Consider the following 72,089-nt stretch of genomic DNA (forward strand, 5'->3'; position numbering starts at 1 on the left):
CTCGGTTACCCCGTAAACTCTGGGAATAGACGGCACAAGACCCATAGACTCCAGGGCTCTGACCAGCGAAGGTATAAACCTGCAGGACCACAGTCTTTTCACCAGCACATCAAAATGGTTGAAGAAGTAGTATCTTGGGGGCTCTTATAAACACTGATGCCGGCGCTGGCTGGGGTGATTGATCTCACAACCGATGCATTTTTCTCGTATATACTCTCCAATCACCACGTTTAAAAGTGTGGCTACAGAGGCCTTGATGGTGTCCACAAAAATAGTACTGACCACCCAATCAAACACATCCTCAGGCTGTGTACATGTAGTGGGTGTCGGGGGTCTTGGCTGGGGGGAGTAGAATGGTTGGCTGCGAGGCATAGAGTCCTTAGGGTTTGGCCCCCATGACATATTCCAGTCCTGGTACCAGTCCTGGTATGTTGTATGAATATCCATGGTATATGCGGAAATGCGGAAATAAAGAACCGGAGGAGTTAAGGGCACTCCTTTTATTGTTGAACCAGTCCTATGGGGGTCAGGGCATGGTTAACGCAGCCGCGTACTTAGTTTTCTTCGGGGGCTGACCCTTCTGAAGATGACCCTTCTTGGGGTTCCTTTGAATCATAATCCTCAGGATTCGTATATATTATGCACTTCCTTAGCCGAACAATGCTCTGACGCTGTTGGCTCTGTACAAAAAGAGCGTCCAACAACTCTAAGATTTTTAATTCCATTAGATCCCAACTTTTAAAAGGAATAAGCATGCGCAACCTGAAATCCCCAGTCAGGCCACCATCACGAATGTTTTGGTTGCGGGTTTCCTCGTTGCTGATATAGAACTCCACGCAGCCACAAGGAAGTCCATTCTTTCTCTGTATTTTCACCCTGTGAAATACTCTTCCTGAGGAGTCTGGGGTACCTTCCCAATGGGTCTCGTAGCCCGTGAACAAGCTATACCCCTTTGTGATAACTCTCAGTTCGGGACACACAACCTTGCGAAAAACCGACCAGTCTTCAACCCCGTAGTCCACTCCTAAAGTCTGGTCTATATATTCTTCACCTTCGGCTACGGTATAGAGTTTCACTCTACAGGCCTGGTAATCATACTGATACCCCCAGTGCTGTCCATTAGACATCAACACTTGATCTTTCAGGGCAGTTGCGGGCGGTATTTGGGTTCTATACATACTTAGAAACCGCTTTTTTGGCGCATCATATATTGTTGCTTTATACTTGGTCTTTTCTCTATGTTTCAGCCGCGGTCCTGCTTCCGTTGTTACGGTCACCACTGCTTTGCCACTGATCACAAAATCCATGTTTATTTTTAAAATCTTGTTTAGTGTTCTGGGGCCGCATGTGTTGTTCTGAGGTAGTTGTTTGGGCTATTTATAGATGGGCTATGTACAGGTGCAGTGATCTGTGAGCTGCTCTGACAGCTGTTGCTTAAAGCTAGTGAGGGAGATAAGTGTTTCCAGTTTCAGAGATTTTTGTAGTTCGTTCCAGTCATTGGCAGCAGAGAACTGGAAGGAGAGGTGGCCAAAGGAGGAATTGGCTTTGGGGGTGAAAAGTGAGATATACCTGCTGGAACGCGTGCTACGGGTGGGTGCAGCTATGGTGACCAGCGAGCAGAGATAAGGCGGGACTTTACCTAGGAGAGTCTTGTAGATGACCTGGAGCCAGTGGGTTTGGCGACGAGTATGAAGCGAGGGCCAGCCAACGAGAGCGTACAGGTTGCAGTGGTGGGTAGTATATGGGGCTTTGGTGACAAAATGGATGGCACTGTGATAGACTGCATCCAATTTGTTGAGTAGGGTGTTGGAGGCTATTTTGTAAATGACATCGCCAAAATTGAGGATCGATAAGATGGTCAGTTTTACGAGGGTATGTTTGGCAGCATGAGTGAAGGATGCTTTGTTGCGAAATAGGATGCCAATTCTAGATTTAACTTTGGATTGGAGATGTTTTATGTGAGTCTGGAAGGAGCGTTTACAGTCTAACCAGACACCTAGGTATTTGTAGTTGTCCACATATTCTAAGTCAGACCCGTCCAGGGTAGTGATGCTGGACAGGCGGGCAGGTGCAGGCAGCGATCGGTTGAATAGCATGCATTTAGTTTTACTTGTATTTAAGAGCAGTTGTAGGCCACGGAAGGAGAGTTGTATGGCATTGAAGCTCGTCTGGAGGGTTGTTAACACAGTGTTCAAAGAAAGGCCAGATGTATACAGAATGGTGTCGTCTGCGTAGAGGTGGATCACTATGAGACATTCGGCCATTTCTATCACTCATCGAATAAATCCATGAAATTAGTGTTGGGCACGGATATGGAAAAGTATATATATTGACATCAGTAGCATTTTTCAATTTGATATTGATATCATATCGGTTTGTAGAAAATACATTGCAACTGTGTTGAATGTTCCCTTTTGTGTGAAGTCCAGACAAGTGCTTGAGGATTGCCCATTGGGCCACGTGTATTCTGGTGACATAAACCTACCATACAATGGGAAGCCAATCCCATTGTATTCAAAACTGGGTAGGTAGGTTTATTTATCAGTAGGCAATTGAGTATGCATAGCAGCCTGTTTTAGTTTGATTTTTTAAGGTATGCTAAGCAGTCTGTGATAAGGTCTGTGTGAGGGCTTTTGTATGCAGGAACAGTCATGTATGATTTTTTACAGAATAGGGTAGGTTAGCAGGAGTAATAAACTGTTATCATGATATACCTTGCTCATATCGATATAAAACATTTTACATTTACATTTTAGTAATTTAGCAGACGCTCTTATCCAGAGCGACTTACAGTAGTGAATACATACATTTCATTTTAATTTCATGCATTTTTTGTACTGGCCCCCCGTGGGAATCGAACCCACAACCCTGGCGTTGCACACACCATGCTGGCGTTGCAAACACCATGCTCTACCAACTGAGCCACAGGCTTTACCGAGCAGTACAAAAGTAAGATCGCACAGGGGAAAAGGGCTGCCTAAGTATGGTTCCCAATCAGAGACAATGAATGGCAGCTGCCTCTGATTGGAAACCATACCTGGCCAAAACATAGAAATATAAAACATAGAATGCCCACCCCACACCCTGACCTAACAAAATAGAGAAATAAACCGTCTCTCTCAGGTCAGGGCGTGACACTACAACACTTTATTCACTCTGTGCAGCAAACACTGGACAAGCAAGAAGCTTCAAAGGTTGAAACTATTTTACGGCGGTCTGACAAATCTCTAAAGTTGATATCCAAACTGTATCAAGGGTTGAAAAAGGCTTTTCCTGATGACACAAAACATGTCAAACAAAAATCTGAGGAAGACCTGGGAGACGCTATGGATGATGATGAATGGATACAGATATGTTAGAATGCCCGCTCATGTTCATATAATCTCAGACATAAATTACCGCAGTTTAAAGACCATCCATAGAACGTACTATATGCCAGTGAAACTGAATATCATACACTCAGAAATATAATTATTCTGCTGGAGATGTAAATATATTTGCATATATGATGGTCTTGTGAACGGAGGCTGAATTTGGGAAAAGACTATATTCGTCTATCTCAACATGTCTACAGATTCTTCCTGTTTTTATTTGCTTGGAAATGTTGATACTGGAGACTGTTGTCAGGTTAAAAGAGCTCAACAGTACTATCAGGCCTATGATATGAATTAAATGGAGGATGTACTGTTTGTGTGTTAATGTGTCGGTGTATGTGTCTTTACATTTTTGTTACTTTTGTTTTCCAACCCTTTCCCTTGAGACATAACAAAAAAAGATGGGAAGGAAGTTGTGTTATCAAAATCGAATCAAATGAAATGTTACATGCGCCGAATACAACGGTTGTAGACCTTACCGCGAAATGCTTACTTACAAGCCCTTAACCAACAATAGAGTTAAGAAAAATATTTACTAAATTAACTAAAGTAAAAAATAAAAGAGCAACAATAAAATAACAATAGCGAGGCTACAGTATATACAGGGGGTACCTAGTCAATGTGCGGGGGTACAGGTCAGTCGAAGTAATTGAGTCAATATGTACATGTAGGTAAGGGTAAAGTGACTATGCATAGATAATAGATAATAAACAGCGAGTAGCAGAAGCATAAAAAGGGGGGGGGATAGTCCGGGTAGTCATTTGATTCGCTGTTCAGCAGTATTATGGCTTGGGGGCAGAAGCTGTTAAGAAGCCTTTTGGACCTAGAGTTGGTGCTCCGGTACCGCTTGCCATGCGGTAGCAGAGAGAACAGTCTATGACTAGGGTGGCTGGAGTCTTTGGCAATTTTTCCTCTTCCTCTGGAGAGAGTTGCGTTATTGACTAGACTGGTGGGGGTCGGGCGTGCCGGCGACTTATGCTGGTTGGGCGGTCTGGATGAAATTTGATATAGAGAATGCTTTGATAAATATAATCAAAAGTTACGTCTTTGCACTTTATTTGTAAGAGTTGTTCATTTGTTAGGCTATTAGTTAAAGGTGCAACACAATATTGATTAGTGAATTATCATTGATCTATTTCAGTCTTGTCAATCACTTAAACATATTTAATAATGATCTCTTAACTAGCTTGATGACTGTGGTCATTTTTGCTTACTTTTTGTTGTTCTAAATAGAGATGGCTAAAAGGGCCATGGGTCATATTAGATTGTGTAGAAGTGCAGGAAATGAACTTGAGATGCCCAAAAAAATTGAAGGACCCCCAGACCCCCTCCATGTTAAAAACCAAAGTTACGCCCGTGGGTCAAGTTAATGGAAACATAGCTTGTGAGTTGTCTGAGTGGGGAGGGGAACACTGAAAACGATCTGGTATTGGCATAGGTTTGGAACTGTCTATGTTATTGGTCTACTAACCAATTTACCACATGGTGATGTCACCATGAAAAGCTGAAACTCCCCCCCCATGTAAACCTGCTGATTTTGGTCTCCGAGTGGCGCCCAAAGGCATTGCATCTCAGTGCTAGAGGCGTCACTACAGATCCTGGTCCGATTCCAGGCTGTATCACAACCAGCCGTGAATGGAAGTTCCATAGGACGGCGCACAATTGCCCCAGTGTCTCCCGGGTTAGGGTTTGGCCGGGGTAGGCCGTCATTGTAAATAAGAATTTGTTTCTAACTGACTTGCCGAGGTAAATAAAGGTTAAATAAATATAAAATAAAAGAAGGTCCTGTGTAAGATTGTATTTTCAACCAGTAAATAACACTGATGAAATTGTTTCACACTTTTACAGTGTTAGTTTAATCAGCACCTCCATTAGGGCAAGGCAAGAGTGCATGAAAATCTAGTATGGAATGACATTTTATTTCACACTGGAAGCAAACAGAGTAATCTAAGAAAACATGTTAAGGTGTTGTCGTGACATGACTATCATTAATGTGATGACTGCTATTTATCAAATAATTACCTACTACGTTTAATTATTACTCAATTAAATTAATCATGTAAAAATTAACTCATTAGGAATTTGGGGCACCACGGGAAAAGTTTATTTAATGAGTTACCGTCTCCCGAATTAACTCAAGAATATATAGATATCGCACCAGTCATCAATTAATAATTTCCTCATATTAGTCTCATTCTGAACGTCGTTGACTTCTTGAATCTGCACAAACCCGAGTCTTAATAATCATTCCATACCACACAAATTGATTTGATTATTTTTGGTTAGAAATGTAATATAATGATGACAAGTCCCTAGCAGACTAATACAATAAGACACTTGTTACACAAGATGGAGATTTAAAGAGAGCAAGAGAGAGAGTGCGAGAGAGAAAGAGAAACAACACTTGGATTCACTTGTAAACTACGCTTAGTTTAGCCCTAATACTTTGCCCCGAACTGCCGTTCTTTTGGGTAAGAAGTAATGTAATGATCTATTTATGTGTTGAAGGTCTTCCTCGTGTATCTCTGTTGGGCCCTCTTCGGATGGCCTTGTCTTTCGTTCTCAGGTTTAAGTCTCTGATTGTCCACAAGACGTCACAATGTCCTTAGTTGTCTGTTTACTTGCACTCGTTCTGGAAGAGTGGTCTCCTGAGGACGGCTAAACTGTCATTGTCAAAACATATAGATTCAATGGTTGTAAAGATGGGGAGAGGTCTGGCCGTAATAAAGAGGTGCTCTGCTTTTTTGACACCACACTCCAAAAAGCAAGTTCTACAGGATCTAGTTTTGTCTAATATTGATTATTGTCCAGTCGTGTGGTCCAGTGCTGCAAGGGAAGACCTAGTTAAGCTGCAGCTGGCCCAGAACAGAGAGGCACGTTTTGCTCTTCATTGTAATCAGAGGGCTGATATAAATACTATGCGTGCCAGTCTCTCTTGGCTAAGAGTTGAGGAGAGACTGACTGCATCACTTCTTCTTTTTATAAGAAACATTAATGTGTTGAAAATCCCACATTTTTTGCATAAACTTACACATAGCTCTAACACACATACTTACCCCACCAGACATGCCACCAGGGGTCTTTTCACAGTCCCAAATCCAGAACAAATTTAAGAAAGTGTACAGTATTATATAGGGCCCTAATAGCATGGATCTTCCTTCCATCTCATATCACTCAAATAAACAGCAAACCTGGTTTAAAAAAACGGATAAAGCAACACCTCATGGCACAATGGATCTCCCCTATTTGACCTAGATAGTTTGTGTGTATGCATTGATATGTAGGCTATGTGTTCTGTCCTTGAGCTGTTCTTGTCATTCTGTATTATGTTTCATGTTTTGTGTGGATCCCAGGAAGAGTAGCAGCTGCTTTTGCAACAGCTAATGGGGATCCTAATAAAATACCCAAAAATACCAGAGTGGTGATGAAAGCCGTGTAGGGCATGATGATTTGAAGAGAATAACTTGAAGGTCCTACTTAAATTCACATTCTTAGATACAGTATTCAACCGTAGCAGTTACACAACCGTAGCATTGATTGTTAAGAGGTTCCTTTGTCTTCAACCTCGTGTTGTGTTTTCGGAGTCGCGACTATCTTAGCCCACACTGCAGCTGTGGTCCGTTTTAGTCAGCTATGTTAATTCTTAACTCAAATTCTTCATACCCTCGGGTAAAAATGGGTGCGTTTACGTCAGGCTGACACGCTCTCCGGGTTCCCTGGGGCGTGGCTAGTTACGAGGCAAGGTTCCACAATTTACTATGATCTCGTTAGAGAACTGAAATCACAATCTTATCGTCACAAAAACATTCTCTTTATCCTGGATATTTTCCACCCAACATAAAGTATGTAAACATGATATACACAGTATGAAAACTCTTCAAGTGACAATGTTTTCTTTATAACGTCTTCATGCAACTTTTAATGACGTCACAAAACAGGCATCATTCCTAATATTCTGATGTTAAAATCTATTGTCCCAGTGTCCATGGTTTGATGTTGTAGTTTTGGGCGGAAAACTCTTCATAAGACACAAAGACGATCCGATCACCCAAACTAGGCCCCAAAAGGAATCGTCTGCTGCTTATGGTTTACGATCAACGTGAGGTGTCATAAAACCCCCACATCCATCCCTCTCCACCTCTGTGGGAGAACGAGAGCTCTGTAGAGCTGATCCACTGTAACCTGATCTTTTGGATCCTCACAGGAGAGTCATGACACTGTTTTGTTTTTCCAACTGATATTCAACATGACAACAATAAATGTATGTATTGTTTTGGAAATCATATAAAATGCTAGTTAGTATAGAGTCCTTACATGACCCTACTCCATAAGCCAATATGTAATTCATATACAGTAATTATATTTTGCTTCGTAGTAGCCTAGTGGTTAGAGCGTTGGGCCAGTAACCGAAAGTAACCGAAAGGTTGCTAAATCGAATCCCCGAGCTGACAAGGTAAAAATCTGTCATTCTGCCCCTGAACAAGGCAGTTAACCCACTATTCCTAGGCCGTCATTGTAAATAAGAAATTGTTCATAACTGACTTGCCTAGTAAAATAAAAAGTATTCAGTTTCCCATGAAATAACACCATGCGTAGATCCTACTGAGTTTTCTCAACCACACTTCTACCTACACTACCGGTCAAAAGTTTTAGAACACCTATTTATTCAAGGGTTTTTCTTTATTTTTACTATTTTCTACATTGTAGAATAATACTGAAGACATGAAAACTATGAAATAACACATATGGAATCATCTACTAACCAAGAAGTGTTAAACAAATCCAAATATATTTTAGATTTTAGATTCTTTAAATAGCCACCCTTTGACTTCATGACAGCTTTGCACACTCTTGGCATTCTCTCAACCAGCTTCACCTGGAATGCTTTTCCAACAGTCATGAAGGAGTTCCCACATATGCTGAGCATTTGTTGGCTGCTTTTCCTTCACTCTGCGGTCCAACTCATCCCAAACCATCTCAATTTGGTTGAGGTCGGGGATTGTGGAGACCAGGTCATTAGATGCAACACTCCATAACTCTCCTTCTTGGTGGAGCCTGGAGGTGTGTTGGGTCATTGTCCTATTGAAAAACAAATGATAGTCCCAATAAGCCCAAACCAGATGGGATGGTGTATCGCTGCAGAATGCTGTGGTAGCCATGCCGGTTAAGTGTGCCTTGAATTCTAAATAAATCACACACAGTGTCACCAGCGAAGCACACCCACACTATAACACCTCCTCCTCCATGCTTTACGGTGGAAATACACATGTGGAGATCATCCATTCACCTACACCGTGTCTCACAAAGACATGGCGGTTGAAACCAAAAATCTCAAATTTGGACTCCAGACCAAACGACAAATATCCACAGGTCTAATGTCCATTGCTCGTGTTTCTTAACCCAAGCAAGTCTCTTCATATTATTGGTGTCCTTTAGTAGTGGTTTATTTGTTTAACACTTTTTTGGTTACTACATCAAATAAAATGTTATTGGTCACATAGCAGATGTTATTGCGAGAGTAGCGAAATGCTTATGCTTCTAGATCCGACAGTGCAGCAGTATCGAACAGGTAGTATCTAACAATTCCACAACAAAACTTAATATCTAACAAATTCCACAACAGAACCTAATACACACAAACTAGTAAAGGAATGGGATAAGAATATATAAATATAAAATATATGGATGAGCAGAGCGGCTAAGATGCAATAGATAGTAAAGAATAGATAGTGTAGGATACAGTATACAATATATACATATGAGATGAGTAATGCGAGATATGTAAATATTCTTAAAGTGGCATTATTAAAGTGACTAGTGTTCCATTTATTAAAGTGGCCAATGATGTCAAGTCTGTAGGTAGGGGTGGCTGTTTAACAATCTGATGGCCTTGAGATAGAAGCTGTTTTTCATCTCTTTTTCTGTTTTTCATGATTCCATATGTGTTATTTCATAGTTGTGATGTCTTCACTATTATTCTACAATGTAGAAAGTAGTTAAATAAAGAAAAGCCCTTGAATGAGTAGGTGTTCTAAATATACTGCTCAAAAAAATAAAGGGAACATTTAAACACATCCTAGATCTGAATGAAAGAAATAATCTTATTAAATACTTTTTTCTTTACATAGTTGAATGTGCTGACAACAAAATCACACAAAAATAATCAATGGAAATACAATTTATCAACCCATGGAGGTCTGGATTTGGAGTCACACTCAAAATTAAAGTGGACAACCACACTACAGGCTGATCCAACTTTGATGTAATGTCCTTAAAACAAGTCAAAATGAGGCTCAGTAGTGTGTGTGGCCTCCACGTGCCTGTACGACCTCCCTACAACGCCTGGGCATGCTCCTGATGAGGTGGTGGATGGTCTCCTGAGGGATCTCCTCCCAGACCTGGACTAAAGCATCCGCCAACTCCTGGACAATCTGTGGTGCAACGTGGCGTTGGTGGATGGAGCGAGACATGATGTCCCAGATGTGCTCAATTGGATTCAGGTCTGGGGAACGGGCGGGCCAGTCCATAGCATCAATGCCTTCCTCTTGCAGGAACTGCTGACACACTCCAGCCACATGAGGTCTAGCATTGTCTTGCATTAGGAGGAACCCAGGGCCAACCGCACCAGCATATGGTCTCACAAGGGGTCTGAGGATCTCATCTCGGTACCTAATGGCAGTCAGGCTACCTCTGGCGAGCACATGGAGGGCTATGCGGCCCCCCAAAGAAATGCCACCCCACACCATGACTGACCCACCGCCAAACCGGTCATGCTGGAGGATGTTGCAGGCAGCAGAACGTTCTCCACGGCGTCTCCAGACTCTGTCACGTCTGTCACGTGCTCAGTGTGAACCTGCTTTCATCTGTGAAGAGCACAGGGCGCCAGTGGCGAATTTACCAATCTTGGTGTTCTCTGGCAAATGCCAAACGTCCTGCACGGTGTTGGGCTGTAAGCACAACCCCCACCTGTGGACGTCGGGCCCTCATACCACCCTCATGGAGTCTGTTTCTGACCGTTTGAGCAGACACATGCACATTTGTGGCCTGCTGGAGGTCATTTTGCAGGGCTCTGGCAGTGCTTCTCCTGCTCCTCCTTGCACAAAGGCGGAGGTAGCGGTCCTGCTGCTGGGGTGTTGCCCTCCTACGGCCTCCTCCACGTCTCCTGATGTACTGGCCTGTCTCCTGGTAGCGCCTCCATGCTCTGAACACTACGCTGACAGACACAGCAAACCTTCTTGCCACAGCTCGCATTGATGTGCCATCCTGGATGAGCTGCACTACCTGAGCCACTTGTGTGGGTTGTAGACTCCGTCTCATGCTACCACTAGAGTGAAAGCACCGCCAGCATTCAAAAGTGACCAAAACATCAGCCAGGAAGCATAGGAACTGAGAAGTGGTCTGTGGTCCCCACCTGCAGAACCACTCCTTTATTGGGGGTGTCTTGCTAATTGCCTATAATTTCCACCTGTTGTCTATTCCATTTGCACAACAGCATGTGAAATTTATTGTCAATCAGTGTTGCTTCCTAAGTGGACAGTTTGATTTCACAGAAGTGTGATTGACTTGGATTTACATTGTATTGTTTAAGTGTTCCCTTTATTTTTTTGAGCAGTGTATATAGATTCTACAGAACCTACTGTATTGAGTATTCCCAACCCCACTTTTACCTTTGCACATAGAATAGTTGTTTCTCTAAACATTGAACATTGTATTTTTCTATAGTGTTCTTAAAAAATGTTTTCAGAAGCATATTTGTATTTGTTTTCATAAATTCCTCCCTACATTTGCTTATAAGCACAATACAAATGGACATTGATTAAAATGTAATACACCATCTTGATTGACTTATCCACGTTGCAGTTTTCAATCGCGGGCTTTTATTTTGACGGTTTCCTCATTACCATACAAAAGAGACGTCAGCATTTGTGCAGCTGGCAAAAATACTGCTGGACGTTTAACTGGCTTAGGAACAAATTGCGTGTTGTGTTTGGTAGATCTTTTGTCGTTTCTTACCTAACACATGACCTGCAATTTACCCAGTGTACTGGCAGTGGTGGAGGGAGCAAAAGAGGAGAGTTTGCGTCCGAGTGCAAGCGGGGCGGCGAGTGACTGAAGTGCGCCAGGGAGGGAGAGCTGTATCGGTCAGCCATGGGTTTCCGAAAGAAGAACAAGAGCCCGGCGGTGCTGAGCCACGAGTTCGTGATCCAGAATCACGCTGATATGGTTTCGTGTGTGGCTATGGTCATTCTCCTCGGCCTGATGTTCGAGGTACAATGTTAAATCCTGGGATGTATGCTGTATAGGTAGGCAAATAACTAGGTTGCAGGCATCGTCTCAACTATGATGACGAGGGGGCTGGGCGCAAGCCTCTCCCCTTCTCATGTGTCACACTGATTGCACACGGGGAGGCCCACTGTTCAAGCTTGTGGCTGCCTGGTCAGCTGGCGTTTCACACAACCTAGTTCGCTATCTAATATTGCCAAATGGATTGTTAGCCAGTTAGCTTTGAAATCTATCCACATTACAGCAAAAGACGGGACTTGTTTTCATTAACCACCCAACCTCTGCCTAACACATTTTACTGTTGTTGACTCTCACACACGTTTGCATCAGGAAGAACCACCGTTGTTACAAACTGCCGTGTCAATACCATTTTGCTACATGAGAATTTGCATGCACATCATTGCTTCCCATCTTATGTCCTTTATTGTAGGTGACAGCGAAGTTTGCCATCACGTTCATCACTGTCCAGTACAATGTGACTCAAAGTCTTGGTAAGTTTACATTTTGTCTTTGTATCTATTTTTAAAACAAGATAATTGGATTGTATTACATCATTTAGTACTTGTGTCCAGTACATTGTGTTTGAAGCCTTGGGCCATGTTTTTTGTTGTTGTTCTTTGTGTGTTATCAGATGAGAGGGCTGAGCCCGTGAACCTGTACCAGTATGGTCCTAAAGACATGGCCACTGTGTTCTTCTACCTGCTCATCGCTGTCATACTCCACGCCTTAATACAGGAATACATTCTCGATGTGAGTGGCTATGCACACAGACCCTGACACACTGTGTGACCTGAGAGAGAAAGCGGGACCTCTGTATAGGTCCTTGCTCTACAGAACACATATGTCACTGTGTATGCGAGAGAGAGAGTGTGTGTGTGTGTGTCCCCTTCTTTTCCATCTCTCTGTGTGAGTCATAAAATAAGGTCTGGCCTTCTCTCTCATCAGTCTTATCCTTCTCACCCTCTTAGCCAGTCAAATAGCACCCCCCGCCCCCCCCCCCTCCCCACGTCCACTACACAGCCCACAACAAATGATAACTCACACGTTTCCCAGCTTCTCATGTCCTGTTCTCTCTGATTTCAGAAAATGAATAGGCGGTTGCATCTGTCAAAAACCAAACACAGCAAGTTCAATGAATCGGGACAGCTTGCTGCCTTCTACTTGATCTCCTTCATCTGGGGCTGCAGCATCTTAACAGCGGTAAAAAGGCCAACGAAGCACTGCCAGGGAACATTGTGTGACAAGACGAGCACTCCATCCCGTTGTATATTTTCTTTGGCTCACACCTTCTCTTCTTTTCATCTGTTAGGAGGAATTTGCAACAAATCCTACTTTCCTATGGGAGGGCTATCCACACACCCACATGGTGTAAGTAAGGATTTCTACATTCATTTTACACCTTCAACTCACTCGTTCATTATTTCAACAATATGTCAGTAGGACAGGGTAAGAGATTTATTCATCATCACTACTTGTTATTGTTTAGAGTTACCAAGTGTTCTTGAACGCCAGTTTTCTGGGAAGGCTCGGCTGTTTGAGTTGGCACATCGGACAGGCCTTGCTTACCCAGGGTGCATTGCAGCCCCAGTATTGCGTGTGGGGAGTACACTTCTGCTGTAATGGGCTGCCTCATCAAATCCATGTTAGATGTCAGGTTCCCCTGAAATATTTATTAAGAATGTGATGTTTTACTCAAACTAGACACACAGCGACAGGTGTCTCTCTCCCCATCCTTTCCAGATTTGTCATTATGTTACGAGGCATCTTATTTCTATGCATTTTAATTTGGGGAAATGGAATAAGCAGGTATGCATAGATTGTGAACTGAATATTTTCTCCCAAATTACATTTTTATTATTGATGGACTTTAATGTACCATCAAATAACATGTTTGTAAAATGCAGGTAACAGGATTGGAGTTATCATGGTCAAACCTTCCAATCATATCCACTCCTTCTGCCTGCCTGTAACCTGTCCTCTGCAGCTTTCAGGTGAAGTTCTTCTACATTTGCCAAATGGCCTACTGGCTCCACGCCCTTCCTGAGCTGTACTTCCAGAAAGTGCGAAAGGTAAGCGTCCATGATCGCACCATGGGTTAGGTCCTAAAGATGACCCATCTGTTATTTTAAACACGGAAGGATATGTCTTGTTATACTGTAATTGTGCTACGTCTTGTGACTAATTCCCCAATGGTTCTATATACACTGCTCAAAAAAATAAAGGGAACACTTAAACAACACAATGTAACTCCAAGTCAATCACACTTCTGTGAAATCAAACTGTCCACTTAGGAAGCAACACTGATTGACAATAAATTTCACATGCTGTTGTGCAAATGGAATAGACAACAGGTGGAAATGATAGGCAATTAGCAAGACACCCCCAATAAAGGAGTGGTTCTGCAGGTGGGGACCACAGACCACTTCTCAGTTCCTATGCTTCCTGGCTGATTTTTTTTTGGTCACTTTTGAATGCTAGCGGTGCTTTCACTCTAGTGTTAGCATGAGACGGAGTCTACAACCCACACAAGTGGCTCAGGTAGTGCAGCTCATCCAGGATGGCACATCAATGCGAGCTGTGGCAAGAAGGTTTGCTGTGTCTGTCAGCGTAGTGTCCAGAGCATGGAGGCGCTACCAGGAGACAGGCCAGTACATCAGGAGACGTGGAGGAGGCCGTAGGAGGGCAACAACCCAGCAGCAGGACCGCTACCTCCGCCTTTGTGCAAGGAGGAGCAGGAGAAGCACTGCCAGAGCCCTGCAAAATGACCTCCAGCAGGACACAAATGTGCATGTGTCTGCTCAAACGGTCAGAAACAGACTCCATGAGGGTGGTATGAGGGCCCGACGTCCACAGGTGGGGGTTGTGCTTACAACCCATACCGTGCAGGACATTTGGCATTTGCCAGAGAACACCAAGATTGGCAAATTCACCACTGGCGCTCTGTGCTCTTCACAGATGAAAGCAGGTTCACACTGAGCACGTGACAGACGTGACAGAGTCTGGAGACGCCGTGGAGAACGTTCTGCTGCCTGCAACATCCTCCAGCATGACCGGCGGTGGGTCAGTCATGGTGTGGGGTGGCATTTCTTTGGGGGGCCGCACAGCCCTCCATGTGCCTGCCAGAGGTAGCCTGACTGCCATTAGGTACCGAGATGAGATCCTCAGACCCCTTGTGAGACCATATGCTGGTGCGGTTGGCCCTGGGTTCCTCCTAATGCAAGACAATGCTAGACCTCATGTGGCTGGAGTGTGTCAGCAGTTCCTGCAAGAGGAAGGCATTGATGCTATGGACTGGCCCACCCGTTCCCCAGACCTGAATCCAATTGAGCACATCTGGGACATCATGTCTCGCTCCATCCACCAACGCCACGTTGCACCACAGACTGTCCAGGAGTTGGCGGATGCTTTAGTCCAGGTCAGGGAGGAGATCCCTCAGGAGACCATCCGCCACCTCATCATGAGCATGCCCAGGCGTTGTAGGGAGGTCATACAGGCACGTGGAGGCCACACACACTACTGAGCCTCATTTTGACTTGTTTTAAGGACATTACATCAAAGTTGGATCAGCCTGTAGTGTGGTTGTCCACTTTAATTTTGAGTGTGACTCCAAATCCAGACCTCCATGGGTTGATAAATTGGATTTCCATTGATTATTTTTGTGTGATTTTTGTTGTCAGCACATTCAACTATGTAAAGAAAAAAGTATTTTTAATAAGATTATTTCTTTCATTCAGATCTAGGATGTGTTGTTTAAGTGTTCCCTTTATTTTTTTTGAGATTTTATATATATATATATATATATGTTCATGTTCTTTATTCTCATCTTACACTGATACAGCAGTCATTAATAAAGGCTCTGTCCTGCTTGTTTCTCAGGAGGACATTCCCCGCCAGCTCTATTACGTTTTCCTTTACGTCTTCCACATCACCGGTGCCTACGTCTTAAAGTGAGTGTCTTTTTAGTGAAGTGGTTAGATAAGAGGATACATGGACTATTTGGACTATCACGCCGTTTGGACGTGTTTCCGCTTGCACTTTTATTTACGCCTATATTCCATGGCCTTGAGTGGGCCGTTCCGAATAATTGAATGAAGCAGCAGAACCTCTTTTCAATCCGAGAAAAGGGTTTGGTATGGCAGAGGGGTAAACGTACTCCATATCTGGGTGTTCCTGTCATTGCAATAAAGTGTGTATGATCAGCTGTGGATATTCCCTTATCGCCTCGTGACTGTGTGTGAGGTGGCCTGGTTTAGTGTGATGGGACTATGCAGACAACAAGGGAGGTATTCAAACTATGCCAGAGGGATACTGCAGTTAAAACAATCCCCTTATGTAATATATCCCGAAGAGAGTTTGTGTGCTGGGTGGGGGAGATGGGTGGGGTTAGTTGTAAACATTTCCTTACTTTGTCCTCAAAATACAGGCAGTCTTTTAAACTTACTACACACAGGTCACGTCTGACAAACTAATTTGTTCTGTGAAAGTGGCTATGGAAAGATTTAGTAGTAATGGCAGATGGTAGAATCATCAGTAGTACCTCTAACTGGTTTTTGCTGACTTCTGAACCTTGGCCCGATATTATGTAATGGCCCTCTGTCATCTCTCCTTCGATACCGCTGGTCTGGAAGACGGGGTAAAGGCAGCGCAGGGCAGTCATTTGATTCTAGTGCGCCACACATCTGTTCCTGATCACCGGGCATGACCGACGGGAGTCTGGGGAAGGAAGGAGGTCGTTCAAGACTATTTGCAAATCGCTTCAATGTGATGTATCCTGTACCCCTGTTGGGGCTGGCTGACTTTTCTCCATGTCCTCAATCGGCCTCAGGGTTGACATTTTCGCTAGTGTAGCAGAGCAGCACTCGCAGTGGTGCTGTTGTTACCAAATAAAACAACTGCAATATTTCTAATAGATCGGACACCTACTACTGAACAATATTGAAGTACTGCAGCTTATAATTGCATGCATCAGTTCTAGGCTGTTTTGGTAGATATGTATAAATCATTGCTACCATCTGGGTGTCTTTAAAAAAACTGCTTCCTGCTGCAAATGTGAATAATATTGAGTATTTCAGTGCTGTTAATCCCTGGACAAAAAATGTCATCTGAAGTTCTGCTATGTTTCACCTGGTGCTGTGCTGACTTCCTGTTTCCTGTGTGTTCACTAGCCTCCACCGGCTGGGCCTGGTGCTGCTTGTACCTCACTCCCTGGTGGAGCTCCTGTTCCACGCCTCGCGCCTGTTCTATTTCAGTGACGAGAACAAGCAGAAGGGGTATGGATTGTACACTGGCAGTAGAATCTGCATACAGGGTTTTGGAATTTAGTTTGAATTATCACCATCCTTCAGCAACTCACTCGTGTGATCCAATGGGAGCTTTTCCTATGTCGGCGTCCACAGATTTTTGGTTTGAATAACTTGGTAGTGATGGTGTCTTACATCGGGGTTTCCCAAACTGTCCTGGGGCCACCCCTGGATGCACGCCTAGTTTTTAACCCTAGCACTACACAGCTGACTCCAAGAACCAACTCCTCATCAAGCTTTGATTAGTTCAATCCACTGTGTAGTGCTAGGGCAAAAACAAAACTTGTCCCAGGATAAAGTTTGGGGAAACCCTGTCTTACATGAGCCTGTAGAAGATGTCTTGTAACCCCCCCCCCCCCCCCCCCCTCTGGTTCTCCTTTCCCAGTTTCACTTTGTGGGCGCTGCTTTTCGTCATCGCACGCCTCGTCACCCTCACCCTCTCCGTACTGACATTCGGCTTCGGACTGCCCCGTGCAGAGAACCAGGGATTTTCACTGGCGGAGGGAAACTTTAATGTGCTCACCGTTAGGCAAGTCATGTTCCTTTTAGGTCACTTTTTAATTTGCCCCCTCTCCCCTTCTGATTGGGGCCTTGAGCAAGTTAGAGGAAAAGTTCTAACTAAAAGAATAGAAAGCCTGCTCATGGCTGGTCCTCATGTTTCCTTCCCTGACTCAGGATGACATGCCTGGCGGCCATTTGCCTCACCCAGGCCTGGATGATGTGGAAGTTCATCAACTTTCAGCTGAAGAAGTGGAGGGAGCACAGCCAGAGCCAGGCTTCCAAGGTGAAGGCTATCAGCCCAAAGAGCAAGCCCCACAAGAAGGACCCAGCCCGGGGTGAGTCCCCCACTGCTGCCCACTCTAAACACCCACCTCCAGCCATTTGTAACTCTGTGACGCAAATATGTTTCTGACGTTGTTCTTGTTCCTTTTTGTTTTGTTAGGAGGTTCTGCCAACGGTGTGCTGAAGTCTGATGACAAGACATCGCCACGGGCAAGAAAAGCCTTGTAGAGATGAAGGGAGAGAACTGAGGGGGCTGCTCTCAATGTGACACTTTTCACCACTTAACTTACTGTTTGCCAAAACAACCACTTAAGCGCACAAAGAAACTAACTTAACCATCTCTTGAGTTAGAACCTAGTTTTTAACAGTTCTATGTTTTGATGACCTGATACGTTTGTGTTCAGTCGTTCTTTCTCAGGATGTAATATAGGTCGGGCATGGTCGACTGGTTAAATGCTTTAACTGGATAGAATGGTCAAAAAGTGTCCTTTTTGGAGAGGACTTCCTATTGCATCCATCTTTAGGGCCTGATTCTATCAAACTTGGTAACCGGTTTTATGAGGAAGTCAAACAAGCACTGTCCAATTTGCATTGCAAGAGTGCATGTCAGGATTCATGTTCTCAACTGAACATGTAAAAGAAAGAGTGGGGAAACGTTGGGTGTAAAGTTTTGCCTTTTACCTGGCTGTTGGTTTCGATTTGAATAAGGACCTCACCATTAACTCCTAAAAGGTGTCTGTTTACAACCTGTATTGTTACCTGCCTTTTGCCATATGAAACCTGGGCTATTATGGGATTGAGGGCACTGTTTGTCATTACTAGCCCCGTCTCACTGTCAGATTTACCAACTCTCCATCAGCCATCTTCAGACTCAACTGGCCTTCATCCAGAAATCTGAACTCCTGACGGGACATACTGTCTTTATCCATGCAGAACTAGATCTCTTGAGCAAATAGTGCATTCATGTAAGAGTAGGATTTGTTCAGGTGAGGTTTGTTTGTTTTCAGTTCAGGATTTCGATCCATGATATCTTCGTTAACAACGGCGATCCTTTCTGCGCTCAAGTTATTGTTAAGCTTCAAGGGTCATGGTTAGGTTTTGATGTGCTGTCATGTTTGAGTTTGCATATCTCAGAAGCATTCAGTGGTCTTTTTTCACATCTGCTGTAGGTTTTGAGTTATTTATTTCAGTCGTATCTTGCATTTTTTATATCATGCTTTGGCAACTCTCTAACCAGCATAGACAAGAGGTACAAAGTGAAACGCTTTGTCTCAGCGCTCAATCCAAATGATACAATACTCCTTTAAGTGTCCTTAAAATGTCAGTGGTGCGAGCTGTGAAATTCTCCTTGGGTTTCCTTTTCTGTTTGCCTTTTTTATATCGGGGTATATGATGGCAGGCAGCTGCTTCCGGAAACACCCACCTATTATACTGTACGTCCCATTCTCAGATGGGAGAGGTGTGTGTTGGTGCGTGTTTGAGCCTTTGTGCAGTGTTACCTGTGGTAATGCTTCTGTTGCGTCCGTGAGGAAGTGAATGCTCCACATGAGTCATGCTTTCGTCTTTGCTTTTTTTCTTGGTGAAAAAAAAACAAAAAAAAGTTGTTGCTCTTGTGGCATTATAGAATGCGACAGAACCAGTTTATAGACTTCCCTCATTTCCTTTTTAAGTCCTCTACCATGTATTGATTTAACCCTTGTTTGTTCATTTTCTAAAGGCCTTTGTAACGAAGACGATGATTGACAACTGAGTATATTCTATATAAAGTTAGTTGTTGGATGCTTACAACCTCTGGCCCTTCCTTAACCCTGTCCTGTATGAAAGAGATTCTGTGACTTCTGTTTTTCAAATTTGGGGTGACGGGGGCTTCTTGCTCCACCTTTCCAGTGATTTGGACACTTGTTATGTCCTACTGTAGACCCAATGCTGTTGCCACAAATAGGCCAGGTTACCAGTCCTGCTATGGTGAACCAGTGTGCCTAATCTCAACTCTGCTTCACCAACTTCTCTGACTAGCGTTATAGTTGGCTGAAGCATATACTGGTCTGGGACCAGGCTACTTGTTTGGTAGGTTGCATAGTGTTTTGTTATTTTTTTGGCAGGAAGTACTTGAGGAGTCGTGACTAGTTTCGTCCTCATAACGCTCTATCTTAAGTTGAGTGTGGATGACTTGTGTGGCAATGTCTCTGAGGAGGAAAGGTGGAGCAGAGGACTTTTTCTACCAGTCTGTACATTACTCTATCTGATGTTTAACATCTACATGAACCTAATGCTACACTACAAAAAATTGTCATTTTTTTTTTAAAGCAATTTTTTTATAGAGTTGAAGAACTTAAAGTTCACCAATATTCAGCACACAGATATAAATATACGAATATTATTTTGCATCCACATTGGCATGTTTTTATACATCAAAAGACAAAGCTTGCTCCCCTTTTTAAGTCAGGGTTCACATTTCAGTTTCATCATGTATATATTGAGTAGAGTAAATAAGAACCACTCTGCCATAAGATGATGCTCAGAAAGCACTATACGGAAACTGTCTACTGTAGTTTTATTGTATTCTACTGTCCATGGCACTAGGTAGCAAAGCTACTGTTTGATCAGCAAGGATCCTGATATGTTTGTTCTAAGGTGTATTTAAATCAGTTGGTCGTCCTACTCTTGCACTAGCCTGATCCCAGACCGGTGTGTCTGCTTCAGCCAACTTCTCTACTAGCATCACAACCATAGTCAGAGAAGTTGACTAAGATATTAGTATCTGATCAAGGACCAGGCTATTGCTGTCCCTGTAAAACAACACATTTCTCTTCACCTAGCTGGTGCATGCCACTAAAACATCTAAATATATACAATACTTTGAAGTGATAATTACAATAAAGGAAAGATGAGCATTTTGCCCTTCATCCATTCCTTTATGAATTGATTTGACGTCGTGATACTGTGTGAGGGGCCAAGTAACAGGAGTTTCTCTATCCATGTTAGGACGCGTGCTAACCCTCTCTGAGTTGACTTCTCACTGCTACAACCGCTATTGAAATATACAGTGTAGTGAAGCATAACACCGATGGATGCCGCTGTGTACTGTCAGCATGTTGGGTTGCAGCCTAGCGCGAGTCTTGACTGCTATGACCATTTGCCACCTTACCAGAGATCAATGGGCCAACACAATGCAAAGTCCCATGCTAATAGTTTATTAGTGTATGTCAGCCCTTTAGGTGGCAACAACCATTTGCAAATGCATCAATGGGATGTGTACTCCTTCATAGCAGCCAGGTACACAGAAAAAAAACATGGTTATGGTTCATGCACTGTCCTTGTTTTGTGTTGTTTTGCTGCTTGCTTCTATTTTTTTTTTTTTAAATGTGTTGTCTCTGAAATGCTCTGGAATGTATTTATGCAAAATCTTGGTATTTCTCAAGTTTCTTTGTTTGTACTTATTTCATGTTTGAATAAAGCCTTTGATTATCTGGAGTGATGGTGTCGCCTTTAGTGTGATTTGTTACGTAAACTAAAGGTTGAAGTGTTTCTACATATGTCGGCGGGGCAGTCATTTTAAAATGCTCATTACTGTATTAGAATGAGGAATGTCTTGTCAGTCGTACAGCAGGGGTTTATGAGACGCCTTTCAACTGATTTTTATATTGTTGTCTGCCCTCCCACTGTTTTTCTTAGTGGGGGGGGGGGGAGAGTATTTGATCCCCTGCTGATTTTGTACGTTTGCCCACTGACAAAGGATGTCTAATTTTAATGGTAGGTTTATTTGAACAGTGAGACAATAACAACAAATATCCAGAAAAATGAATGTCAGAAATGTTATAAATTGATTTGCATTTTAATGAGGGAAATAACTATTTGACACCCCCCCCCCCCCTCTCAATCAGAAAGATTTACGGCTCCCAGGTGTCTTTTATACAGGTAACGAGCTGAGATTAGGCACACACTCTTAAAGGGAGTGCTCCTAACCGCATCTTGTTACCTGTTAAAAAAAAAAAAAAAAAAAGACACCTGTCCACAGAAGCAATCAATCAATCAGATTCCAAACTCTCCACCATGGCCAAGACCAAAGAGCTCTCCAAGGGTGTCAGGGACAAGATTGTAGACCTACACAAGGCTGGAATGGGCTACAAGACCATCGCCAAGCAGCTTGGTGAGAAGGTGACAACAGTTGGTGCAATTATTCGCAAATGGAAGAAACACAAAAGAACTGTCAATATCCCTCGGCCTGGGGCGCCATGCAAGATCTCACCTCGTGGAGTTGCAATGATCATGAGAACGGTGAGGAATCAGCCCAGAACTACACAGGAGGATCTTGTCAATGATCTCAAGGCAGCTGGGACCATAGTCGCCAAGAAAACAATTGGTAACACACTATGCCGTGAAGGACTGAAACCCTGCAGCGCCCGCAAGGTCCCCCTGCTCAAGAATACATATACATACCCGTCTGAAGTTTGCCAATGAACATCTGAATGACTCAGAGGACAACTGGTGAAAGTGTTGTGGTCAGATGAGACCAAAATGGAGCTCTTTGACATCAACTCAACTCGCCGTGTTTGGAGGAGGAGGAATGCTGCCTATGACCCCAAGAACACTATCCCCACCGTCAAACATGGAGGTGGAAACATTATGCTTTGGGGGTGTTTTTCTGCTAAGGGGACAGGACAACTTCACCGCATCAAAGGGACGATGGACAGGGCCATGTACTGTCAAATCTTGGGTGAGAACCTCCTTCCCTCAGCCAGGGCATTGAAAATGGGACGTGGGTGGGTATTCCAGCATGACAATGACCCAAAACACACGGCCAAGGCAACAAAGGAGTGGCTCAAGAAGAAGCACATTAAGGTCCTGGGGTGGCCTAGCCAGTCTCCAGACCTTAATCCCATAGAAAATCTGTGGAGGGACTTGGAGAAGATCTGCAAAGAGGAGTGGGACAAAATCCCTCCTGAGATGTGTGCAAACCTGGTGGCCAACTACAAGAAACGTCTGACCTCGGTGATTGCCAACAAGGGTTTTGCCACCAAGTTCTAAGTCATGTTTTGCAGAGGGGTCAAATACTTATTTCCCTCATTAAAATGCAAATCATTTTATAACATTTTTGACATGCGTTTTTCTGGATTTTTGTTGTTGTTATTCTGTCTCTCACTGTTCAAATAAATCTACTATTAAAATTATAGACTGATCATTTCTTTGTAAGTGGGAAAACGAACAAAATCAGCAGGAGATCAAATACTTTTTCCCCCCACTGTATGTTCATCTTTAGATTGGTGTACCATCACACTCTCTTGCTTAATTTTCACTACATGGATACCAATTTTTTACTTCTGCAGAAAAGGCTCACATTTCTATTTTGACTTAATCTCAAAAGAATTTCCTTGATGATTTTTGCCATCCTCTACTTGGAGGGTCATCAAAACATCAGAGGGAAGCAAGGTTGTGTGTGTGGCTCAGTTGGTAGAGCATGGTGCTTGCAACACCAGGGTTGTAGGTTCGATTCTCAAGGGGAATTGGAACGGATTATGTTTTAGATCTCTGAAGATCAAAGGGAAAGTTATTTCAGACAAACAGGTTGACATTTTGTGTGAGGACAGAAAGAACAATGAATAAAATACTGCCGCTTATAATTTGGATTATGTAGGCCGTTTTGTAATGCTCCTTCCGATTGCAAACGATGTTCGGCAATGGTTCTCATTGTTCATGTATCTTGTTAAATAACAGCTAGCTAGGCAAGTAGTTGATTTGTAAATGGTGAGCAGAGAATACCAGAAAAATATGAGCCATTTGTTTTCAATATGTGAGGGTTACATGTTAAACAGTGAAAGTTACATTGAAACTGTATTGTAGCCTAAATATTTCTGTACCTTAAATAGTATTAAATGTGTGTATTGTGTTAGATATTGTAATAATATGCCTTTACAATCTCCACGCATTACTTCCTTGATCAAACAAAAAGCTACAAAGGAGTTTGCAAAAGCAGAGACAGGCTATTAGCAAGGCTAATGGTTAGTCAATAACTAATAGTTAAGCACATTTCAATCTGGAGCCTTCTAATTTTGTCATTTCAAATCAACATTTCGAATATGTAATTTAAAATCAACATTCTAATATGATATTTCAAGTACTGTAGGTATAACTATACATTCCCCTACATATTTATTTGGACAGTGAAGTTAACTTTTATACTCCGAGCATTTTGAATTTTGAGATCAAATCTTTTATGAGGTCGACAGTACACCTTTTATTTGAGGGTATTTTCATACATACAGAATCAGTCAAAAGAGTGTGCAAAGCCATCAAGGCAAAGGGTGGCTGCTTTGTTTAACACTTATTTTTGGTTACTACATGATTCAATATGTGTTATGTCATAGTTTTTTATGTTTTCACTGTAAAAATCAAGTAAAACTCTTGAATGAGTAGGTGTCCAAACTTGACTGTTACTGTATGTTTTACCATTTTTAAATTACACTTTATGTATCTAGTCCCCCCATTTGAAGGTGACATAACTATTTGGACAAATTCACTTATCGTGTATTAAATTTAGTCAAGTTTGTATGTGATCCCATATTCCTAGTACGCAATGACTACATCAAGCTTGTGACTACAAACTTGTTGGATGGATTTGCAGTTTGCTTTGGTTGTGCTTAAGAATATGTTGTGCCCAATAGAAATTAATGGTAAATAATGTATTGTGTCATTTTGGAGTCACTTTAATTTTGAATAAGAATAGAATATGTTTCTGAACACTTCTACATTCATGTGGATGCTACAATGATTACAGATACATATCAATATCATAACCCCCCCCCCCCCCCCCCTTCTTGTTTTGGGGATGTGATTTTGTGCATTTGTAACTTTCTCATTGTTATTCACATTTCATTCATGATTGTCCTTAACCATGGTAACATCCAAACTCATTGAGAAGTGTGGGGTACCTGACTGGGGGGGAAATCCTGTGGTTGTAGATACACCCTGTTTCTGTGACACCGACCTTGCTCCAGACTTAACTATGGGTTGCAGAGCTATATGGGTTGGTTCTGTTCAAACGTGAGGACGATCCGGAGGGTTGGTTCTGTCCAAACGTGATGACGATCCGGAGGGTTGGTTCTGTCCAAACGTGATGACGATCCGGAGGGTTGGTTCTGCTCAAACGTGAGGACGATCCGGAGGGTTGGTTCTGTCCAAACGTGAGGACGATCCGGAGGGTTGGTTCTGTTCAAACGTGAGGACGATCCGGAGGGTTGGTTCTGCTCAAACGTGAGGACGATCTGGAGGGCTGGTTCTGCTCAAACGTGAGGACGATCCGGAGGGTTGGTTCTGTCCAAACGTGATGACGATCCGGAGGGTTGGTTCTGCTCAAACGTGAGGACGATCCGGAGGGTTGGTTCTGTCCAAACGTGAGGACGATCCGGAGGGTTGGTTCTGTCCAAACGTGAGGACGATCCGGAGGGCATGCTGATAAAGGAGTTCATGAAGACGGGATCAAGGCCCTGCTAAAGAAGTGTGGGAACGTATATCTTGTCTTCAACAACAGAGACCTCACCAACCAGGAGCAGGTGAAAGGGCTGCTGGAAAAGGTGGAGGGGAGCAAAGGAAAGTACTTCACCTATGAAATGTTGAGAGAGGCCAAGGATGAAATCAGGGAGGTAATGAGGATGAAGCTAGACCTAAAGTCACCCCACCTCTGACTTTGACCTCTGGATGAGGACCATCAACTGCCTTGAGGTCCTGGCAGAAATGAAGGAGTGGGTGGTGCCATTATTGGTAGGGGCAGAGGTAGGAGCTGTAGCTCAAATCAAAGCAAATCAAAATGTATTTGTCACATGAGCTGAATACAACAGGTGTAGACCTTACCGTGAAATGCTTACTTACAAGCCCTTAACCAACAATGCAGTTCAAGAAATATTTACTAAATAAACTAAAGTTAAAAAAGTTTATCAAATCAAAAAGTAACAAGACAATTACAAAACAATAACGTGGCTATATACAGGGGGTACCAGTACAGAGTCAATGTGCGGGGGGGTACAGGTTAGTCGAGGTCATTTTTAAAGTGACTATGCACAGATAATAAACAGCCAGTAGCAGCAGTGTAAAAACAAATGTAAGTAGTCCGGGTGGTCATTTGATTAATTGTATAGAGGTCCTGGATGTCAGGAAGCTTGGCCCCAGTGATGTACTGGGCCGTACGCACTATCCTATGTAGTGCCTTATCGTCAGATGCCGAGCAGTTGCCATACCAGGCGGTGATGGGCCTATAGTTGTGGGGGCAAACACATGTAAAGCTGTAGGGTGCAGTGCAGCAGTAGGAGGGGCTGTGGGAGGGATTGCAGGGTTGATGCTGGGAGCGGAATAGGAACACTTTCCTATTATTGAGTTGCACCCCCTTTTTCCCTCAGAACAGCCTCAATTTGTTGGGGCATGGACTCTACAACGTGTCAAGCTTTCCACAGGGATGCTGGTCCATGTTGACTCCAATGCTTCCCCCAGTTGTGTCAAGTTGGCTGGATGTCCTGCGGGTGGTGGACCATTCTTGATACACATGGGAAACTGTTGAGCGTAAAAAAAAAACAGCAACTTTGCAGTTCTTGACACACTCAAACCAGTGCGCCTGGCACCTACAACCATACCCTGTTCAAAGTCACTTAAATATTTTGTCTTGCCCATTCACCCTCTGAATGGCACACATACACAATCCAATGGATTTAACAATTTATTGATATCAATAAGGGATCATAGCTTTCACCTGGATTCACCTGGTTAGTCTATCCCATGGAAAGAGCAGGGGTTCTTAATGTTTTGTATACTCAGTGTATATTTCACTGAACAAAGTAAAGAAAACATTAGCATTTGTAAGATCTGTTATTGCTCTGATCTGGAATGTGCAGATGCAAATAAAGCTGTTGACTAAACTTTTGAATTGCAGGGATTTAAGACATGGTACGTAGGAGTCGATGCAAGACAGGAGAGACACATTCACAATTAAACACAAATAAGGAATTATACATTACAAATAATACATTTGGTTTTATTTATTCATTTATTGCACTTAATCATTTTCATTGTGGATCCATATGAAGTCTTCAGTGTGTGTGCATGTGTATAACTGCAAATAGGTTGGTGTTTGATGATGCACTTTTGAGACAAGTGCACAAGAAAAAGTGTGTTTTCTCAGATCCTCTTTTCCCCTTTTCCTCTCCATCCTCCCTCATTTCCCCCTGGTATTGAGGCTTCCTGTCTTATCGTGAAAATAATGGTACGATCCTCCTGATTATGGAAAAAGCAGGACTGCAATAAGCATCTTCTACCATTGACTATATGTCTGCTACACCCTTTGGCCCACAAGAGGGCAATGATGAGTCTCACCTGAGGGACCATTGCAGTCTGCAGGGGGATAGCTGCAGGCAGCTAGACCTGCATTAATAAATCACCGCTAAGAGAGAGAGAGAGAGAGAGAGAGAGACACTCACACACACACACACTCTCAGACATACAGTCAATATCGTTAGCGTTAAAAGCCACACTACAAAGGCGCACGGGGGAGAAATGGACAGAGAGAACGAGGGGGAAAAATTGATTAAGAGAACGAGGGAGAGAGACACAGTGGAAACAAACCTCTGCCTCCGTGCTAAAGCATCTCGGTGTGGGTGCTATGGTTTCAGAGTGATGGGGATTTTCTCAGTGATCAGACAGCATGATGGATCAGTGGGAACCAGACAATCAGACTGGAGCTCTGCAGGGTCGCCAGGATGACACCAGTTCTCGCACACACACTCTCCACCACACACACCACACCAGGCAGCAGCTATTCAGCTCTTAACAAGGCTCCCAAACCTCTGTGAGTGAGTGAGTGAGTGAGTGAGTGAGTGAGTGAGTGAGTGAGTGAGTGAGTGAGTGAGTGAGTGAGTGAGTGAGTGAGTGAGTGAGTGAGTGAGTGAGTGTGCGAGAGAGAGAAAGACCCAGCGGTAAGGTTTCACAGTGCCCAGAGTGAGGCTTTTATTAGCAAACGGGAAGATATAGGCCAGCGAAATGTATTTACAAAAAATCATCAACTGGATCAAAAAGAGCTCTTTCAAACAAAAACCCAGCAGCATGCCAACCTGTTGCCTGTCCCACAAACAATGAGAGGACAGGCCCCCTCCACGGAGAACATCTATGTACAGTGCCTATGCTTCAATCATCACTGCACTATAAAACACATGCAAATTAGAACATCTGGTCTACTGAAAAGAAGCATTCTGTGACAATTACATCACACGTGTCCCTCAATATAATGACAAAATGTGTACGGCCTATAGAGCCCTGACACTGTTGGGTGAGTGTGTGTGTGGGTTGGTTTGTGTAAGAGAGAAGGGAGAGGAACGAGATGTGAAGGATAGGATACCCTGTCTGTATGTGGCCAGTCTGAGATCAACTCCAGTCTCCTATTGTGCCTGCTGACATGATGCGTATGGTCATCAATGGGCATATTGAGTGAATATAGTCATTCACTTGAGGACAGCCTAAGTATCTACTTAATGACTAGCTAATGTCAGAAATGCTTGTGTTTTACAGCATATCACAGCTCAAAAGGAGAGGTGAGCATCCTAAATTGCTGCAGAATGCTGTAGAATCTACCACTGACAATTTTGTTAACCTCTGTCTACAGGCCCTGCGACCTGGCCAGTGTTTAAACCAGGAGTCTTATAGGTCGAAGGCAGTCCTGCATAGAGGTTTGTATTGCCGTTCTCCATGCATTGAGTTTACAAGGATAACACATGGCAATGGCAGGGCTCTGCGCTGACCATTTTTACAAGGAGCATGTGTGCGCCTCAGTTGAAAAATGTAGGCACACACAAAGAAATACAAAATTTATTCGATATTAAAGCTAGAATTCTTCATTTTTTCTAGGTGCACTGGTGCTCCTAAATAAAAATTTGAGGTCGCACAGCAAAATATTTAGGCGCATATGCAAGTAAAATGGTCGCACTATAGAGCCCTGTACTGTATAATACAGCTTCTGCTTTTGTTGAATTGTTTTGCTCCTACAAATAAAAGTGTTTGAAATCATTCTGCTTTATTATCAATGATGTTATGCTTTATCTCCTAGAGTGAACGCTTAACAGAGTGATATGTTTTCCATTACAGAATTCACTATATTTATTTGCCGTTTGTGCAGAACCAGCACTTCACGCCAAGGGACCTTTGGGACCAGATCTTCCCGCCTCCGGACCCCCAGAACCAGCCCTTCCAGCCATGGGACCCCTGGAACCAACCCTTTCCGCAAGGGGCCAGTCCTTCCCGCAACAGGACCGGCCCTCCCCCCACAGGACCCCGAGACCAGCCCTTCACGCCACGGGACCGGCCCTTCCCGCCAAGGGACCCCCTGGGACCAGCCCTTCATGCCACGGGACCAGCCCTTCCCGCCACGGGACCGGCCCTTCCCGCCACGGGACCCCTGGGACCAGCCCTTCATGCGGGGGCCAGCCCTTCCCGCCACGGGACCAGCCCTTCACGCCATGGGATCCCTGGCACCAGCTCATTAGAGACTGGCACCTCTAGGCAAACCAAAGATCAAATGTCCTATGCAGTTTATGGCTAAACAATAATTATCTGAATAGACATCAGTATAGAAAGCCACCAGACCCTGCCCCATTTTTACAGGTAAGCCTACACATGACTTTGAATAATTGTAAGAATTATTGTAATTACAAACATGTACAGTACGCATTGTCCATTGGTAATAGTAAAAACCCTTATAATACACTGAATTTGCTATTTGCCCTTCAGATGCAACAACTTGTCTTGGAGGAGATCTGTTTGGAGTTCGTCCTCTCAGAGGGGGATATTGCCTACCTGACCCTTGTGGTGGCTAATTTCTGCATTACCAAATGAGGAGAGTTACAAACTTCACACACCAGTCAGAGTTATACTTAAACTACATCTTTAATAATAAGAGCTTTGCAATAGCACTTGACTTTCAATGATGCACCATTGAAAGTGACAACACAAAAGTACAAAGATCTTTTATAGCCAAGATACACCCCTCTCAACCTACATGACGAACCACAGATCTTAGGAACAGTTCTTAAAGAAAGACTTTCACTTGAGAGAGGAGTATCCCATAGCCAGATAGGATTTGCTATAAATTATCGTTCAGTTTGGTCCCTAAGACGAGGTTCTAATCTCGTTCCTGGTACTTCATAGCACAAAAACATTACCTCATGTTATTCTGGAATGCTCTTTAGGTTTTATCACCCAAAGACATGGTCAGTGCTATCTCATAGAGGCCCATCCTCAGTAAAACACACACAATAATTAACAGAATACTCTATTCTGTCAAATAAAACAACCATTATAATACAGTACAAGCATTATAACATAATCTTGCAATTTTCCACGACATCTCCCCCATTTGGAGAATCTTCTCAACTTAAAAGAAAATTACAAGATTTAAGAACATTCATTCACATAGAAAATACATATGTTCTACATAAACCAAAAATCACAAAACAATAACTCATTGCATGGGGTTCCTGCACATGACCAGCTTCCACAACACTAACTCAGCCTCGTCCCAAGAAACTCAGCACTGTCTCTTATTTCAACCCCCAACACATTTTCTAAGCACTCTAGCAATTTGTCTGCGAAGGCTATGATACACAATCACATGCAAGAACCCACGAAGAAAAACAAAAGATGCATACAGTTTATGAGATTCAAAGCTATAATTTCCATAGACAGTGAAAAGCGCATATTTAATGCATAATGCAGTGCATGCAACAATGGAGTTGAATAAAATAATCTTTAGTTATCTATCACACTCCAATGGATCAGCATAGTATGTTGGAAATGACTATTTCCATCCCAGAAACCAAAATTAACATATCTTGTTGGACAAATCCAGGTAGTGACTCCTAGTTAAAATAAAATGTACTCCCTTGGTGCCTAATGAACATCACCCAAGACAAGCATCAGGATTCCACTATTTATAAGGTAATGCCTATAGATCCAATAGATTATGATCATTTTCACTCTCCAGATCAGAGTTCACCCATGTCATTCACCCATGGCATGCTTATAATAACCTCAACATCTTTAGTTCATAACAACAATCAAAACAATCAATCTCTAATACATTAATTTCTTCACTCATATAGATATTAACATACTCAACTCAAATCAATCCTTTAGTTTTAAAAATCATTCAATTTCCAAATAAAACCATAAATACAACCCAGTTAATTATCCAACCAAAATTTTAAAATGACATTGCTCAGTGATTCAAATGGGTCCTATCACTCAAAGTAAAAAACTAAATTTAAACACACAACATTGGCAGAATGTACATTTATATTAACATCCAGTATAATTATCCCATAATTCTACTATTAACTTTTTTATCACGATTATAATACAGATCAGTATCTCAATGCATTCTTAATCTAAATTACTATACTTTTACGCGGTGTAGACCTCTACAATCAACCTGATACCCCAAAAGTCTAAAACAATTTTTTGGCACAGTTGACCAACGCCCTCCTCCAGGCACTGATTCTTCTGGCGTCCTCTTCGTTCTTCTTCAGATAGCTTTAAAGTTCAAAGTGGATTTCCCATGATAATGTCCCAATTTCAATATCTCACCTGAGCCGCCATCACCTTTACCACCCATGTCTTGTCCATTTGTCAACCAGTATTCCAGCAACATAAGAGAAGTTTAGAACAGATCTCTCCCCATGCTCACTCCACGTGGACTCCTCTCACACTCCTGAGAAAAACATGAGAGAAAAGCAGTTGATAGCTTAGATCGGATACTGTACACCGATTTCTGGCTCGGCTCATTTCTCTCGGTAGAAGTGGTTCGGACAGGGCCGTATTCAACGCCTTTGTCACTTTTCTTCAGACAGTTAGAGGGGGTTTGACGTACACACACTGTTCGGTCAAATGATCTCTTCCATGCATTAAGATACCGTCTAATGTCACTTTTCATGATAACCTTGAAAGAACAGATCAGAACAACAGTTTAGTTCAGTTCATTAACTACATGATAAATTATTACTTTTACCAATTATTCTTAATACAAATGTCTAAACATATGTTAAAGAGAATAACAACACATTCTATTGAAACTATTCTTTCAAATTGGCTTATACTCCCCATCACAATTTCAACTTCATCGCAGAGCCAAAAGATCAGGAAGTTAGACCTATAACCTATCGGGAATAGAACAGAACAAACAACACAACAATATACTCCTTCACATATCACCCAAGGTGTGTAAACTTCAATCCAAAACCTCAAAGAACTGAATCCAAAACCTCAAAGGACCGTATCCTCCCCCATTTTTAACACATAACTCTCCATGAGAGTAATGTATAAAACAACACTACTACTGGTCAAAAGATAGAACTACATTTCAAATAACATACACAAATTACAATCACTACTCTGAAAACCTACACAAAGAAAAAGTATTGTACCCATATGGTCATAGGAAAATAGACTTAAAGCAGCCTACCCTTAGTTAAAGGCAATGCCCTCTCCTTCACGTTGGTCCAAATTACAAATATGTCTAAGAACTATAAACTATAAACTAATTATCAATTTCACGAATTACCTTGAAATCAGTATTACAAATTACCTTACATTCATTATCCAAATGGCTTTCCAATGAGGCTGATCAGACCACAAAGGAAAGCCCTGACAAAGGTCAAAAGTCATACCACCCCTTCAAAGAGGTGTTTCTTACTATATTAGACAAATTAAAGAAAAACCTTCAAACATTTCCTACATGTTGTATACCAGGTTCCCAGAACATTTTTTTATTAAAAGAATTCACGTGTTTAATTAAAACTCAGCAAATAAAAACGTATAAAAAATTCCATGTGTGTGGGTGCCCCTTTAAGATATCTTAGCACTAAGTCAAATGGAAAACTCACCAAACCCAAAGGAAATATAAAAACAAATCAAACATAGTATTTTAAAAACACCAACAAATAGTTATAACAAATGTGTTGTGTGTGGGGGGGTATTTGCAAACCTTAAGGTAAAAACAAACAAAACATTTCCAGGCCTTTTCAATTTTCGTAGTTTACAGCCTCAATCTCACTCACCCAAGATTATAGCCCCAGGAAACATTCCAAAGAGAGACAATGAAATCCCCATTTTCCCAAGGAAAAACACAAAACACTTCGTTAGCATTCATTATACTACACCGATTCAGAAACCCAAAAGTTAACTACAAACTAAATCGAATAATAATGATGATTCCACTATACACCCTCAAATCATTAATCATTAGTTTTAAACTTCCTCAATGTTTGTATGTACTTAATTTAGCATGCGCTACCCTTAGGCACAATTATCCTCTATTGCAAATGTAGTACATTTCTCAGCGTAAGGAATCAGTGAAATTCAATCCCAGGCATTTAACAAAATGTTGTTTAAGACGTGTTCTCCCATGTCTCCTTAAACATACATACTTTAGGTGACTTCCATCCATCCCGGAAGAAAGAATCCTACTCAAACACATCAGATAATATGGAAAAAAATGTATGAAATGTATGCACTCACTACTGTAAATCGCTCTGGATGAGAGCGTCTGCTAAATGACTAAAATGTAAATGTAAATAATACAATGTTTAATTAAGTGAAATCAACACCCAAAATAAACAGTAAACAATAAACAAACCCATAACCCCTTTCCAGCAATCTAATCATTTCAACCTGTTGCATAAATTTTGTAAAAACAAACCTGTTGTTTAACAAATCTAAAACCTTTAAAAAGTTTGTGCTGTCTCATCAGCGTAAGAGTCAAAACCAACTTTTTTCCACTCATATCTACAATGTTTTCATTTCCCAAAGATCAATACTGTTCAACTCGTACATTAATGATCTTCCTTCTGTCGGTACAGGGTCTGAAAGTTCCAATGTATGCAGATGATACCGTGATAAATGCATGCAAATAACAAACAACAAGCTACACAAGAACTCACTACTGTAATGGTTCAGATGACAAAGTTGCTCAGAGACTCATGTTTGCATCTCAATAAAAAATAAAAATAAACACAGTCTGCATGTTCCTCACAAAGAAAACAACTGATGCCCCTGAGACAGATGTCTATGTATCAGGGGAAAAGCTCCAGGTGGTATCTGATTTTAAGTACCATGGCATCATACTTGATTCCAACCTCTCTTTTAAAAAGCAAATGAAAACGATAACTCAAATAACCAAATTCAACCTAGCTAATTTCCAAAACATATGAAATTGTTTGACTACAGAGGTAACAAAACTATACTTCAAATCTATGATACTCCCCCACTTAACATACTACTTTACTAGTTTGGCCCAAGCTTGCTTTGCAACATTAAAACCCATTCAGTCTGTCTGCAAACAGGCTCTCAAAGTGCTTGATAGGAAGCCAAATAGCTATAGAAAGCATAAACTCCTGAGTTGGAAAAACATCTTGTGCAATACACACACCTGTCTTGTACTATTTAAGTTGAATTAATTCGTCTTTCAATTTGAACCAAACAAGCTATTAAAACGTTCAGTTTATATCTTAAACAAACACTAGCGACCGTATCTTTCCAGGCAAAATATATCAATAGTTGAATTACAATCAGAAACACAGATTTTAGTCAGTGTATTGGCCGGGAAACGAGCCCGGGTCTCCCGCATGGCAGGTGAGAATTCTACCACTGAACCACCAATGCTATTTAAATGACTAAGACTCCCCGCAAATAAACCCACTTTACAATTGTCTGTAGTGGTAAAATCAGGCACGTACTACCGAGACAATTCCCAGAAAATAGCCCTAATTTAAAGGTCCAATCGTTACTCCGGCGATGATTCTCACATGCCAAATTAATAGATTAGCAGTCAAAGAGTAAAATCGACATTCATTGACTAGGAAACAGATCTTGCGCCTTTTAATAAAAGTAGATTATGTTTTTTCATGCAACGTATTTCAATTACTTTACTACATCACATTAATCACGCAATGGTAATTAGTTTGATGGTGTAAGGCTTGGGCATAGTGGGTGCGGAGTCAGGCGCAGGAAGCAGAGAATGCAGGGTAGTGTCTTTAATAAAACACAACGGCAAACACAAGCCACCCCAACAGCGATCCAGGGCGCACACAAAACCAAAAGTGTCGCCAAACACAGGGGACAGGAAAAGGTCGGCACAAAACAACGCACTAGCACCTCAAAACACATGAGCGTGCAACAACAAGCAAAACACAGATCAAATAATCCCGCACACGGAGCAGGCGGGCCTCCTGGCTAAAATAGCCCAGCTAATCAGCCCAACACAAAACAGGTGCAAACAATAAACGGAAAGGGGGAAAAAGAATTAGTGGCAGCTAGTAGGCCGGTGACGACGACCGCCGAGCGCCACCCGAACAGGAGGGGGAGCAACCTACGGTAGGAGTCGTGACAGATGGATACCCTAGGCTTTGTACGACATTATAAATTCGGTCGAGATTCCATCTTAATTCGCTCTAACTTTATGGAAAACTTTTATTCAATAAATCCAGCAACTCCTCTCATACTGGGAAGAAAAAATACAACCGTTTCAGACCTTAAGGGCAGTTTTATTTCAAATGTAGTACCCAGAACGAAAAAATCCAATAAGTATTTTATAGTTACATATTTAGGGTAAATTCACCAAAAGTGGACACACTCCAATCTGTTTCTAGAGCACAATTTCCCTGAAATTTTAGACAGTTTAATAGTGCTTAAAACCTCATCTTTATCAAATGATCCATTAAAGATACCAACTCAAAACCTACGTACGTCTACGAATGGGTGGTTTAAACTGTATCTAATTATATTCTCAGCATTACTTTATCAAATCTCTAGTAATCGATTATACACACATACAATTTATCATATTTTCATATATTCACAGAATCCATATAAAACGTTAGAAATTCTTAGGTACTCACACAGAACTTTAAGGATCACCCACACAGGATTGGTCAGATGCTCACACAGAACTGGTCAGATGTCCACACAGAACATCAGAACATAATTGAAAGGTTACCCACACAGAGTCAACCTACCCCGCTCACACAGAACACTCCTACAAAGATTACCTAGTGGTCCCAAAATAAAATACTCACACAGAGTAACCCAGGGCATACCTGGCTAGCACATTTAAAATAATTGGAATTCACGACCTCTGAGGGTCACTTAGACAGTCACACAGACACTTTCAGAATGAGTTCCTTCTTCCAATAGGGCTTCACCAAGTACCGTGTTTCACACAGAACACACAGTCACCCTGGCCCCTCACCCCCACAGACCGCACCAATCCCCACTGTGATCAATTCAGTGTCGGGACGGCTCTAGGTCGCCCGCAACCGACCAATGGCAGAGTATCTTTGAGTCCGCAAACTCTCAGATTACTCTCCTCTGACTCGGCCCTGCTTACGCCTCCAAGGTGCCCCCCTCACAAAGGAATACACACTCAGAGCTCACGTAACAGAGGCTTTTCTAAAAACTCAACTTCAAGTGTGGTTTGCTCACCTCTTTCTTAAAAAAACTAAGTTCGAGATGTGGTATCCACTCGGCTCGCTACCTCTCAGATCAAAGGTGGGTCCATCTGCTTCGTTCCCGAAGTGTGGTTTCCCTGAGATCCCAGGTTTGAGGGATCCCTCGTGCACGATTTGCCCAGATTGTCAGGAGTGGTAACCAAGTGAAGATTCACATCCCATCCCAGTCGCCAAATGTGGTGGCTAATTCCTGCATTACCAAATGAGGAGAGTTACAAACTTCACACACCAGTCAGAGTTATACTTAAACTACATCTTTAATAATAAGAGCTTTGCAACAGCACTTGACTTTCAATGATGCGCCATTGAAAGTGACAACACAAAAGTACAAAGATCTTTTATAGCCGAGATACACCCCTCTCAACCTACATGACGAACCACAGATCTTAGGAACAGTTCTTAAAGAAAGACTTTCACTTGAGAGAGAGGAGTATCCCATAGCCAGATAGCATTCGCTATAAATTATCGTTCAGTTTGATCCCTAAGACGAGGTTCTAATCTCATTCCTGGTACTTCATAGCACAAAAACATTACCTCAATGTTATTCTGGAATGCTCTTTAGGTTTTATCACCCAAAGACATCGTAAATCTCCTCTGTCAGTGCTATCTCATAGAGTCCCATCCTCAGTAAAACACACACAATAGTTAACAGAATACTCTATTCTGTCAAATAAAACAACCATTATAATACAATACAAGCATTATAACATAATCTTGCAATTTTCCACGACACCCTTTCCTTGATATGCAGGGGATTAAGGGTTGTTGTGAGCAGTGGAGAATTTCGAAAGCGGATCCACTTTGCCTGGCTGGACTGAAAGTAGCCAATGCAATTAGTCTGAAATGTAATTTGATATATTCAGTGCATTCGGAAAGTACTGAGTAAAGGCTCTGAATACTTAAGTAAATGTGATATTTCAGTGTTTTATTTGTAATTCATTTGCAAACATTTAAAAAAAAACTGTTTTTGCTTTGTGATTTTGGGGTATTGTGTGTAGAAAATAATAATTCAAGTCATGGGATCTGAATACTTTCCGAATGCACTGTAGGTACCAATCAACACGTTTCTTGCTATATTGTTCAGTATTATTCAATGTTTTATACAATATCAATAATGACCGTAAAAGAATGTAGAACAGAAACAACATCTGTTTTTATGAAGCCATTGTGGCTCAGGCAGCAGAGCAACAGTGGCATGAAAAAGTTACAGCACAGTTGATTGATTCAAGAATGGAATTTTCCATCATCTCCCTGTTTCATGTATCATGTCATCTTAGGCAGTATTGTAATTATAAGCGTGTTCATTTTAGTAATGTTATGTTCTCCCTGATTCTCCCTCTGTTTCTTGATACAGGCGTGGTGAACGTCGGGAGCATGCTACAGGCGTTTGAAGTGTTGATGTGTATTAACTGCAATGAGTACTTCAAAGACAGTGTGAGGTACACAGGGAATTGGAAACGTGGAGTTCTCCAGGGGGTATTTCACATACCCATCCTTTCCTGGATGGTGCTCAGATTGGCAGTTTTAGGTACTGGGTAAAGAGCAGGGGGATGGGGGTCTGTTATGTCTGTGACAGAGGGGTGGAAGAGAAGGAGGGGGGTATATTCGTTACATATAGGTGATTGCAGGGGGGGGGGGGGGCTGCGTGGGTACTAAGGAAAGAGAGAGAAACTCCATGAGGGACTATATGAAAACCACACCAAAGAACAAAACAACACTGCACAATACATACCTACTGAAGAGTTTGTTCAATCAATTACACAATGCATACTAATTACAATTGAACATGATAGACTCAGTGTACATTTCTTTTTGTGTGATTGTTAGACTACATGCAGGAGATTACTGGTTGACCGATCAAATCAATCAATCAATCGCATTTTATTTGGACTCATTCGAGTTGAAAAATAAATGCTGCGCTCATGGAATGGGATGCTTTGAGCACTACTGAAAAGTGCTATCTACAGTTGAGGTCAGAAGTTTACATACACTTAGGTTGGAGTCATTAAAACTTGTTTTTCAAACACTCCACAAATTTCTTGTTAACAAACTATAGTTTTGGCATGTCATTTTTCCAACAATTGTTTACAGACAGAGTATTTCACTTATAATTCACTGTATCACAATTCCAGTGGGTCAGGAGTTAACATACACTAAGTTGAGTGTGCCTTTAAACAGCTTGGAAAATTCCAGAAAATTATGTTATGGCTTTAGAAGCTTCTGATAGGCTAAATGACATCATTTGAGTCAATTGGAGATGTATCTGTGAATGTATTTCAAGACCTACCTTCAAACTCAGTGCCACTTTGCTTGACATCATGGGAAAATCAAAAGAAATCAGCCAAGACCTCAGAAAGAAAATTGTAGACCTCCACAAGTCCAATTGTAGACCTCCACAAGTCTGGTTCATCATTGGGAGCAATTTCCAAACGCCTGAAGGTACCATGTTCATCTGTACAAACAATAGTACGCAAGTATAAACACCATGGGACCACGCAGCCGTCATGCCACTCAGGAAGGAGACATGTTCTGTCTCCTGGAGATGAACGTACTTTGGTGCGAAAAGGGCAAATCAATCCCAGAACAACAGCAAAGGACCTTGTGAAGATGCTGGAGGAAACAGGTACAAAAGTATCTATATCCACAGTAAAATGAGTCCTATATCGACATAACCTGAAAGGCCGCTCAGCAAGGAAGAAGCCACTGCTCCAAAACCGCCATAAAAAAGCCAGACTACGGTTTGCAACTGCACATGGGGACAAAGATCGTAGTTTTTGGAGAAATGTCCTCTGGTCTGATGAAACAAAAATAGAACTGTTTGGCCATAATGACCATCGTTATGTTTGGAGGAAAAAGGGGGAGGCTTGCAAGCCGAAGAACACCATCCCAACCATGAAGCACGGGGGTGCTTTGCTGCAGGAGGGACTGGTACTTTTCAGAAAATAGATGGCATCATGAGGCAAGAAAATGATGTGGATATATTGAAGCAACATCTCAAGATATCAGTCAGGAAGTTAAAGCTTGGTTGCAAATGGGTCTTCCCAATGGACAATGACCGCAAGCATACTTCCAAAGTTGTGGCATAATGGCTTAAGGACAACAAAGTCAAGGTATTGGAGTGGCCATCACAAAGCCCTGACCTCAATCCTATAGAAAATCTGTGGGCAGAACTGAAAAAGCGTGTGCGAGCAAGGAGGCCTACAAACGAATGGTTCAAAATTCACCCAACTTATTGTGAGAAGCTTGTGGAAGGCTCCCCGAAATGTTTGACCCAAGTTAAACAATTTAAAGGCAATGCTACCAAATAGTAATTGAGTGTATGTAAACTTCTGACCCACTGGGAATGTGATGAAATAAATACAAGTTGAAATAAATCATTCTCTCTACTATTATTCTGACATTTCACATTCTTAAAATAAAGTGGTGATCCTAACTGACCTAAGACAGGGAATTTTTACTAGGATTAAATTTCAGGAATTGTGAAAAACTGAGTTCAAATGTATTTGGCTAAGGTGTATGTAAACTTCTGACTTCAACTGTACATGTAAAAAATGAATGCCATATGCTGCATTTGCTATAGGCCTATTGTTTACCTTTTTGTTGGTGACACTTTGATATCTTGATAATGTGCAGCTGTTTAAAGGACAAATCCACAGATGAAACAATAACAAAAACGGCTGCCATGCCTCTGTTTTGGTAAAAAGCTGAGGGATGGGCCTGGAGAAATGTAACCATTCTCAGTTTAATAGACAGAGCTATGGATGTAAGGACTGACCATCCATGATATCAAAATGATCGTTTTAACCATGTTATGAGGCTATAAGGTGTTTGTTTATATTTACAATGTTTACAAACATTGGTGTAAAACAAGCTTACATTTTGGGTTCTCATGGAGTGTGACAGTTGAACTGAGCTCATGAAGCATTTATAGGTTATATTCTTCAGGAATCAATGGATATATACAGGGGTTTTTCTTTATTTTGACTATTTTCTACATTGTAGAATAATAGTGAAGACATCAAAACTATGAAATAACACATATGGAATCATGTAGTAACCAAAAAAGTGTTAAACAAATCAAATTCTTCAAACAGCTTTGCACACTCTTGGCATTCTCTCAACCAGCTTCATGAGGAAGTCACCTGGAATGCATTTCAAATAACAGGTGTGCCTTTAAAGTTAATTTGTGGTATTTCTTTCCTTTTTTATATAATGTAACCTTTATTTAACTAGGCAAGTCAGTTAAGAACAAATTCTTATTTACAATGATGGCCTACCAGGGAACAGTGGGTTAACTGCCTTGTTCAGGGGCAGAACAACAGATTTTTACCTTGTCAGCTCAGGGATTCGAGGCTCTAACCACTAAGCTACCTGCAGCCTTGCTTTCTGGTTGGCTGGCATGTTTCACCATCCAACTATTTCAGATCTACAGGAGGGCAAGTTTCACCATGGCACCACTTTTAAATGGCACGGCCAACACCGTTCAATTAAGAGCTTCTAACCTATAGCAGAGCGCTTTCGATACCCACTACTCCGAGACCAGTCCGGGACGCAGCTACCTACACTTGAATAAAACTGCTGGACATAATGACCAGACACTTCAAAAAAGAAAACAACTTTTCCTCCCACCTATCTGTTTCATGTCTCAGGTAGCCCGCGAAAGTCAAGCAATTGACTAATATTTGACATATTCTAATCATTCTCATGTGCCAACGTATTGTCAAGCTCTGTGCCATGGTGAAACTTGCCAGCCAACCAGAAAATCAAGGCGAAGCAATTCAGGCATTCTTGAAAGTCAGGAAAATCCTTGCCATGCAAAGAAACATTTTTATCGTTGAAAAAAAATGTATTTTGCAAGCAGTAGGCATTTAGAATGAAATGTGAAGTGGAGCTTATAGTTATGTCATGACATCACTTGCCCTGCATACCTTCAAAAGTATTCGGCAATAATTTGTTCGAAAAAAACACAGTTTCCATCACTTCTCTCAATAAAGAAAGTTAGACAAAAGAAGAATCCACCCTTATCAAACGGATTAAACTGTCGTTGATCTTTAGAAAACGACTCCTGTATCTGCCATTCCCATTACATTTTTTTGGCGACATTGCTTTTGTAGAATAAACCTGGGTCAATGGAATCCTGCCTATAGAAACCATGTGCTCGAACGCGCCCCATTTGCCCTTCAATATTCTGAACAGGAAATTAACAGAAGCCTCTTCAATAAACGAGGAATAAAATATAATCATACATTTCTGACGATCTACCTTAACATTTCAATTGCTAAACATGATCACATTACAGAGGTAACTTCTGATTGTCACACACATGACAAGAAAGTGTAACATTTTACCTGGAGATGCACAAAAATTGGTTTTGGTGCCAACAATATGCAATATGCCGACGCGCTTCTTTTGCTATAGTGCTATAGGCGTCACTACAGGGCGGCGCACAATTGGCCCCGCGTCGTGATCGGGGTTGGCCGTGATTGTAAATAATAATTTGGATTTAACTGACATGCCTAGTTAAAAAAAAGGTTAAAAAAGAGTACGTAAATCGTCAGTGTCTGGTTATTAATCATTTATTGTAGATGAGAACATGGGACGATCATCAGCGTGTCTGTCTGCCTGCGTACTCTAATCATTTTTGGCCTGAACTTTACAGCCCCGAAAAGACGGTCCCAACCAATTAGAAGAAATCGGTAAAAAATCACTCACGTTCTTTTCGTCTAATTCCTCCCCCCTTCATCCAATGAGCATACATCTCTTTCTGAATCGTGCGAATTATGTGTAATTTCCATATAAATCAGCTTTATTAAAAAGTGAGACTTTCTTATTTAACGAGGCTCATTTGGAATTCTGTATTTAATAAGACATGTAATCCTAGACTCGCTCACTAATAGCCAACAATTAGCAGGGCTGTAGTATCAATGGGTGTGTGTGTGTGTGTGTGTGTGTGTGTGTGTGTGTGTGTGTGTGTGTGTGTGTGTGTGTGTGTTGCCATTACTACTCACCCTACAAACCCACACTTACCCAAAGTGTGTGAGTGCAGGGGCAGAAGTAGTGACGTGGAGGCCCCAGGGATTTAAAGTAAAGTTTTAATGTCCAGGGAAACATTAAATGCTTTTCTTCCAACTCCAAACCCCAAAATGCAGTAATCAAAATCAATGTAGCACAAAAAAATAACATAAGGTAGAACAAAAATACACAAGAAATAAAAATACGAAATAAGAACACAAGAAAGTAAAACGCTATATATATGTAATTTCTACTGAAAAAAAAAAGTGTTGGTTTCATGAGCTGAAATAAAAGAAAATGTCCATACGCACAAAAAGCTTATTTCTCTCAAATGTTGTACACAAATTTGTTTACATCCCTATTAGTGAACATTTCTCCTTTGCCAAGATAATCCATCCACCTGACAGGTGTGGCATATCAAGAAGCTGATTAAACACCATGATCATTACATACGTGCAGGGTCCCCGCCAGGGATTTTGGGCCCCACCACCATAGGCCACACCAAGCCTGCGCAATTGCTGTAACCACACACCTCCAGAACCCATTCGACCCATTCAAGGGTCCCATGTTTACTGTACGATACTTACTGACAGTGAGCTGTGAAAATATAACACTGTGCAGACATTCATGCAACATTCTGCATATTGTGGAATTCACTATTTGATGCAAGACTGATGACTATAAGAAATGTGCTAAAGGCCATCTTTTACAGTCTACATGCAATTTTAATGGTCAAATTCTTGAATGGAAAATTCTCTTAACATTAATGAATAACTTAAAATAAATATAACTTAAATATACATTAACCTCTTCAATTAAAATAAATGAACATTATCATCTATAGAATGATATAACAAACAAAATAATAAAATCAGCAGCAAATGTTTGAACTAAGTATATACCAACTATAAAATAAGCAGCTGTGAAAGTGGAAATGGAAAGTGGAAAACAAAATGGAAATGGAAATGAAAAGGCCTGATGGTGGCGCTAGAGGAAAGGTCAAGTGGTCACCAAATCAATAGGTTTCTTCCACTTGGGGTCTTGATTGCATAACAAATGTTATGGCAATCCAGCCATTACATTGACAAATATCTTGTTCTCAGTCTGTTATCAGTCTTGTTCTCAGCCTGTGGGCATCATGTGTGTAGTGATTCAATATCCATAGCCATGCCATTTAACAGTTATCACTGGCCCTTGCTCAGCCTTCTTGCTAGCAAGTCACAGATCAAGTCTTTGAAGTCCAGCTTTCTAGCTAACTGACTTTCAATGAATAGCATGGCAAGACTGCAAAGCCTGTCCTGGGACATAGTGGAACTAAAATAGTTTTTTTTCATCAGTTTTAGCTTACTGAAAGCTCTCTCGCCACCAGCAACAGTCACAGGCAGTGTGCAAAATATATGTAAAACAATGCACACTTCTCCAAAAATGCCTTGAAGCTGCATCTTACAAATTGCATCCATGAGACCAAGAGGGGACAAGTTATGGGGGAAAGTGGCAGTATATACAGTGTTCAGGTGTCTTACTTTTCAAACTCGAAAATCGAATCAAATCAAACTTTATTTGTCACACGCGCCTAATACAACAAGTGTAGACTTTACCGTGAAATGCTTACTTACAAGCCCTTAACCAACAGTGCAGTTCAAGAAGAAGAAAATATTTACCAAGTAGACTAAAATAAAAAGTAATCATAAAAAGTAACACAATAAGAATAACAATAACGAGGCTATATACAGGAAGCACCGGTACCGAGTCAGTGTGCGGTGGTACAGGCTAGTTGAGGTAATCTGTACATGTAGGTGGGGCCGAAGTGACTATGCATAGGTAACAAACAACAGCGAGTAGCAGCGGTGTACGAAAGAGGGGGTGGGGGGGGGGGGGGGGGGGTCAATGTAAATAGTCCTGTGGCGATTTTATGAATTGTTCAGCAGTCTTATGGCTTGGGGGTAGAAACTGTTGAGGAGCCTTTTGGTCCTAGACTTCGCGCTCCGGTACCGCTTGCCGTGTGGTAGCAGAGAAAACAGTCCATAACTTGGGTGACTGGAATCTCTGACAATTTTATGGGCTTTCCTCTGACACTGCCTATTATATAGGTCCTGGGCCATTCACATTACCCTCTGTATCGCCTCACGGTCAGATTCCGAGCAGTTGCCATACCGGTCAGTGATGCAACCGGTCAGGATGCTCTCGATGGTGCAGCTGTAGAACCTTTTGAGGATCTGGGGACCCATGCCAAATCTTTTCAGTCTCCTGAGGGGGAAAAGGTTTTGTCGTGCCCTATTCCCGACTGTCTTGGTGTCACAGGATCCAACGAAAGTGGCGCCCCTCCTCGGTCGGGCGGCGCTCGGCGGTCGTCGTCGCCGGCCTATTAGCTGCCACCGATCGTTGTTTCTGTGTCTTTTGGTTTTGTCTGTCTGTTCCGTACCTGTTTTGTGTCTGTCATTAGTGGGGGCTTATTTAGTGTGTGTTTTCAGTTGGGGTTTTGTGCGGGATTGTTTATTGTCCACTCAGGACGGTGGGACGTGATTTGTACATTTTCACTGACAGTTTTGTCAGAAGATTTACCGGGCTGCGCCCCTTGCTTTTTGTGCCGTGTGATAATATTTTTTCGTGTTTTATGGGAATGTGTTTTTCCCAGCACCTCTGTCTTCTGCATCTGATTCCGCCTCTACACTAGTCCAAGTCAGTCGTGACAGAATCCCGCACCTTCACCTATGGAGTCAGCAGGAGCAGAAGCACCATCCATGGCTGAGCGGGTCTCCCAACATGCCAGCCTCCTCCACCGCCTAGGCTCGGCCATGGATCAGTTGTTGGCCCGGTTGGAGAGCTGGGAGAGAGGTGCCTCCCCAGCCAGACCAGCTCCGGTCCCTCACCCTGCGCCCCTACCCACACCCACTGAAGCGGGTGCCGGCGGGATCCGGATTTCACCTCCCAGGGAGTTCGATGGGACGGCCGCTGGGTGCAAGGGGTTCCTGCTCCAACTAGAACTGTACTTGGTGACCGTCCGCCCCCCTCCCTCCGACGAAGAGAGGGTGAGCGTCCTCGTCTCGTGTCTCACGGGTCGAGCCCTGGAATGGGCCAATGCGGTCTGGGATGGTCCAGACTCGGCCCGGGGTGACTACCCTGAGTTCACCAGCCGCTTCCGGGCGGTTTTCGATCATCCCCCGGAGGGCAGGGCGGCGGGTGAGCGACTATTCCATTTGAGACAGGAGACGAGGAGCGCTCAGGATTTCGCATTGGAATTCCGGACTCTCGCCGCTGGATCGGGGTGGAATGAGCGGGCCCTGATAGACCACTATAGGTGCAGCCTTCGCGAGGACGTCCGCCGGGAGCTGGCTTGTAGGGACAACACCTCTACTCTGGACCAACTGGTGGATTTGTCCATTAGATTGGACAACCTGCTTGCTTCCCGGGGACGTTCCAGTCGGGGCCTGTTCGTTCCGCCTCCCAGTCCTCCCGCTCCACAGCCCATGGAGATAGGGCTGTATCGAGGAGGACCGGAGGGGGGGGTCTCTCCTGCACCCGATGTGGGCGCAGAGGACACACTGTGGACCGGTGCTGGAGAGGTCCCTCCGGGAGTTCGGAGGGCAGGCAGAGCACTACTTCGACCCCCCAGGTGAGTCCGCACCAGCCACACCCAGAGCCCCCTGTCGACCACTTGTACACCTCCTTTTGTTTTCCTAATTTTTCCCCTCACTTCCAGTATAAGGCGCTAGTCGATTCAGGTGCAGCTGGGAGTTTTATGGACCGTGGGTTAGCTAAGAGGTTAGGGATTCCCCTGGTTCAGCTGGACCACCCCTTCCCCGTGCACGCCCTAGATAGTCGACCGCTAGGGTCAGGCCAAGTAGGGGAGGTCACCGTGCCACTGGTTATGCAGACGTGGGGGGGTCATGAGGAGCGTATCAGCCTGTTCCTCATTGACTCCCCAGCGTTTCCGGTGGTACTGGGAATCCCCTGGCTAGCCATACACAACCCCCAGATTTCGTGGGGGCAGAGGGCTCTGACGGGGTGGTCGAGGGAGTGCTCAGGTAGGTGCATAGGAGTTTCCATCGGTGCGACTACGGTGGAGAGTCCAGACCAAGTCTCCACCGTGCACATTCCCTCAGAGTATGCCGATTTGGCTATCGCTTTCAGTAAGACGAAGGCAACTCTATTACCCCCCCATCGACGAGGGGATTGTGTGATAAACCTCCAGGCCGACGCGGTTCTTCCTAGGAGTCACGTGTATCCTCTGTCTCAGGAGGAGACAGTGGCTATGGATACATACGTCACTGAGTCCTTGAGACAGGGATACATTCGGCCCTTCAAGTCCCCCGTCTCCTCGAGCTTCTTTTTTGTGAAGAAGAAGGAGGGAGGTCTGCGCCCGTGCATTGACTATAGAGGTCTAAATGCTATCACAGTGGGTTTCAGTTACCCGCTACCTCTCATTGCTACGGCAGTGGAGTCATTTCACGGGGCGCGCTTCTTCACGAAATTGGATCTCAGGAGTGCGTATAACCTGGTGCGTATCCGAGATGGAGACGAGTGGAAAACCGCATTTAGTACCACATCGGGCCATTATGAGTACCTCGTCATGCCGTATGGGTTAAAGAACGCTCCCGCTGTCTTCCAATCCTTTGTGGACGAGGTCCTTAGGGACATGCTCGGGCAGGGTGTGGTGGTGTACATCGATGACATCCTGATCTGCTCCGCCACACGCGCCGAGCATGTGTCCCTGGTGCGTAAAGTGCTTGGGCGGCTGCTGGAGCATAACCTATACGTCAAGGCTGAGAAATGTGAGTTCTTCAAACGAGCCGTCTCATTTCTAGGATATCGCATTTCCACCTCGGGGGTGGAGGTGGAGTGTGACCGCGTGACGGCTGTGCGTAATTGGCCAACCCCCAACCACTGTGAAGGAGGTGCAGCGGTTCTTGGGGTTCGCTAATTATTATCGGAGGTTTATCCGGGGTTTTGGCCAGGTGGCAGCTCCCATTACCTCACTGATGAAGGGGGGCCGGTGCGGCTACGATGGTCAGCAGAGGCGGACAGAGCCTTCCATCGTCTGAAGGTTCTGTTTACCAATGCACCTGTCCTGGTGCATCCGGACCCCTCTTTGCCATTCATAGTGGAGGTGGACGCGTCCGAGGCTGGGGTAGGAGCTGTGCTATCGCAGCGCTCGGGCGTTCCTCCGAAGCTCCGCCCATGTGCGTTCTTTTCTAAGAAGCTGAGCCCGGCGGAGCGCAACTATGATGTGGGGGACTGGGAGCTGTTAGCCGTGGTCAGGGCTTTGACGGTGTGGAGACATTGGCTTGAGGGGGCATGTCACCCTTTTCTGATCTGGACCGACCACCGTAACCTGGAGTATATTCGGGCAGCGAGGAGACTTAATCCCCGTCAGGCAAGGTGGGCCATGTTTTTTACGAGGTTTAACTTTACCCTCTCGTACATTCCAGGTTCCCAGAACCGGAAGGCTGACGCACTGTCGCGTCTCTACGACACCGAGGAGCGGACCATCGATCCTACTCCCATACTTCCTGCCTCCTGTCTGGTGGCACCGGTGGAATGGGAGGTGGATGCGGACATCGAGCGGGCGGGTCGGTCAGAACCCACTCCACCGCAGTGTCCCGTGGGCCTGAAATACGTTCCGCTTGGTGTTCGCGATCGCCTGATCCGATGGTCCCATACTCTACCCTCCTCGTGTCATCCTGGGGTGGAACGGACAGTGCGGGGCCTGAAGGGAAGGTACTGGTGGCCCACCTTAGCTGAGGATGTTCGGCGTTATGTCTCTTCCTGTTCGGTGTGCGCTCAGTGTAAGGCTCCTAGGCACCTACCTCCAGGGAAATTACAGCCCCTCCCCGTTCCACAACGGCCCTGGACTCACCTCTCGGTGGATTTCCTTACGGATCTCCCGCCGTCTCAGGGGAACACGGCGATCCTGGTCGTTGTGGACAGGTTCTCTAAGTCCTGCCGTCTGCTCCCTTTGCCCGGTCTTCCTACGGCCCTGCAGACCGCGGAGGTCCTGTTCACCCACGTCTTCCGGTACTATGGGGTGCCCGAGGACATCGTATCTGATCGGGGTCCCCAGTTTACATCCAGGGTGTGGAAATCGTTTATGGAGAGGCTGGGGGTCTCGGTCAGCCTGACCTCGGGGTTCCACCCCGAGAGTAATGGGCAGGTAGAGCGCATTAACCAGGATGTGGGCAGGTTCCTGCGGTCGTATTGCCAGGACCGGCCAGGGGAGTGGGCGCAGTTCGTGCCATGGGCCGAGATGGCCCAGAACTCTCAGCGCCACTCCTCCACTAACCTGTCACCCTTCCAGGTGGTGCTGGGTTATCAGCCGGTCCTGGTGCCATGGCAACAGAGCCAGACAGAGGCTCCTGTGGTGGAGGCATGGGTCAAGTGCTCTAAGGAGACCTGGAACGCGGTCCAGGAATGTTTAAGGAGGGCTAGCAAATGACACAAGGAGAGCGCTAACCGCCACCGCAGTGACGCCCCCGTGTTTAACCCGGGGGATAGAGTCTGGCACTCGACCCGGAACCTGCCTCTCCGCTGGGTCCGCGGTTTGTGGGGCCGTTCAAAGTCCTGAGGAGGATAAACGAGGTGTGTTACAGGTTACAACTCCCTTCGTATTACCGCATTAACCCCTCGTTTCATGTGTCTCTCCTCAGGCCGGTGGTAGCTGGTCCGCTGCAGGACAATGAGGTGCTGGAGGTCCCCCCGCCCCCCCTGGATATCGGGGGGGGTCCCGGCGTACACAGTCCGAGCCATCCTGGACTCCCGACGTCGGGTAGGGGGCCTGCAGTACCTCGTGGACTGGGAGGGGTACGGTCCGGAGGAGAGGTGCTGGGTTCCGGCGGCGGACGTTCTGGACCCCCCTATGCTGCTGGATTTCCACCGTCGCCGACCGGATCGGCCGGCGCCTCGCCCTCTGGGCCGTCCCCGAGGCCGGCGTCGGCGTGCGGCACGTCAGGGGAGGGGTACTGTCACAGGATCCAACGAAAGTGGCGCCCCTCCTCGGTCGGGCGGCGCTCGGCGGTCGTCGTCGCCGGCCTATTAGCTGCCACCGATCATTGTTTCTGTGTCTTTTGGTTTTGTCTGTCTGTTCCGCACCTGTTTTGTGTCTGTCATTAGTGGGGGCTTATTTAGTGTGTGTTTTCAGTTGGGGTTTTGTGCGGGATTGTTTATTGTCCACTCAGGACGGTGGGACGTGATATGTACATTTTCACTGACAGTTTTGTCAGAAGATTTACCGGGCTGCGCCCATTGCTTTTTGTGCCGTGTGATAATATTTTTTCGTGTTTTATGGGAATGTGTTTTTCCCAGGCAGACTGTATGTAGCGCCCTGTGCCTTACGGCCTTTTGTGTGTGTCGATTTATTAAAAGACACTCACCTCCAGCACCTCTATCTCCTACATCTGATTCTGCCTCTACACTAGTCCAAGTCAATTGTCACACTTGGTATGTTTGGACCATGATAGTTCATTGTTGATGTGGACACCAAGGAACTTGAAACTCATTACCCGTTCCACTACAGCTCGCCTTTTCCTGTTGTTCACTATCAGCTGCTTAGTCTTGCTCACATTGAGGGAGAGGGTGTTGTCCTGACACCACACTGCCAGTTCTCTGACCTCCTCCCTATAGGCCGTCTCATCGTTGTCGGTGATCAGGCCTACCACTGTTGTGTCGTCAGCAAACTTAATGATGGTGTTGTAGTCGTGTTTGGCCACGCAGTCGTAGGTGAACAGGGAATACAGGAGGGGACTAAGTACACACCCCTGAGGGGCCCCAGTGTTAAGGATCAGCGTGGCAGACGTGTTGTTGCCTACTCTTACCACCTGGGGCCGGCCCGTCAGGAAGTCCAGGATCCAGTTGCAGAGGGAGGTGTTTAGTCCCAGAGTCCTTAGCTTAGTGATGAGCTTCGTGGGCACTATGTTGTTGAACTCTGAGTTGTAGTCAGTGAAAAGTATTCTCACATAGGTGTTCCTTTTGTCCAGGTGAGAAAGGGCAGTGTGGAGTGCGATTGAGACTGCGTCATCTGTGGATCTGTTGGGGCGGTATGCGAATTGGAGTGGGTCTAGGGTTCCCGGGAGGATGCTGTTGATGTGTGCCATGACCAGCCTTTTCAAAGCATTTCATGGCTACCGACGTGAGTGCCACGGGGCAGTAATCATTTAGGCAGGTTACCTTCACTTCCTTGGGCACAGGGACTATGGTGGTCTGCTTGAAACATGTAGGTATTACAGACTCGGTCAGGGAGAGGTTGAAAATGTCAGTGAAGACACTTGACAGTTGGTCCATACATGCTTTGAGTACACGTCCTGGTAATCCGTCTGGCCTTTGTGAATGTTGACCTATTTAAAGGTTTTGTTCACATCGGCTACCGAAAGCGCTATCACATAGTCATCCAGAACAGCTGGTGCTCTCGTGCATGCTTCAGTGTTGCTTGCCTCGAAGCGAGCATAAAATGCATTTAGCTCATCTGGTAGGCTCGCGTCACTGGGCAGCTCTCCTCTGGGTTTCCCTTTGTAGTTCTTAATAGTTTTCAAGCCCTCCCACATCCGACGAGCTTCAGAGCCGGTGTAGTAGGATTCAATCTTAATCCTGTATTGACGCTTTCTTGTTTGATGGTTCATCTGAGGGCATAGCGGGATTTCTTATAAGAGTCCGGATTAGTCTCCCGCTCCTTGAAAGCGGCAGCTCTAGCCTTTAGCTCGATGTGGATGTTGCCTGTAATCCATGGCTTCTGGTTGGGATATGTATGTACAGTCACTGTGGGGACAACGTCATTGATGCATTTATTGATGAAGCCGATGACTGAGGTGGTGTATTCCGAAAATGCCATTGGATGAATCCCAGAACATATTCCAATTTGTGCTAGCAAAACAGTCCTGTAGTGTAGCATCCGCATCATCTGACCACTTCCATATTGAGCGAGTCACTGGTACTTCTTGCTTTAGTTTTTGCTTGTAAGCAGGAATCAGGAGGATAGAATTGGTTGGATTTGCCAAATGGAGGGCAGGGGAGAGCTTTCTCTGTGTGTGGAGTAAAGGTGGTCTAGGATTTTTTTCCCCCTGGTTGCACATGTGATGTGCTGGTAAAAATTTGGTAAAACTGATTTAAGTTTGCCGGCATTAAAGTCCCCGGCCACTAGGAGTGCTGCTTCTGGGTGAGCATTTTCTTCTTTGCTTATGCCCTTATAGAGTTGGTTGAGAGCGGTCTTAGTGCCAGCTTCACTTTGTGGTGGTAAATAGACGGCTACGAATAATACAGATGAGAACTCTCTTGGTAGATAGTGTGGTCTGCAGCTTATCATAAGGTCCTCTACCTCAGGTGAGCAATACCTCGAGACTTCTTTAATATTAGAGATCGCGCACCAGCTGTTATTGACAAAAAGACACACACCCTCACCCCTCGTCTTACCAGAGGTAGTGTCTCTGTTCTGCCGGTGCATGGAAAATCCTATATACTATATTGTCCGTAACTTCGTTCACCCACGTCTCGGTGAATCATAAGATGTTACAGTTTTTAATGTCCCGTTGCTAGGATAATCTTAATTGTAGGTCATACATTTTATCTGCGGCCTCTTTTCCGGTGTCTTTTCTTCAAGTAAAAGGCGTGGATCTGGGCCTGTTCCAGTGAAAGCAGTATATCCTTCTCGTCGGACTCGTTAAAGGAAAAAGTTTCTTCCAGTCTGCGGTGAGTAATCGCTTTTCTGATGTCCAGAAGTTATTTTCGGTCATAAGAGACGGTAGCAGCAACATTATGTACACAATAAGTTACACAAAACGAAGAAAAAAAATTACCAAAATAGCACAATTGGTTGGGAGAATGTAAGCTAACAGGTTAATTTCCACCACTCACGGACTACACCCACCTTCCTTTGTGAAAAATTGGGTGACATACTGTCGCCCTTTCTTTTCGCTCTCCTGTCTTTCTTTTCTTTCTTTTCATTTTTGGAAGCCAGATTTTTCTTTAGGAAGCTGAGACATCATGCTCCACCGGCACTCTTCACTCGCAAATCACTGCTAGCAAGTCACAATCACGCCTGGTTTTGGGGCAGGACCGAACCATATCATTTAAATGGGGGGGGGGGGGGGGGCAATACAGAGGCTCTCTGGATGTTTAGTTTTTGCCAAAAACAAGAAAAGAAAAAGAAACCGTTAGTTTCATTGGTACATTGTAAATAAAATATTATATTAATGATGATAGGTTAATAATTTTATAATATTGAAAACATTTTACCTAATGTTCTAATACTTTTTTAGGGCCCCTGTCAGTCACAGGCCCTTAGTATCGTCCTAACTCCCCCCCCCCCCCCCCCCCCCCCCCCCATACGGCGCCCCTGCACAGGTGCACCTTGTAGCGGGGACAAAAGGCCACTCTAAAATGTTTTGTCACACAATACAATGACACAGATGTCTAACGTTTTGAGGGAACATGCAATTGGCATGCTGACTGCTGGAATGTCCACCAGAGCTGTTGCCAGAGAAAAGAATGTTAATTTCTCTACCATAACCCACCTCCAATGTTGTTTTAGAGAGTTTGGCAGTACGTCCAACCGGCCTCACAACCGCAGACCACATGTAACCCTGCCAGCCCATGATCACCACATCCAGCTTCTTGACCTGCCGGATTGTCTAGGCCAGCCACCTGGACAGCTGAATGAACTGTGGATTTGCACAACCGAATAATTTCTGCACAAACTGTCAGAAACTGTTTTAGGGAAGCTCATCTAGGTGCTCGTCACCCTCACCAGGGTCTTGACCTGACTGCAGTTCAGCTTCGATAGCCACGGGCACGCTGGAGAAGTGTGCTTTTCACAGATGATTCCCTGTTTCAATTGTACAGGGCAGATGGCAGACAGCGTGTGTATGGCGTCATGTGGGCGAGCGGTTTGCTTATGTCAAGGTTGTGAACAGAGTGCCCCATGGTGGTGGTGGGGTTATGTTATGGCAATGCATAAGCTACGAACGATGAACACAATTGTATTTTATTGATGGCAATTTGAAAGCACAGAGATACTGTGATGAGATCCTGAGGCCCATTGTCGTGCCATTCATCCGTCACCATCACGTTTCAGCATGATAATGCACAGCTCCATGTCGCAAGGATCTGTACACAATTCCTGGAAGGTGAAAATGTCCCAGTTCTTCCATGGCCTGCATACTCACCAGACATGTCAAACACTGAGCATGTTTGGGATGCTCTGGATCAACGTGTACGACAGCGTGTTACAGTTCCTTCCAATATCCAGCAACTTCGCACAGTTAATGAATAGACGTGGGACAACATTCCACAGGCCACAATCAAAGCCGGATCAATTCTATGCTAAGAAGATGTGTCGCACTGCATGAGGAAAATGGTGGTCACACCAGATACGGTCTGGTGTTCTTGAAAAAATTTATTAAAATAATTCATATCTATCTCGAAATTCATAACTTACGAACCTGATGGTGAACTTGATAAGAAAGGTAACATGCACATATTAATGTGATTATTGTGGATAGTCAGGTCAATGTAATAAAAAAAATTTAAAAAACAATTTACGTGTTTTACAAAAAGAACGATTTCCCTAAATGGCCACATCTGAAATGGGACTTTGATCAATTCTGAAAGTTGGCAATCAAAGTAAACGTTCTACCACAGTGACCATGTTATTTTTGCGAAGCCTATTTGATTCTGACTTCAGACATATAAAGTTTGTATGTGGTAACTGTTTATAAGATGCATACTTTCAGTTTCTCCGAACTCACTTCACTCGCAGTGTTGCAAAATAAATTTACACAAACATGTTATTCAATCTTGCACCCACATTGCTCGCGCGTGCTAACGAGCGTCTGCGTTGCCAAGTGTTAAAATAGAAGTCAGTTCTATTTGTGATGCTGAACGCGGTGCAAGTCCTGCCTCTCCCATCTCCTCATTGGTTTATAGAAGCAGATACCCACGTACCATCTCCTCATTGGTTATACCCATGTGGGTGATTGAAAGCTGAACTGAGGTCGGTCGGTCGTGGTAATACACCTATGAAAGTTAGATGCCAATCGCCATATAAAGTACAAAGAAGAAAAAGCCTGGAAGGAGGAGAGATGACTAGAAACGATTTGGTTGACCGTTTTATGTGTGGATTAATTGTTGAAGTAGAGGACCTTGTGCATTTCAGGTAAAATAACAACTCGACATTTATATCCCAGGACAAATTAGCTAGCAACAGCAAGCTAGATAAATAGGACGAATTAGCTAGCAACTGCAAGCTAGCTAGCTAAATTGCCATAAATGTTTAATGCTGATATTTCAACCTGTGTGTCGTGATCGCGTTTGGTGTAGGGGGGGACAAAATCAATTTGCGCACGATGGCGGACATGCGCGTCCGGTTTGGGTATGGTGTAAGAGGGAAAATTGCATTACCCCGTTACCTGGCACATGCCCAGATCAAATACCCCACTTTTATGCTGATTAAGCTGTTTAATCAGCATTTCAGTTGGACCTTGTATGCAACTGACTAATAAAGAGATCTTAATCTGTGTGTCTCAGTGATACGGTCATAAAAAAAAGGTGTCCCCATAGGAGAACCCTTTGGAGAATCCTTTCAACAGAGGTTTCTACATGGAGCCCAAAAGGGTATACCTGGAACCAAAAAAAGATTCTTCAAAGGGTTCTCCTATGGGGACAGCCAAACAACCATTTTAGGTTCTAGATAGTGCCTTTTATTCTAACATGCTGACCACGCTGCTCGCGTTACATGCGCGGGCGTTGCATAATAATTGTACATATACATGTTACTCAGTCATTGCATCCAAACTGCTCGTAAGCATCAATGAGCGTCGTCGTAGGCGCAAAAAGTAGAACTTGGTTCTATTTGTGATGCTTCATGCGCTGCATGTCCCGCCTCTCTCATCTCCTCATTGGTTTTTAGGACCACATACCCACGTGGGTGATTGAAAGATGAACTGACATCCACACTCCAGTCCAGTTGGTGGTGATAATGCACCTTAAATTTGGTTGCCAACCCGCCATATAAAGTCCAAAGAAGAAGAAGAAGCCAGAAGGAGGAGAGATGACTAGAAACTAACTCAGATTACCAATTTATCTGTGGATTAATTGTCAGAGTAGAGGACCTTGTGCACTTCAAGTAAAATAAAAACCCAATGTTTGTATCCCAGGACAAATTAGCTAGCAACAGCAAGCTTACTAGCTAAATTTCCTTAAATGTTACATGCGTTTTGACCTGTCCCCAAATTAATATAGTTGGTTCAGAGTTCGTTTTGATATTTCAACCTGTGTGTCCTGATCGCATCTGATGTGGGTAGACAAAATCAACATGCGCACGCGGACGTACGCGCCTGGTCTAGTCAGCATGTGAGAGTGGATCACTATGGGAACAGCCGAAGAACCCTTTTGGAACTATTTTGTGTATACCGGCTGTATTTCTGTATTTTGAAAGTTCTATATCTTGAAACCTTGATTGCTGACATGCAAAATATTTTGGGACTATATCAACAATGGACTAATGAAACAAATACCAAGAGATCGTTCTGGGGTGGAATTTTCCTTTAAGGCTCCAGTGTGCCTTGAGGAGGGGGATGTGGCGAATCAGTGTCCAGCCAGCAAGCCAATGGGAGAGAGAGAATGAGGGAGAACTATAATTAAGGAGGAGAGGAGAACAGAAAGGTGGGTGGAAGGTAGGTAGGCAGGCAGGCAGGGATAGAATAACTGTGAGGAGGGAGAAAGAGAGAGGTTATTTATCATGTAACCAACCACAGTAAAGGAGAAGAAATGAGGGGGTGGAAAGAAGGGGAAGGACTGAACGAGTTTAGTTGAGGGAAGAGAGGGAAAAGAGAAGGGAGGGGTGGGAGCATGGCAGTGCTCTGAAACTAGGACACCGCCACTCCAAAACTGCATGAGCAACTCTCCTCAATCTAGAGCTTACATTACATTATGACTATGTGTGTGTGTGCGTGTGCACGAGCGTGCCTTCGTGCACGTGTGTGTGTGTCAGTGGCGTAGGCAGAAATCCATTGATGACAGGGCCAGCAAAAATGTAGGTTGGCCAAAATGTGGGCACTCAAATCATCATTCTTAGTCGAGATCACTTTTTGAGTCAAAATGCAAGCCAAGTGCAATTCTCCGCTGGGCGCGGGGGATCAAGTGGGCCTACAATGTATTGTGTGATTTCAATTAAATGATCAATAGACTGATTATAGGGCCTAACTCTAGTGCATGGGAGGAGAAGCACAGGCTAAAGTTATATTTCCAATTATAAACTTGGTGGTTCAGTCCTGAATGCTGATTTACTGACAGCCGTGGTATATCAGACCATATACCATATTTTTAAGGCACCTCGGGGGTTTGTGGTATATCGCCAATATACCACGTCTAAGGGCTGTATCCAGGCACTCCGCTTTAAATATACTTTCTCTGCATTTGCCTATTTCCATATATAAGAAGAGATCTGTTTTTCTCCAGGTATTGTAATTAATGTAGAGTCCCTTATATTTCAAAACTCGAGTCTCAAGCTAAGCTATATGATGAAACGTAATAGATCAGTTGTTGTAGCCTGTTACTTGTGAGGCGCAGCGGAGCATAAATTGAAATAACTTGTTTTTTTTATGTCACTGGACTGATAATCATGTCTCAGCGGAGGGAGGGAGAGTGTTTGCGTTCAAGTGGAGAAACATGTTCCATGATTTCTAAAAGTGAAATAAAACATTGTTGTAGTGCTGATCATTGTCTCAATGTACTGAAACTGTCTTTAAGGCCCTCGATTGGGTCAATGCAATCAGTGATTGATATAGAGGGGGACTTGAGGCCCTTCATGGCAAAATCACTGTCTCTTGAAATACATTTTTAAAGTGAGCTTTGTTTGGCAATTTTACTTGTTTTTGCTAGCCAAGCTGGCTAGTGAGTCTTAACTACCTTGCTAACGGTGAGTAGCCTACACAGTGTAGCTTAGCCTACACAGTGTAGCTTAGCCTACACAGCGATAGCACATAGTATCAGTGCGAAGTGACACTTGCCAAGACCTGCCCATTATTTTGAAATTGATAAGCTGATTGTTTTTTTTTGTTTTTTTTATAGTTTTTTCCGGGTAAATAATCGAGCATAATTCAATTCGTCGGCGCATGGACTCTACAGGGTATTGAAAGCGTTCCATAGGGAGGCTGGTCCATGTTGACTCCAATGCTTCCCACAGTTGTGTCAAGTTGGCTGGATGTCCTTTTGGTGGTTGGACCATTCTTGAAACACACGGGAAACTGTTGAGTGTGAAAACCCCAGCAGCGTTGCAGTTCTTAACACACTCAAACCGGTGCGCCTGGCACCTACTACCACACCCTGTTCAAAGGCACTTCAATCTCTTGTGTTGCCCATTCACCCTCTGAATGGCGCACATACACTATCCATGTCTCAATCGTCTCAAGGCTTAAATATCCTTCTTTAACCCGTCGCCTCCCCTTTATCTACACTGATTGAAGTGGATTTAACAGGTGACATGAAAAAGGGATCATAGCTTCCACCTGGATTCACCTGGTCAGTCTGTGTCATGGAAAGAGCAATGTTTTGTACACTGTGTATATATCCCTTTCATTTTTCCACCCTCCTCCCTACTGCTTGCTATGAATTCTATCTGAAGGTGTATGAATGCTTAGGCCAGTGGTTGACTTGGACTGAAATAGGTGCCGGTACTTATTCTTGGCGCTGGTACCATTTTATATTTAGGTGGAGGAACTCCTCGATGCATTTGAGCTAATATTCTATGGGAGGTGCAGGAACTCAAGTGGAAGAAAATGTGAGTTGCCGGTACTCAGTTCCGGTGAGTTCCTGCCCAAGTCAAGTACTGTGCTTAGGTAAAAAGACAAACAATGTCCTGTTTGGAACGCTGTTTTTTTTAAAACAGACACTGTTAATTACTTGGCACCATGGGAAGTCTGTTTTGTGTGTGTATGTTTGTGCGTGTGTGTGTGTGTGCATGTGCGTGCGTGCATGTGTCTATGTACGTGCCGGCAAGTGTGTGTGATCATGTCCATGCAGCTGGGATCAATAACAAACTGTGCATCTGGCAGAGTGAATATTTACCACAAACACAACACACACAACAGTGGCATGGCCAGCTGCGTTGGCAGCTGACGGCACTAGTAAGGTCAGGTGTTGGTTCAGACCAGTCTCACTACTGATACACTTCTCTGTGTATTGTTTTGTTTGGCTGTGCCCTTTTTATATTTTCAGTTGATTTGAACTCCTAAAATCCATGTAATAATCTCCTGTGACAAACGTATGATTAAAATCCATGAATAAGGATGAACCTCGAATCCAACTTGTTCACATACTGTACATTTAGTTAAGTATGTTTTCACAGAGAACAACCGCACGAGAGTCCCTAGAGGCAGTTTCTGAGGATGGACCTATTGCAACATTTATCTTATCATGTTTACTGTTTATATTAACAATATCAACTTGTCTGTAAAAAAAAATTGTAACCTGAATTTGTATGCCGATGATACTACAGTGTATTCTATTGCCCCCACGGTTGACCAGGCTCTATCTGAACTACAGTCTGCCTTCATTGTATTACAGGAAAACTTAATTGACCTGAAATTACTATTGAATACAGGTAAAACGAATTATATGTTGTTCTCTAGAGCACGTCGAAATATCTCTGAAGATTTATGCATATGTACTTAGGATGGTGTCCATATTGACCGTGTCCCTGCTTACACGTCTGGGCATCTGGATAGATGAAAAGCTGTCTTTTAAAAAGCCTGTTGATGAGCTAGTTAAGAAGTTGAGAATACATATGGGCTTCTTCTATAGAAATAAGTCCTGCCTCTCGCTAAATAGTAGAAAGCAGATTATTCAGTCGACGCTCCTATCGGTCCTAGACTATGGCGACATCTTCTATATGAACGCAGCTGCCGCTTCATTAAAGCCGTTAGACGATGTTTTCCATGGTGCACTGCGCTTTATTAAAGGCAACAATTTTAGTACTCATCACTGCATTCTCTACCAGAAATTTGGTTGGCCCTCTTTGATGTCACGTAGATTGATACATGGCTATGTTTTCATTTCAACCCTTTTACAAAAAGTCCCACTGCACCCAACATCATAACTACACTTTAGACATACGAGTTACCACACCATGGGTTTGTTCTTTAAGACCTTGTTTTGCTTTCTGCTTGCATTTTGTATTTCTATTTTGATGTGTGTAATTTATGTAATTCAGGGCTCATCTGTAAAAGAGTCCTTGGTCTCAGTATGACTCCCTGATAAAATAAAGGTTAAATGAAATCAAAATCAAAAATCTGATTGATCTGCTATAATCATCAAGTCCTATTGATTTGGCTTTGTTGTGCTGATGGGAGCTCTACAGGCTGCAATAAGAGGTGGCTGCAACAGGAGGTGGCTGCGGTAAAAGGTGGCTGCGGTAAAAGGTGGTTGCAATGAGAGGTGGTTGCAATGAGAGGTGGCTGCAATGAGAGGTGGCTGCAATGAGAGGTGGCTGCAATGAGAGATGGCTGCAATAAGAGGTGGCTGCAATAAGAGGTGGCTGCAGTAAGAGGTGCCTGCAGTGGGGGTGGCTGCAGAAGTGGGATGGTAGCTGAGACTATGAAGAGATGGGTGACAGAGAGATGGTCAGCCTTCCTTGTATTGTCTCTCTTTCCACATTCTCTCTTTCCACATTGCGGCAGGAAGTACAGGTGCTGCTGGTGCTGCACCATCCCCTGGTGGTGAGATGGTAAAACTGCAATAATTTGTGTTGTTTAAATAACAAAATCGTACAATTTTTTCTGTTGCATTATTGATATAAAAGATAATGGGATTGGGGTGGAGGCGAGAGAAAAACATGGGATATTTATATATGGGCCCCATTCTGCATGGAGAGCTCTTTCCCTTTATAAGCGGTGCGCTCATAGTATGCTCTTATCTATTCTGTTGTGGGAGTTTGGAGTTGGACACACTTTGCTGTACGATAAACAGTTTACTTTGAGTTAATCAGGTCTCTCTCTCTCCCCCTCTGTCCCTCTCCCCTCTCTCTCTCTCTCCCTCTTCTCTTCTCTCCCCTTGTGGTGGATATCAAGTGATGTGGAGCAGTGCTCGCAATAGTTTACAATTCTAAACTTGGCAAAAAGGTAATGGAAAAAAATATCAAATAAGGAAGATTACATTCTCTCCCCCTCAGCTCGCAGGCCTGCTCCTGCCCATGTCAAACACATTGGTGAACTAGCCCACTTTATTTAGGAAGGTGATTTTCTTCCCCCCACCCCTCGCACTCAGCACTCACTACTCGCTACTCAAAACATCTCCTCATCCTTCCATCTATCTTTTTCTCTGTGTTGTTAGTCTCTCTCTCTTCATCTGTACTCCTTTCAACTCTCCTATCTATCCCACCCCCCTTGCATCTCTTTTCATCTCTCCTTTTGTGTCTTCCCACATCTCCCCTCTCTCTTCCCTCATCTAGCTCCTTCCCTCAAAATGATACACCTGAGTGCCTGCAACCTTCTCTATTCACCTCATGCTCGCTCTCTTTTTCTCTCTCCGCCTCTACACTCTTAGAAAAATGGCTTCTAAAGGGGTTCTTCTGCTCTCCCCGTAGGACTTTTTTGGGTTCCAGGTAGAACTATTTCTGGTTCCAGTTAGAACCCTTTTGGATTCCATGTAGAACCCTCTGTGGAAAGGGTTCTACATTGAACCCAAAAGGTTTCTACCTGGAACCAAAAGGATTAAACCTGGAACCAAAAAGGGTTCTTCAAAGGGTTCTCCTATGGGTCAGCCGAAGAACCCTTTTAGGTTCTAGATAGCACCATTTTATCTAAGAGTGTACCTGTCCGTCTGTCATATGTGGCAAAAGGGGGTTATTGTGATTAAGGTACGATATATCAATTTGTGTGTGAGTGAGCCCTGCACGGGCCCCTTATAATGAGGAATGGACGCACCTTTCTCTCTCTCTCTCCTCCCGCACTCACTACCAACCCGAGCTCCAGCTCCACGCTCCGGCACAGCCATAACGACACCAAACGCTACTACAACATTACAGCCAGCTAGCTACCACACCAAGATAACCTTGTCCAAACGTTGTGTGTGTTGAAGTGTGGAGGCGAACGTAATAGAAGAAGATGAGGCCAAAAATTGCTGAAGTAGCCTACTATTAGCTGGTGGTAGAATTACAGGTGTGTGTGTTGACTAGCGGAGGGAGTGAGCACTGGAGCGACTGTTTGGTTTTTGATTTAGTTATTGTTTGAACTGTCTCCTGTCTTTGAGGCACCCTTACTATATTTATTTGGTTTAGTCCAAGGGCATTTTGCTTTGCTAGTGTTCCTGACTATTTGACAGACAGAGTTATTCAGTGATTCAGACGTCATACTGTCACCAGTTTTCTCTGTCTCGCAGTTCCTATCCGGATGTTGTGGGTGGCCTTGACGCGACTCCCCTAGAACTCTGAACTCTCGCGACGGTCCAATTCTCAAGTGCACTACTGCTAATCTGCACTACGGGCCCATACTACTGTGGGAGCTTCAACAATCTAAGGACTTATCTTTATCGTCTATTGTACCTTCATTGTTTTATTGTTCATTTTATATTTCATTTGTTTATCACTTTTACTATTTGATACCTTTTTAAAAAGAGACTTTTTCCCCCCCAAAAATATCATAACGTTATTCTGGTCTCAGACTCTTCCCTGGGTAAACAGTGTGAGTTTCCACCAGATTTAAGAACCTGTATTGTATGGTTAGGTAGAGCTCCCCTTGCTCTGGTTTAAAGCTGGGGTGGAGTAGAATCGGCTACTCCATGTATTTTCACTATTTCCTAACACCTCTCTCTACCAATCTCCTATTACTCTCTACCCCCTCCCCTTCTTTTTCCCTACACTACACCTGTGTGCAAGTGGACGTTTCCAAACCCATCCATCTCCTCTGTACTTTCACTCTCTCTTTCTGCCTCCCCCTCTCGCTCCCACTGAGCCCCTGTGCGTTATACCTGTGTGTGCCGCTGGCTGCTCTGCAGCTCCTGAATCCTCTCTACTTGTTTGGAATGTTAAACAGCCTCGCTCTGTCTATTCCCTCTCCCTCCCTCCCCTCTCACTCTCACTGTCACTGCAGTACTGAAAACTTCCAGGATTCTGTCTCAGTAACATCCGAAACATCTCTATCCAATTACTGCTCTTTGACTTATTCTGCTCTACATGTGTTTGATACAGACCCAGGCTCTTTGCCTGTTCAGTTTCATGCGCGTATGTGATTAAGAAGGAGGGGGGTATAGGACAGTTTTCCACCACAGTTTGTGTGCGTGTGTGTGTGCGATCATTCCTACCCTGCTATACAGTGTGGAAGCCTGGACCCCATCGAAAAATTCCACCAACGCCGCCTCAGGATAACACTTAACATCAGCTGGGAAGACAGACAAACCAACATCAGTGTCCTGGAGAAAACCAACTCCCCCTGTATAGAAGTCAACACTAGGAAACATCATCTCCGACGGGCAGGTCACCTCGTGAGGATGAGCAAATCAAGGCTCCCTTGGCAAGTTTTCTAATCCCAAATTCAGGGATAGATCCCGTGCCCCTGGAGGTCAGGAAAAGCGTTACCTTGAAGACCTCAAAGCACACTTCAAGAAATGCAATATACACTGCTCAAAAAAATAAAGGGAACACTTAAACAACACAATGTAACTCCAAGTCAATCACACTTCTGTGAAATCAAACTGTCCACTTAGGAAGCAACACTGATTGACAATAAATGTCACATGCTGTTGTGCAAATGGAATAGACAACAGGTGGAAACTATAGGCAATTAGCAAGACACCCCCAATAAAGGAGTGGTTCTGCAGGTGGTGACCACAGACCACTTCTCAGTTCCTATGCTTCCTGGCTGATGTTTTGGTCACTTTTGAATGCTGGCGGTGCTTTCACTCTAGTGGTAGCATGAGACGGAGTCTACAACCCACGCAAGTGGCTCAGGTAGTGCAGCTCATCCAGGATGGCACATCAATGCGAGCTGTGGCAAGAAGGTTTGCTGTGTCTGTCAGCGTAGTGTCCAGAGCATGGAGGCGCTACCAGGAGACAGGCCAGTACATTAGGAGACGTGGAGGAGGGCGTAGGAGGGCAACAACCCAGCAGCAGGACCGCTACCTCCGCCTTTGTGCAAGGAGGAGCAGGAGGAGCACTGCCAGAGCCCTGCAAAATGACCTCCAGCAGGCCACAAATATGCATGTGTCTGCTCAAACGGTCAGAAACAGACTCCATGAGGGTGGTATGAGGGCTCGACATCCACAGGTGGGGGTTGTGCTTACAGCCCAACACCGTGCAGGACGTTTGGCATTTGCCAGAGAACACCAAGATTGGCAAATTCGCCACTGGCGCCCTGTGCTCTTCACAGATGAAAGCAGGTTTACACTGAGCACATGTGACAGACGTGACAGAGTCTGGAGACGCCGTGGAGAACGTTATGCTGCCTGCAACATCCTCCAGCATGACCGGTTTGGCAGTGGGTCAGTCATGGTGTGGGGTGGCATTTCTTTGGGGGGCCGCACAGCCCTCCATGTGCTCGCCAGAGGTAGCCTGACTGCCATTAGGTACCGAGATGAGATCCTCAGACCCCTTGTGAGACCATATGCTGGTGCGGTTGGCCCTGGGTTTCTCCTAATGCAAGACCATGTTAGACCTCATGTGGCTGGAGTGTGTCAGCAGTTCCTGCAAGAGGAAGGCATTGATGCTATGGACTGGCCCGCCCGTTCCCCAGACCTGAATCCAATTGAGCACATCTGGGACATCATGTCTCGCTCTATCCACCAACGCCACGTTGCACCACAGACTGTCCAGGAGTTGGCGGATGCTTTAGTCCAGGTCTGGGAGGAGATCCCTCAGGAGACCATCCGCCACCTCATCAGGAGCATGCCCAGGCGTTGTAGGGAGGTCATACAGGCACGTGGAGGCCACACACACTACTGAGCCTCATTTTGACTTGTTTTAAGGACATTACATCAAAGTTGGATCAGCCTGTAGTGTGGTTTTCCACTTTAATTTTGAGTGTGACTCCAAATCCAGACCTCCATGGGTTGATAAATTGGATTTCCATTGATTATTTTTGTGTGATTTTGTTGTCAGCACATTCAACTATGTAAAGAAAAAAGTATTTAATAAGATTATTTCATTCATTCAGATCTAGGATGTGTTATTTTAGTGTTCCCTTTATTTTTTTGAGCAGTGTAGATCAAAACAACTGGGAGATCCTTGCCCTTGGGAGATCCTCATGTAGGACCAAAATCACTAACGGAACTCAACTCTTCGAGGCCGAAAGAAGACAGTACTTATCCGGAAAAAGAGCATGCATTAAAGTACAGACACCTTTGCCAGTAACAACAAGCCCTGTTCACAAGATGAACCATCGCTGTCCCAACTGCGACAAGATCTGCAGGCCACGGGTTGCCCTATTTAGCCATTTCCGGACCCATGGCCAGCCAGACACACACCGCAACCCGGACCTGTGATATCTCATATTCGACTACGAGGGATCCCAAAGGAAGGAGGTGTGTGTATGTGTGCGTGTTTATTTGGTTTTACTGTCCTTGTGGGGACCAGAATTCCTCACAAAGATAGTAGAACAGGGAAAAAACAGGGAAAAGTGCGGACTTTTCACCGGTCCCCACAAGGTAAAAGGCTATTTTAGGCTTAGGGGTTAGGTTTAGGGTCAGGGTTACAATTAGGGTTAGGGGTAAGGGTTTAGGGTTAGGGGTTTGGGGTTAAGGACATCTTTTTCAACCTCTCTCAGACATATTCTTCTTCATGACAGATTACTCATTTTTCACCTCTCTCTTCTTTTCACCCTCCTCCTCCTCTCCCCCTCTCTGTGCCCTCTCACTTTAATGGGGGAGTATGGACAAAAGCACTGATAGTGGTTTGGCTCTCTGCATTGTGTGGTGATGGGGGAGGGGGGAAATACAGACTCAAGCCCACCCCTAGTTCTGTAGAGAAAATGGAGAGGAGAGCACACACAAACAGACCCACGAACCTCATCAAAAGAAAATCCAATAAAATATACTTTTAGGCTTGAAGATATGTCACCAAATAACTTTACATGAGCATTGATTCATTCACATATATAGATGAAACCAATAGAAGAGGTCAATCTAAAGAAAAACGAACTTTCGAATCAGGATGTTCCCGAAGCACTTTTTACAGTACAGCATAATCACCAACGCCGAGAAGTTATCAAGTACCAGTCTGTTTGTGCTGACACTGCTTCCAAAAATAACTATCATAATTGAAGGCCTTTCTCCAGCGGTATAAATAGTGTGTGTCTTGTTTGTCAAAGCTGTTTGGGACATGTTCAGAAAATGTGCTGCTTGCCAGCCCGCTGCTGCTTGAGCTGCAGTTTTCACTTTCCACTTTTCATCACTTAAAACTTCATATAACTTCTGCAGTGTCACACGTCCACCCCTTTTCTCTTTCTCTCTTTTTCTCTCTCTCTCTCTCTAAAAAGGTTTGAAAGGACACCTAATCCAAGCACAGTTGTAACTCAGGTCTGTCAATTTTTCTTTTCCTCTGTTCGTGTTCCTTGACTTGGTGGATTATGCCCAGGCCAGGCTAATTGCAAAGTCCTGTTCTCCTCCTGCTCATTCCTCCCCCTTCGCTCTCTGTCGCCTCTCTTTCTCTCTCTTTCCTTTAGCACTCTCTCTCTCTAGGTAATTCTCTGACTGGCTCTACTTAATGTTTTCTATCACTCTCTCCCTCTTCATCTTCACTCACTCTGCACATTCACATTCCATTTCTCCCTCTCTTTCTCTTGCCCTCTCTCCTTTCCTCTCATTGTCCTCCTTGCCTTATTTTCTGTATTTCCACAATTTTTCTCCCTCTCCTCTCACACTCACTCAATCAACAAAACAAGTCCTACAGGAAAATTACAGTTGGCCCAGAACAGAGCAGCACGGCTGGCCCTTAAATCAACACGGAGGGTCAATATTAATATCATGCATGTCAATCTCTCCTGGCTCAAAGTAGAGGAGAGATTGACTGCATCACTAGTTCGCCTTTGTGTGAGGTATTCACGTGTTGAAAGCACCAAACTGTCTGTTCAAATAGCTAACACACAGCTCAGACATGCATACACACCCCACAAGACATGCCACCAGGGTTCTCTTCACAGTCCCCAAGTACAAAACAGACTCTAGGAAACGTGCAGTACTACACAGAGCCGTGTCTACATGGAACTCTCTTCCACATCAAGTAACTCAAGCGAGCAGTGAAATCAGATTTGAAAAAAACAGATCTAACAACCTCTCACGGCACAACACGGACTGTGAAGAGAAGCACGCACGCACGCACTCTAACACACACTCTACACACACACACACATTGCAATGTTGTGGTATTGTGGATTTTATATTGTACATTTGTACTAATAGATTAATAGAGTAATAATGTCTTCTATGATGCGTTGTTTTATGTATGATGTAGGCTGTTTTTTTTAACATTTATTGTGATGTAATTGTTTTAACGCTGTTTGGACGCTAGGAAGAGTACTTGGCAGTCGCTAATGGGGATCCTAGTAAATACAATATACTAAATACTCACTATATCAATACATCTGTTGTCCCTCTTTACCTGTCTTCCAGCCTTTCTGCCACTCCATCTCTGTTTTTACACTCTCTCCACCTTCTCTCTACCTGATTCTCACTTTCTTCCTATCTCTCTCCCTCCCTCAATCTCTACCCCTCCCTGGCACAGCTGAAACCCTACTCTCTGCTCTGCCTGTGTGTGTGCCTACTCCCCTGCCTGCCTGCCTGGTATCACCATGGTGACGGGTTGGTGCTATCTTACCCTGTCTCTTCTTGGCAGGGGCAGTGGCGGTTCTAGACCATTTCAACTGGGGGGGCCAAGCTGGGGCCAGTTGTACTGTTAGAGGGGCCAGTTACATTAGACGTCATTGTTGCCATATCGTTTTCTTCACTGCATTGCAGGCATTAGCAGGCAAAAGACCATGTTCATAATCATCATCGTTGCCACTGTCTAATAACGGATGTAAAAAAAGAACGATAGCAGTAAAGAACCGCTAGTGGGCAGGGGTACAGGTTCTGGGCCGACTGTGCAGATTGTGCCCCAGTCCCCAGGCCACCATGCAGACTCTGACGCCACCGGTCCACACTGACCCTGCCAGCTCCTCCATATTGAGTCCACATATGGGCCTCATCTATAACACATACAGGCCTGAAGGTTCCACTGTTCTACAGATACAAAATAAAACCACGCAGCCCTTTCCAGGTCCAGAAAATATTATTACAGCTAGCAATTCAGAGTTAGCTCTCGCTAAGGCGTAAGACTACCAGACTAAATCAAAGCATCATGTCATTTATAGCAGTTCAATCAAACTCAAATCACGGTTAAAGTGGTTTGATTGAATATGGCACCTCCCAAAGTATTACCACGCATAATAAATAGAGAGATATGTGATCGTGTACAAAAGCAAGCAAGGTTTGAAATGATTCTGTTGTAGTGAAATATGATATATATATATTTGTGTTGAATTTAGTTGACGATCCCTGCTGTAAATGTTATAAGTTTACTTAGACATTATGTCCAAGCCACACCCCTTCTGCAAACCGTCATGACCATGTTAAAGCAGATGATAGCAGAACAGCCTATTAGCTATTACAGGCATTTGCACACAAACAAGTCACTGTTTGCTTTTCAAGTGCTCCTCAGGTTAACTAAAAATAAACACCATGGCATTTTTCTGCTCTAATATCGTCGCTGTCAGCCGTCTACACCACAGCTCGAGGTCTCCTCTTGGGGCATACGTAGTTGTAGTCCGTATCCGAGAGGTCTGCCCTAGCTGAAGCGTTCGACGGGAATAAAACTACACTACCCAGAAACCCCATCGCTCAGCCACAAGCTGGCTTCTTGGGCTTCGGGAGTGTTTCCCATTTAAACAAACACAGCGTTGAAGATGGCGGAGAGTTAATAGCGAAACGAAGAAGATATCGGTGCGCTGACAGAGATACATCGATTTGGTGAGTTTACTACGTTTTCCCTTTACACGTTCCTTCTATGCCAAACTCGGTTTTACGCACGAATGGCATTGTCCGTCGTTCGTTTGGACGGACTTTGTTGTCCACTAATGTGTAGTAGGACTCAATACACTCTTCATAACACAATACAGGTTGGTGCACCGCACACACGGGCACTGTGCATATTCCCGTTTATTTGGACAGCAAAGAAAAAGTATAACTCCAGGTCCAAGCCAAGGTCATGGATGTTGGTGTAGGTATAGCGTGCTGTACCCTATGGTCTCTGACATAGTGGCTTTGAGTCTATTAATGGTCATAGCTGAGGAAATGAAAATAAAGTGTCCTTTAGTTTGGAACTTGAAGGGACACATTTTCTAACTTACTAAGAGGACAAGGTTGAAAAAAAAAAGTGTTGTTTATGTTCTGTCACACTTGGCGCAGACGACACGAGATAAATCATAGTATTTTCTGACTCGTAAACTAGCCTAGGACATGTTGCATTCATTCAGTAAGTTCATGTCGCCCGGCGGCGCAGGGGTAAAGTCTAACCAAGTCAAATGTAAATGCTCTCTCTCTCTAGCTCTCGCGCTCTCTCTCTCTCTCTCTCTCTCTAGCTCTCTCTCTAGCTCTTGCGCTCTCTCTCTCTCTCTCTCTCTCTCTCTCTCTCTCTCTAGCTCTCTAGCTCTCTAGCTCTCTCTCTAGCTCTCTAGCTCTCTAGCTCTCTAGCGCTCTCTCTCTCTCTCTAGCTCTCTCTCTCTCTAGCTCTCTCTCTCTCTAGCTCTCTCTCTCTCTAGCTCTCTCTCTCTCTCTAGCTCTCTCTCTCTCTCTAGCTCTCTCTCTCTCTCTCTAGCTCTCTCTCTCTAGCTCGCTCTCCTCTCTCTCTCTCTCTCTCTCTCTCTCTCTCTCTCTAGCTCTCTCTCTCTCTCTCTCTCTCTAGCTCTCTCTCTCTCTCTCTCTAGCTCTCTCTCTCTCTCTCTCTCTCTAGCTCTCGCTCTCTCTCTAGCTCTCGCTCTCTCTCTAGCTCTCGCTCTCTCTCTAGCTCTCGCTCTCTCTCTAGCTCTCGCTCTCTCTCTAGCTCTCGCTCTCTCTAGCTCTCTCTCTCTAGCTCTCTCTCTCTAGCTCTCTCTCTAGCTCTCTCTCTCTAGCTCTCTCTCTCTAGCTCTCTCTCTCTAGCTCTCTCTCTCTAGCTCTCTCTCTCTAGCTCTCTCTCTCTAGCTCTCTCTCTCTAGCTCTCTCTAGCTCTCTCTCTCTAGCTCTCTCTAGCGCTCTCTCTAGCTCTAGCTCTCTCTCTCTCTCTCTAGCTCTCTCTCTCTCTAGCTCTCTCTCGCTCTCTCTCTAGCTCTCTCTCTCTCTAGGTCTCTAGCTCTCTCTCTCTCTAGCTCTCTCTCTCTCTCTCTCTCTCTAGCTCTCTCTCTCTCTCTCTCTCTCTCTCTCTCTAGCTCTCTAGCTCTCTCTCTCTAGCTCTCTCTCTCTCTCTCTCTAGCTCGCTCTCTAGCTCTCTCTCTCTCTCTCTCTCTAGCTCTCTCTCTCTCTCTCTCTCTCTAGCTCTCTCTCGCTCTCTCTCTAGCTCTCGCTCTCTCTCTAGCTCTCGCTCTCTCTCTCTCTCGCTCTCTCTCTCTCTCTCGCTCTCTCTCTCTCTCTCTCTAGCTCTCTCTAGCTCTCTCTAGCTCTCTCTCTCTCTCTCTCTAGCTCTCTCTCTCTCTCTCTCTCTCTCTAGCTCTCTCTCTAGCTCTCTCTCTAGCTCTCTCTCTAGCTCTCTCTCTAGCTCTCTCTCTCTCTCTCTCTCTAGCTCTCTCTCTAGCTCTCTCTCTCTCTCTCTCTCTCTCTCTCTAGCTCTCTCTCTAGCTCTCTCTCTAGCTCTCTCTCTCTAGCTCTCTCTCTCTAGCTCTCTCTCTAGCTCTCTCTCTAGCTCTCTCTCTCTAGCTCTCTCTCTCTAGCTCTCTCTCTCTCTCTCTAGCGCTCTCTCTAGCTCTAGCTCTCTCTCTCTAGCTCTAGCTCTCTCTCTCTCTCTCTCTAGCTCTCTCTCTCTCTAGCTCTCTCTCGCTCTCTCTCTAGCTCTCTCTCTCTCTCTCTCTAGCTCTCTCTCTCTCTAGCTCTCTCTCTCTCTCTCTCTCTCTCTAGCTCTCTCTCTCTCTCTCTCTCTAGCTCTCTAGCTCTCTCTCTCTAGCTCTCTAGCTCGCTCTCTAGCTCTCTCTCTCTCTCTTCTCTCTCTCTCTCTCTCTCTCTCTCTCTCTCTCTAGCTCTCTCTCTCTCTCTCTCTCTCTCTAGCTCTCTCTCTCTCTCTCTCTCTCTAGCTCTCTCTCTCTAGCTCTCTAGCTCTCTCTCTAGCTCTCTCTCGCGCTCGCTCACTCTCTCTCTCTCACTAGCTCTCTCTCTCTCACTAGCTCTCGCTCTCTCTCACTAGCTCTCGCTCTCTCTCTAGCTCGCTCGCTCGCTCTAGCTCTCTCTCTCTCTCTCGCTCGCTCTCTCTCTAGCTCTCTCTAGCTCTCTCTCTCGCTCTAGCTCTCGCTCGCTCTCTCTCTCACTAGCTCTCGCTCTCTCTCACTAGCTCTCGCTCTCTCTCACTAGCTCGCTCTCTCACTCGCTCTCGCTCGCTCTGCTCTCTCTCTCTCGCTCGCTCTCGCTCGCTCTCTCTCTCTCTCTCTAGCTCGCTCTCGCTCGCTCTCTCTCTCTCTCTAGCTCTCTCTCTCTCTCTCTCTCTCTCTAGCTCTCTCTCTCTCTCTCTCTCTCTCTCTCTCTCTCTCTCTCGCTCTCTCTCTCTCTCTCTCTCTCTCTCTCTCTAGCTCTCTCTCTCTCTCTCTCTCTCTCTCTCTAGCTCTCTCTCTCTCTCTCTCTCTCTCTCTCTCTAGCTCTCTCTCTCTCTCAGCTCTCTCTAGCTCTCTCTCTCTCTAGCTCTCTCTCTCTAGCTCTCTCTAGCTCTCTCTCTCTCTAGCTCTCTCTCTCGCTCTCTCTCTCTCTCTCTCTCTCTCTCTCTCTCGCTCTCGCTCTCTAGCTCTCTCTCTCTCTAGCTCTCTCTCTCTCTCAGCTCTCTCTCTCTCTCAGCTCGCTCTCTCTCTCTAGCTCGCTCTCTCTCTCAGCTCGCTCTCTCTCTAGCTCTGCTCTCTCTCTAGCTCTCTCTCTAGCTCTCTCTCAGCTCTCTCTAGCTCTCTCTCTCTCTCTAGCTCTCTCTCTCTCTCTCAGCTCTCTCTCTCTCTCTCGCTCTAGCTCTCTCTAGCTCTCTCGCTCTCTAGCTCTCGCTCTCTCTCTCTAGCTCTCGCTCTCTCTCTCTCTCTCTCTCTCTCTCTCTCTCTCTCTCTCTCTCTCTCTCTCTAGCTCTCTCTCTCTCTAGCTCGCTCTCTCTCTCTAGCTCGCTCTCTCTCTCTAGCTCGCTCTCTCTCTCAGCTCGCTCGCTCTCTCTCTAGCTCGCTCGCTCTCTCTCTAGCTCGCTCGCTCTCTCTCTAGCTCGCTCGCTCTCTCTCTAGCTCTCTCTCTCTCTCTCTCTCTAGCTCTCTCTCTCTCTAGCTCTCTCTAGCTCTCTCTCTCTAGCTCTCGCTCTCTCTCTCTCTCTAGCTCTCGCTCTAGCTCTCTCTCGCTCTAGCTCTCGCTCGCTCTCTCTCTCACTCGCTGGCTCGCTCTCTCTCGCTCGCTCGCTCTCGCTCTCTCTCTCTCTCGCTCTCTCTCTCTCTCTCTCTCTCTCTCTCTCTCTCTAGCTCTCTCTCTCTCTCTCTCTCTCTCTCTCTCGCTCTCTCTCTCGCTCTCTCTCTCTCTCTCGCTCTCTCTCTCTCTCTAGCTCTCTCTCTCTCTCTCTAGCTCTGCTCTCTCTCTCTCTAGCTCGCTCTCTCTCTCTAGCTCGCTCGCTC

The 72,089-nt window shown here is 44.3% G+C and overlaps 2 protein-coding genes across 4 annotated transcripts in view; both read left to right on the plus strand.

Annotated features, from left to right (window-relative positions):
* Positions 1–11,280: 11,280 nt before the first annotated feature.
* LOC106571933 (translocating chain-associated membrane protein 1-like 1) lies at positions 11,281–21,214 on the plus strand. Its single transcript, XM_014145507.3, has 11 exons — positions 11,281–11,642; positions 12,088–12,148; positions 12,289–12,407; positions 12,741–12,857; positions 12,967–13,025; positions 13,642–13,726; positions 15,534–15,604; positions 16,823–16,927; positions 17,343–17,486; positions 17,633–17,793; positions 17,901–21,214. The coding sequence occupies exons 1-11, from the start codon at positions 11,523–11,525 to the stop codon at positions 17,966–17,968; spliced, it is 1,110 nt and encodes a 369-aa protein (XP_014000982.1). The 5' UTR covers positions 11,281–11,522; the 3' UTR covers positions 17,969–21,214.
* Positions 21,215–68,106: 46,892 nt separating this feature from the next.
* The window catches only part of LOC106571934 (nuclear receptor coactivator 3), a 137,034-nt gene continuing 133,051 nt past the window's right edge, over positions 68,107–72,089 (plus strand). For 2 of the 3 annotated variants that reach the window (XM_014145508.3, XM_014145511.3), the window contains exon 1: positions 68,107–68,253. The gene's annotated coding sequence lies outside the window, so the exon portion shown is untranslated. The remainder of the gene's footprint in view (positions 68,254–72,089) is intronic. The other variant, XM_014145514.3, reaches the window with a different exon arrangement.

The sequence above is a fragment of the Salmo salar genome, chromosome 15, assembly GCF_965601325.2.
Source record: "Salmo salar chromosome 15, fSalSal1, whole genome shotgun sequence".
In the NCBI taxonomy this organism is placed as follows: domain Eukaryota; kingdom Metazoa; phylum Chordata; class Actinopteri; order Salmoniformes; family Salmonidae; genus Salmo; species Salmo salar.

What these genes read in the sequence shown, in the direction of transcription:
- LOC106571933 (XM_014145507.3), top strand. Translation starts at nt 11,523, where the DNA reads ATGGGTTTCCGAAAGAAGAACAAGAGCCCGGCGGTGCTGAGCCACGAG. An exon ending in TACAGGAATACATTCTCGAT is followed by an intron (nt 12,408 to 12,740) that starts GTGAGTGGCTAT and finishes CTCTGATTTCAG; the next exon opens with AAAATGAATAGGCGGTTGCA. An exon ending in GCTGCAGCATCTTAACAGCG is followed by an intron (nt 12,858 to 12,966) that starts GTAAAAAGGCCA and finishes TTCATCTGTTAG; the next exon opens with GAGGAATTTGCAACAAATCC.